The sequence below is a fragment of the Lepidochelys olivacea genome (genome assembly GCF_965140295.1).
Source record: "Lepidochelys olivacea isolate rLepOli2 genome assembly, chromosome: 24".
Classification (NCBI taxonomy): Eukaryota; Metazoa; Chordata; order Testudines; family Cheloniidae; genus Lepidochelys; species Lepidochelys olivacea.
In genome coordinates, this window is record NC_140434.1 from 7,403,741 (window position 1) to 7,455,683 (window position 51,943).

Here is a 51,943-nt window from a genome sequence, read left to right on the forward strand (position 1 = left end):
CAGCAGAAACAATCACAGGGCTGGCTGTTACTGTTATTTTCCCTGGAGAAGGGTATGATGAAGTGGGAATTTTGGTAATACCGTATATTTGTGAGTCCTGCGTGTGCCTCAGTTTCCCACTGTGCATCGCCAGGCACAGGGTGTAAAGAGTTAAAAAGCTGTTTAGGGGGGCACAGCAGGGGACAAGAGGTGATGTGCCATGTACGGACCATCTGTGTCATTAAGGACAGGGCGGAAACCAACCCATATTACTGGAGAGACAATGGGAAAACCTCCCGCCTCCCTGCCAGGCGTTTCACGCTGACCAGCTACCACCTAAGAGGAAGGTATTTCCCCCCACCTCCCTGCAGGGAAGCAGGGCAAAGACCCCAGCTGGACAACAGAGGGGAAAGGTGTCGCTGTGAATACTCCCTGACAGCCCCGGGGCCTGGAAGGGGCCCAGTACAAGCCTCCCACAGGCGTCTGGTTGGGCTCGATTTGCTGCAGGGAGAGAGACCGGGAACGCTAGAGCCGAAGGCCCAGTTTCAGGCTTGGAGGACACAGGCCTGCTGCTGTAGGTCCTGGGGGCCCGGCCCACGAATGGGGTCACTCCCAAGGGACTGGTTATAGGCTGGGACACAGCGCTGACCTTGGGACTCCGGGAAAAAGGTTTAAAACACCTTTGGCGTCACTTGAATTCAGATCACTCCAACAGCAGCATTCGCTGCCTCTTCAAACACCCCGCTAGTGACATTCCTCTCTTACTAAACATTCAAGCACTCCCCATTGCTCCTTTTGATGTCTGCTACCCGGACGGCACCATGCCTCCGCCGGCCCCATTAGCAGAGCCGTGCTGAATGCAAACCAACCAAGAGCTCGCTTAGACACTCCGTTGGGGATTTCAGGGATTCTTAGGGTGACCAGACAGCAAGTGTGAAAAATCGGGGCAGAGGGTTGGGGGTAATAGGAGCCTATATAAGAAAAAGCCCCCAAAATCTGATGAGGTTCAATAAGGATAAGTGCAGGGTCCTGCACTTAGGACGGAAGAACCCAATGCACAGCTACAGACTAGGGACCGAATGGCTAGGCAGCAGTTCTTCGGAAAAGGACCTAGGGGTGACAGTGGACGAGAAGCTGGATATGAGTCAGCAGTGTGCCCTTGTTGCCAAGAAGGCCAATGGCATTTTGGGATGTATAAGTAGGGGCATAGCGAGCAGATCGAGGGATGTGATCGTTCCCCTCTATTCGACATTGGTGAGGCCTCATCTGGAGTACTGTGTCCAGTTTTGGGCCCCACACTTCAAGAAGGATGTGGATAAATTGGAGAGAGTCCAGCGAAGGGCAACAAAAATGATTAGGGGACTGGAACACATGAGTTATGAGGAGAGGCTGAGGGAGCTGGGATTGTTTAGCCTGCAGAAGAGAAGAATGAGGGGGGATTTGATAGCTGCTTTCAACTACCTGAAAGGGGGTTCCAAAGAGGATGGCTCTAGACTGTTCTCAATGATAGCAGATGACAGAACGAGGAGTAATGGTCTCAAGTTGCAGTGGGGGAGGTTTAGATTGGATATTAGGAAAAACTTTTTCACTAAGAGGGTGGTGAAACACTGGAATGCGTTACCTAGGGAGGTGGTAGAATCTCCTTCCTTAGAGGTTTTTAAGGTCAGGCTTGACAAAGCCCTGGCTGGGATGATTTAACTGGGAATTGGTCCTGCTTTGAGCAGGGGGTTGGACTAGATGACCTTCTGGGGTCCCTTCCAACCCTGATCTTCTATGATTCTAAATCAGGACTGTCCCTATAAAATTGGAACATCTGGTCACCCTAGGGGTTCTTCCTCTCTCTAGTGGCCTTGAGTGCCGAGTGTGACATTAAACAGCCGATGCAGGAGTGGCATGAAACAAATCAAGCTGGGAAGATGTGTTTAACCATCCAACTTATACCTGGCACTTGCAGATTATTTACAGCAGAGAGAAGGAGGACTTGTGGCACCTGAGACTAACCAATTTATTTGAGCATAAGGGTTCGTGATGCATCCGATGAAGTGAGCTGTAGCTCACAAAAGCTTATGCTCAAATAAATTGGTTAGTCTCTAAGGTGCCACAAATCCTCCTGTTCTTTTTGCGAATACAGACTAACACGGCTGTTACTCTGAAACCTGTTATAGCAGAGAGGTTCTTGTCTTTAACCAAGGCCCAGTTGTCCAAAGCACGAAGATCACTGAGCTTGTAAATTCTTTGGGGGAAGGGACTGTCTTTTTGTTTGGCGTCGGCACAGTGCCTAGCTGGCCCTGAGTGGAATTCCCGGGGTGTTACCGTAACACACACAATAATGTAACTAGAGAAATCTGAACTGGGAACCCCTAGTCCCTCCTTTATTCTCCAGTCCTGTTTGAACTTCCCCTGGTAATGTGGCTTCCCTAATTCCTCTTCCGCTGCTCGGAAATGCTGCTCCCTGAGGTTCAGCCAACATTTCCCTTTGCTGAAGGACTCCAGGCATCTGAGGAAGTGGGTTTTTTACCCACAAAAGCTGATGCCCCAATAAAGCCGTTAGTCTTTAAGGTGCCACCAGGCTCCTCGTTGCCTGCGCTGAAGGGAAGCCACGCTCTGCAAGGCACTTGGCATGACACATTAGGGCCACTAGATGCCACTGTTGACACATTTTGCAGAGACTTTTACAGGCTTGGCTGAGGGCTGCACTGCAGTGGGGCAGCAGTACACATCTTCGCCAGGCATTCGGGGCAAGTGCAGCTACCCAGGTGGCAGATGCCCCAGTGTAGGAGATTGCTGACTGTGGAGGACAATCCTAGTTCTGCCGTGAACTTTAAATCCAGGCTTCTGGCCAGCCAAGCAGCGATAAGACCTCTCCCAGAAGACACATACGCTCTCAAAGTCACCGCCAAGAACAGGGCCGGTGGGAAGATCCAAGCAGAAGGCTTTGAACAGGGAAGCAAGGCAGACTGGCTCTTGGCTGGGTTTCTTTTTCAGCAGCAGCTTCATCGGGCCAGGCCAGGCTGATGGGAAGGGGATTCGCCTTCTCACCTTGCTATAAGTATGATGCTGCTTCACTCCACAATGGGCTTCCCCATGGACTTGCCTGAGTGAGTTTCATTCATTCATTCATTAGTGCCAATCCGTGACTGACACCTCCATCCAATCTGTAGTTACTTGAGGCCTCTTTAGCAACCACAGAGCTGGGCAGAGTTGCTGATTTGAGGGGGAGAGGCAATCACACTTTTTTCCTTTGGCCTTCAGCTCCCACACCACCTTCAAAGGGCTCACATGCTGTCAACTCCTCCTCCAGGTGTCATCTCTCACACAGCATGAAGGAAATCCGTGGAACTCCCTGCTGCAGGAGAGCAGAAAGTCAGATACGGTGGCTGGGCTTGAAAAGGGGGTGAACAATGTTATGACCGATGCAGGCTACGCTGAGGGAATCGATTCTCACGTTCCAGGGCAAGAGTTGATCGCCATGAGGGTCCAGCAGGAATTTCTGCCTCATGCACAGAATGACTCAATAGGCCAAGTGCATTTTGGGAATCTTTTTTAACCTTCACCTGGGGCCCAATTCATCATTTGTGCTGGCTTTTATACCAGTGTAAAGTGGGTACAAAACTCCCAGTCACTTTGCACTGCTGTAATGAATGCACAAGGTATCAGGCAGCAGAAAATTCTGGCGCAGCTATCAACCACCAGCATTAGGAGTGATGGGCATGAGCCTTCCCTTGTTTGTGGGCCCGGGACTGTACTCTGATGCCTTTTAGAGGGAGTGGGCTTAGCTTAACGGGCCCTCCTTCCAGTAGGTTCAAATTCTAGCTGAGTTGACCTGTTGTGGTAGCTAAACGTGAATTCCATGCAGCAGGCTGGGTGAGAGTTTCTCAAAGAAAACTTTAAAAATCCAGGCTCTGTGCGGACTTTCTGGTCCCCTCGCCCTTCTTCTCCGAGTAGGGCTTTATCCATGGCCAAAATTCCACCCCCACAAACCCCATTTTTATGCACAGGGCTGCAGAGCTGTTGAAAGTTTTCAGCAGGTCACCAGTATTTCCAAATAACGTATTTCAACTCAAAAAAAAAAAAATAGGGAAAAAAGCTGACCCGTTTTCACAAATTCTCCCTCCACCTTCATTTTGCAACTGACTCTAGAGCTGGGTCAAAATTTGGACAGAAGTTTGACACACAAAAAAAGCCCCCCAAATTAATTTTCCCCCATTCTACCCGACTGCTTCACTTCACCCCAGACATGGCTGCATTTCTGTGGCACTGTACAGAAAGCCAAGCAGATTATAACAATAAGGCCCTGAGCCTGCAAACACACACATGCTTTACTCCTGTGAGCAGGCCTGTTGAACTCAACAGTACGTTAATAAGAAGACCTAGCTCTTGTGTGGTAGCTTGTAGCTTCAGTAGATCTCAAAGCACTTTATAAAGGAGGTCAGTATCATTATCTCGATTTTACAGATGGGGAAACTGAGGCACAGAGAGGCGCAATAACTTGCCCAAGGTCAGCCAGCAGCCCAGTGAGCAAGCCAGGTATAGTACCCAGGTCTCCTGAGTCCTAATCCAGGGTACTAGCCGCTATGACACACTGCTTCCCTAAAGTAGAGTATCGTTGAAGAAGTACAGACATCCCTAGTGTGAATGCAGCTATATAAAGGGGCTTTTTACCAGTACAGTGATTCCAGTATAAGCTGTACTATTATAAGGCACTGTTATACTCATGGCGCTGGGTCCACTCTTATGGTAAAACTATTTGTTGCAAATCGGACTCCTTAACCGATAGATTGTACAAAATGTGTGTCTAGACCAGGCCTTAGTTCAGTGGTTCCCAAACTGGGGTTCGTGAGCCCCTGGGGGTTCACAAAATGTTACAGGGGGTTCTCAGGGAAAAATTCCCTAATGGCGGACAGAGCTGTCCCTAGGAAGCATGGGGCCAGCAGCCCGGAGCCCCTGGACTGCCTAGAGCTAAGCAGATCAAAGCGAGCATCTCTATCACACTGAGGAGATTTAAACTTCAAGACTCCTTATAAGAAATGGAAAGGGAGGTGGATATTTTTTGCTGTTTTTAAAATTAAATAGGCAGCTAGTGTTGTTTGTAAAATTATCATGATGAACAAGTCTAAGCTTTGTTGTAACGTATGTTGTTTGCCTGGACTGCTCAAGACCTGAATGCTTGTGTAAGATGAACTCTTTGAGTTGGCTTCTTAAATCCCTTTCACCTCTGATGCTCCTTGATGACACCTAGGAGCCTTGTCTTATAACAGGCTTATTCAAAGTGATACAAGCTACAAAAGTGAGATCTTGGAAGAGTGTTGCCATTTTCATAATGTAATAAAAATACTGTAATGATAAATAATAATTATTAATAAATAGTGTGTAATAAGCATGTCATTAAAAACAAATTTTATATTTCCAGGATCACTGCTTTTATCATTTATACTCAGGTAAAGGAGAAAATCCCTGGAAATATTCATTTTTAGGAGGGGATTTGTGAGACTTGACATTTTAGTGAAAGGCGTTCACAGGTTGTTAAAGTTTGGGAACCACTGCCTTAGTGGAAAAGAGAATCCAGCCTAATTATGAATAGGGCCCTCTACGATGCACTCAGGGGTCAAGGTATTTGTAAAACACCCCAAATGGTAGACTCACAGCCCCACATGAAAGCAAATTGACCGAGCCTGGAGCTTTTCAATAAAGGACATTTACTTTGTGGGTAACATATCAACACAAACAGGTACAGACTGAGGTATCCAAGAAAAAACTTTGGTATAAAATGTACATGTCTTTAAAATGTTTACAGGCAAAGAGACTTTGGTTAGTTAGCACAGTCAACAAAGAAGAAACGAAGAAGAAACATTCAAGTGAATATATAGCAATGCACTGCTTTTCACACATGGTCACAGCACGCTACCAACGGGAAAGGAAGGAAAGGGCTGGTCGAGTTTAGCGTCACATATTATTTGTGAGTGGCTTCCGGTGGGGTCATTGCTTGGTTGGGTGTTTTGTGAATCGGTGCTGGTCGGCCAAAAAGAGAGAAAGGAATTCAGCAACAGAATTCAGGTGTAGGTTTGGGGACGGTGGCCATGTGTTTGCAGTGGGATGGCACAGGGCCCAGTTCTGGACAGCGATCAAAGGGACCTGACGCCCCCTCAGCAGCAGCCACACGGATCCAGGAGACTCCTTGGCAGGGCAGCTACGCTCAGGGGGCTAGTCCCATTCCCACCCACCTTAAGGCCCCCTGTATGTTACCAGTGTGGCACAAAGAGGCCTGCATGTAACTGAGAATCAGGCCCACCGTTCTGTATGAATCCGTGTAGCCTGCCACAGCCAGAACGTGGCATCAGGGAAATGAAGGAAGGAGTATCACAGCAGTTGTTTGCATTGTGCACAGATAGGAACAGAGGGCAGGGTGCTCGCATGGCTAGGAACAAATGATGCTCAGAGCTGCTGCTAGATAATTCCCAGTTCCCCACTGTGGAGAAGAGGCCAGGCTGGGCTGCAGAGAATATAAAGGGGATTCTTGACTGAGGCTGCTGGACCCAGCCAGACCCTGTGGTTCTCTCTGACTGGCTTCTGCCAGTTCTGCAGCAGAGATGTGCCAGGGGCTGGCTGACAGAGGCACCTCTCAAAGTTGGACTGCAGTAGTGGGTGAGAATCTTACCATGCCTGACTCACAAGAGGGCACAGAGAGCTTCCACAGCCTTTTCCCTTTATCCCCATACTCCCACCAGCAGTCCTGTGTAGGGGAAACAGTTCCCCTGACCAAAACCAAAAGGCAGGGCTTAGAGGTAAAGTCAGCAGGTAGGTGGTCTTGGGATGATGGTATCTATCATCACAAGTTTAGGGATGGATGGGTTCAGAATCCCACTTTTGTGCCCTGGGGGGTGAATTGTCCAGGTCTTTTCTTTCTCTCTTTGATGTTGCCAATTCCAGTGTAAATCTGGACGTTAAAAGAGATGCCCTTTAGCCTCCCAAGTGGCAGACAAAGCCGCTGCTTGAGAGACACCAGTGGGGAGTGGGCGAGGTTCGTGTCCTTAGAATCACCAGCATTTCCCAGCAACTGGGATTACTGGAGAGAGACTGGGATTTCCAGTGGAATCTAAGGGAGTTAGGCACCCAGCTCGCACTGCCATTCAATGAGATGCCTCAAAGCTCCTTTGAGCGTCCCCACCAGAGTGTCAAAGGGCCAGAGGGAAATCAGGGTACTAAAGTGAGCGGGAACCTGGACCCAAACAGCTCTGATCCTTGGGGATCCCCATCTTGACCTTCCCGGCTTGTGGTGAAGTAGCTCGGGCAGAATAAAGCCCTGCCTGAAACGCAATCAAAGCCCCTGAGCAGAACCATTTCAAAGTGCTGGATTGTTTCCTGCTCCCGGGGGATTGTCTGTGTTGGCGGTGACGGCTGTCTCACCTGGTTCCACATGAAAGCACCCCCAAAGGGCTTGTGTAACCCAAGCCAACGGGAGCTCCCTGCCCCAGCCCCCGTGGCCAGACTGCGTGTAGAGTTTCAGCAGCCCACTAGTCTCTCTGAGCCAATGGATCTGAGGCAAAATCCTGGCCCCACTAAAGTCATTGGCAAAACTGCCGTTGATTTCAAGCTTTCACCCTTCATTCTCTAATTCAGGCAGGGGCAGCTCAGGCTTTCAGATCCAGCGGTTCTGCATTTGCTCGTGACCCACCCAGGGACGCCCACTAGGAAGGCTCCTGCTGTATTTGTCACCTAAATGGAGACAGAGTCCCCTGAGAAACCTCCCAAAGGGGCCTGGATTTCATTCACAGGCAGAGCAGAGGGTTTGGGTCTGTCCCAGGACTCTGGGACGCTGATTCGGGCCCAGCCGTCTGGGGTTTGCCCCTTGCTCTGACGGGAATGTTGAGAGGCTGTCCCCAGGGGAGTCAGAGATGCAACTGCAAGAATGGGTTGCGGTCCTGCTCAGTAGCTCTGCTCCCGGGGTGCGTTCAGGCTCATAGCAGCTGAACTGAGGGGCAAAGGGATGTTTTTAATGTTCCCAATTGCCCTGCAGGCTGTGGGAGACGGAGCCAGGTTCTAGCCTGGCTTGGGCCTCATGAATACAGTTAGTTCCTAGGTTCCCATTGCAAATCTCCCCCACAGATGTAGGAGCCAGCAAAGGTCCTAGGCACTTGTGCAGCCAGGGAAGCGTGTGCTGGCTGGAATGACATGGGGGCACGCTATGCAATGGAGACAGCAGAGCTGCCCAGAGCAGGATTTTTAGCGGGCAGAGGTTTTGTGACTGGGGATGATTCCCAATTCAAAGCGAACCCAGTTTGATTCTCAGAGCTCAGCAGGAGTTTGCAGCACTGACAGCTTGTGAGGAAACATCTTTGCCCCGAGGATGTTTCTTGCTCAGTTAAGGGGGGGCGGGAACGAGCAGAAAAATAATCTTTGGCTCTTTTTGCACAGCAGCCTTGTAAACCAATCCGGAGCCCCACTAAACACAGATCCGGCTCCACCATCCTGCTTTTACGGAGAGTGACTCCTTAGCAGAACAGCACCGGTCTGTCCCTTGCTCGGCCACGGCTGGAACCTAATCACCGTTGCAGGTGTCTCACTAAAGTGCATTGTATTGGTAACATCCAGAGAGCCGGGACCGTGGGGAGAATGGTCCCAGAACGGTTGTCTGGGTTAGGACAGATGATGCATCTAGGTCAAATCACTAACTCTGCAGGGTGACAGTCCGACACCATAGAGCACTTCAAGAGACAAGCCATGCAAAAAATATATATCTATAAATATAGCTATCGCCAGACGCCTGCAGGCCCACATAGGCGCCCACACGGAGACGCCTTGCAAAATCTTTGGTATCTTTGGTGCAAGAGACAAAGTGAGGTAGAAATTTGCCACAGTTTGACAAAACAATAGATTCGCACAACACACATGAGGACAAATTCGGGTGAGGAGTGGCTGGGCAGGCAGCGGGATCCCGACTCCTGGGAGGGGTCGCTCCAGTTTGCGCTGGCGACGGTTTTCAGACAGCAAAGGGGAGATGGAGCCAGCAGAGTCTCGGCCGGGTCTGATGCGTTCATGCAGAAGCCGGGGCAGGGTTTTCTAGGTCAGATCCTTCCTTATGTGCAACTGATTCCAAGAGTTGGGGGTGGATTTCCCAGGGCCCTGGTGTAGCAGATGGATGGGGCAGGGTCTCAGCTGGGGGAATGAGCATCACGCCAAAGAAGCAGAGGCTCTGGCCGGTGCTATTTATCAGGACAAGCGCACACTGTGTCGGGAGGGCTGAGGCCTTTCAGCACAGCCGCTTGGTTATTGATTCGTGACCGCGGTCGTCCCAGCTTGGGATCAGCCCTGCTCCATAGAAACGGAAGCCTGGCAGCGCCGCACAGGAGGGGTTAGTGGAGATCATTAAGGACAGGCTGCCTCTGGCTCGCTCGTTTCACCCCAGAAGCGTCAACCATTTGACAAACCACTCAGATCAGAGCTTCACGGGTCAACCGCAGGTGCGATTTTGAAACCAGTTCACTTACACTGGTGCACCTTCGTGTGTGTTGACGCTCTTGCATGGCTTTAAGCCTGACCTCTAGCGGGTTTAGTCTGGCCCAATGTGCCAGCTAAACCAGGTTGAACTGGATAGAATATGTCCATACGGTGGTCTAGTTAATCGAGTGCAAGCATGCGTGTGTGTAGACAAGCCCTAAATCACACCCGCATCTTGTAGAAGCAGGCAGCATGCCTGCCAAGCAAAGATCTCGGGTGCTGGGGTAGACGAGGGAAATTGGCCCAGGTTGCAACCCCCTCCTGCAGCCATGCTGCCCTGTGCAAAATGGGGCTCCCACCCGCTGGAGGGACCCTGGGAGCTGATTGGCCTTATGCTGGCGCCAGCCCCGTCTTACAACAGCACAACGTGTCCACCACCAGCATAGTGACGCTGGTCAGAACCATCCCGGGTGAGAGCCCCCGCAGCCCCTGGGGAGGTCGGGCACGAATGTCAGCTGTGCCAGGATTTCAGTCCTGCCCCAGGCGCGTGCTCTCGACTCCCAGAAATGGTCTCAGGGCATCACCTCGCCCCGCCACCCACAGGGCGCACAGATACCAGGGTGATGGGCACCTTAGTCAGACTCTGATTCTGTTCCTTGCTGCATCCTGCTTCCCCTTGAGCTCTGCCGAACAGGGAACCGGAGGGTGTCTGTCATGCACAGACAGGGGCAGGGCAAATAAATATAAGAGTTGCCACCTCCCCGAAGCAGGGGAGCCGCTCTGGACCCCAGCGAGGCGCCGGGGGGTGGTGGTGGGCAACTCCAGAGAGGGCAGGTTGGAGACGCTGGGTGGCAACCCAAGGAGGGTTTTTAAAGCACCCGTTCTTAGCTATGAAGTCGAGCTCCAGCTCTGAACCCTCCCAAGGCTCCCGGAGGGGGTTGGAGCCAGTTTTTTGGTCTGTCCAGGCTGTACTAACGCCCTTAGCCCAGGCGCTAGCAGGGCAGGGGAGAGGGGGCGTCCGTAGTCCTATAAGCGCCCCCAAAACCCAGATCCCCCTTGACTTGCATGGGTGCTACGGCCCAGATCCTTGGCAGCTCTGCACCTGGGAAGCTTTCAGGATGGGTTTGGTTCATCTACATGCCCAGGCCTCTCCAGCGCACCAATCCCCTCTAGGCCAGGCAGAGATTGCCCATGGCTCTTATGGGCCCAGAAAACCCCCCTGGACCCACCCCCGCAGAGGCATCCATGGAAGGGACACAAGACAGAAGACCCCTTGATTTTTCCAGGCATCCTGGTTGTGAGGAGGAGGGGGATTGGGCCACGTTTGGGCAAAGCTCAAAGCCAGTCTGTCTTATCCAGATGGGGTCAAGCTCCCCCCTGCAGGCAGAATGGGCTCCTTGCCCCACTCCCCCCGAGTTGATTTCCCCATCGCTCCGCACCCCGTGTGGTCGCTGCATCAGTGCAAAGCGAGCGTGAGACCCCCCTCACTGTTCTGTCCAGTCATGCACCACGAGCGCATCAGCACGGGAGTGTTTCACACTCACTTTGCAAGAGTGGAAGTGATGGCACCGAGGCGACAGAATCAGGACTCGGGATTTCAAAGCGCCAAGACTCAGATCCTCAAAGGCATTTAGGTGACTAACTCCCCACAGGAAACCAATGGGAGTTGGGTGCCTATATGCCTCTGAGGATCTGGGCTTTAGGTCACAGATCTTAGCAAGCGGTCAGCTGATGCTGTTGGGCTGTTCACATGGGGCAGGACCACAGGGGAGCTGGGTGCAGAGCACTTGGCTGCCAGCCATCCCCCCTGCAGAAGGGACCACTCGTATTCCCAGGGATTTGCTGTTTAAATGGATATGCCAAAAGCTCCCTGGGAAAACCTCCACATGTGCACTGGGGAGAAGCCACTCGGGGAGCCGCACCACGAGGCGTGATTTGCAATCCAAAGCCCCCCTACCCCCCGGCGCCTGAGCCTGAGCGGCACCAAGGATCCCTACCTCCCACTGGTGTTAAGAGAAGCTGCAGCTCTTTGCCACCACACACTGGGTTCAAGGCTTCATTTGTACAGCACCTTGCGCAGCCATAAATGGCAGTGCCGAGCGGGTGGACAAGGCCGCCCTCTTTGAGCATAGTAGTGCGTTGAATGCACTTTGCACCTGTGCAAACAGCAGTACAAGGTGCTGGGCATGGGGGAATCAAGCTCACACAGAAACAGGCCCACAGTCTGGACACTTAGGCCAGAAGAGGAGGCAGGTTTGTCTACACAGGAAAATTAATCCAGATTAAGGTAGAGCATGAATTTAAAGCAGAATAGATATCCTGGAGTACCTCACCTGTAGATAAATCCTTAATTAAGTTGCCAGAGATAATTTTGATGGATTGACTTTACTGCCAGTCAGCAAGAGAGGGGGAGCCAGGCTAGGGGAACGTCCCATTCGCCTTGGGACTTCTGCCCCTCAAACCTCCACCCAAACCAATCATCATATCCCGGAGGGGGATCTCCAGAGCACCTTTCCTCTCACAACACTTGACAGACACTGGCTCATTCAGCGTTCTGGCACCCCAGAGAGGTAGGACAATTGTAAGGACTCCAACAGGTGGGGAAACTGAGGCACAGGACAGGGAGGCGATGTGCCCCAAGGTCACACACCAAGTCAGTGGCAGAGTCAGGAACAAAACCCAGGGCTCCTGACTTATCATCTTCTGGTGATATTACTAGAAACCTTGTCAGAGCCACATGTAGAACCCAGGAGTCCTGGCGCCCAGTCAGCTGCTCTATCCATTAGATTGCATTTCCCCTCCCAGAGCCAAGGACAGAACCCAGGAGTCCTGGCTTCTAGGCTATCGTTCTAACCATTAGACATCACTCCCCTCTCAGAGCCAAGAACCAAATCCAGGAGTCCTGGCTCCCAGATAACTCTCCCCACTACCCCACCCAGCACCCCTCTCAGGGACACAAATAGGACCCAGGACTCCAGGCTCTGCTTCTCACCTCTGGGCAGCGCCACTTTCCAGAAAAAGGAAACAACCATGGGTTCAATCGTCAAGAGGAAACAAATGCTCTTTAAAGAGCCACGACCTCCCCCAGGCACCCAAATCTTCAGCCATGGGCTTCCCCTGCCTCCCAGGCAGTGTTATTGGAACCGGAGAGAGGGGGCCCAGCTCCCCAGCCAGTGCCAATCAGCGTGGCCCCATTTATCCCAGCTGAGGATCTTGCCTGTGATTATTTAAGCTCCGATCCCCAGCTGGGGTAAATCAGCAAGCCCCCACTCAATGCAAAGGAGCTGATTTATGTTAGCTGAGGATCTGGGCCATGTGGGTTCTGTTGAAACAGCTGAAAAAAAAACTCGGGCAGGGGAAGGGGAAAGAAACCACCGAAGAGGAGAAATTAAAAACAACCCACCCCATTAAACCCCACCCCATTGACACCAGCCTGGCGTGGTGCCCCCTGTCCAGCACCCTGGCTTCCCCTCATGCTTTGGTGCAAGTGATGGCAGAAGAGGCGTGGGTGCCCGAGGATGGGGGGCGCCCCTCTTCCATCCACTTGTCCAGGCTGCGGCGCCGTGCATTCATGAAGAAGTTACTGACGGTGGAGAGCTCCAGGCCCAGCTGCTGGGCGATGGTGACCTGCAGGTCCTTGGAAGGCCGCTGGTTCTCATGGAAGATGGCATGAAGCGTGCGGCGCTGGATGTCCGTGAAGACCAGCCGGTGCCGCTTAGGGACGTGGTTTCTGTCGGCTTTGCCTTGCTCGTGCTCTTTCCTTTTGCAGGCTGCGGCAGAAGGAGAGAAGAGGAGACGCGATCAGAGAGGTGGGGAGTGGCTGCCCAGAGGCACTGAAGCTAGGCGGGTGGGGTGGGTTTAGAGCCAGGGAACCAGCCCAGCCAATAACCCTGGAGACTGGAATCCTCCGGCTACCCCCAGCCCTGGCAAGCTTCCCACATGCTGCTTGGAGCCCCCGGCCCCACTCCAGATCCTCAGCCACAAGCTCAACTCGGGGGGGACCTGCCCGACTGGATTAGCGCAGGGGCTTGTCCAGCTTCCCAGCTGCTAAGAAATCCTGCAGCAAAGGGATAACCCGCCCCACGGGAAGTTTCCTCCTGACCCCCATTTGGCGCTTGCCCTGAAGGAGGAGGGTGTCTGTCCCAGCAGGGCATGTCTGATCCCCTGGCAGGGGATGGGAATTTCATCCGGCCCTGATCCAGGTTTCCTTAACCACAAGACCAACCTCATGGGCTCATAGGGACTGCCTGGCTGGATCAGAACCAAGGTCCAGCTAGCCGGCTATCCCACCTCCCACAGGGGCCAGTACCAGCTGCTTCAGAAGAAGGGGTCAGAACCTCGCAGTTGCCGATGGGGGAATATATGGGATATAAGTTTGAACTGGGGTAAATGACTGCATAAGGTGCAGGGCAAAGGAGACTCGCCCCCGGCATTAGATCATGTCCCAGTCTCCTTCCTCTCTCCTCCGGGGATGAGTCTCCTTTGCCCTGCACCGTGTGCAGTCATTTACACCAGTGCAAACTTATATCACACAAGCCTGCAACTGGGCTCAGGACCCCGGGGTGCTGGGCGCCGCATGGACACCCAGCGAGAACCGGGCCCTGCCCCAACAACTCACACTCTGCTGCCATAGCCGGGCCTATGAGTTTCCCCTAATTGTCAGCTCAGCTGCAGGGAGTGAACGGGAGCTCAGAAGATGTCAGGACGACCTAAAACAAGAACCGCGGGTGGGCAAAGGGGCAGAAGTGAGACAGACGGAGACTGAATTTGTCCAAACAAACAGGTCTCCTGATATAACTCAAGGACTGAGTTCAGATCATGCCCGTTGAGCCAGAGCTGTGTAAGACTGGACCAGAACTTGTGTAGAGATATTAGGCCTAACTGGGGGATAAAAGAACACCCATCCAACTCTTCATAACAACTCTTCCACACATCGCTCCCCCTTCGGGGTCCTCAGAAAGGGACTTTGGGAGGAACGCTGGCTGCGGCGACACTGGGTCGACACATGGAAAATGTGTCTAAATCCCTTGTTTAGAATGAATGGAAAACCCATCTAACCCCACCAGGACAGGGCAGCTCTCAGCTGGGGTTCAGTTTGTGGGCACAGTGGGCTCCAGGCTGCAGAAGTAACTGGGGATGGGACAACCAGTTCAGAGACAACCTGGCCTGAACCTACAACCCAAATCGCAGGTAGACGGCCCACAAAACTGTGACCAACACCCCCTTCCTCCTACCCCATATTCAATGTCTCCCACAGGGAATTCCCCTGCATAGCAGCTTCCCCAGCTGGCATTGAGTTGGTGGGCCCAACCCTTCAAGGTCTCTGCTCTGGCAGCGTAAAGGGGCCTTAAAGGGGATGGACAGGACCCCAGTGCAGGGGTCTCTCTGGCCAATGCGGAGCTGGCATAAGGGGAGGCATTTCAGCGTGGCTATTCTCTGCTTCCCAGGGGCCACAGGTAGCAGCGCGCAAGTTAGAGCAACTCTGAGGCCGCTCTAAAATACACCTAGCTGGAAAAGGCTCCAGAGTACGGGGGACGCAAAGATGGCTTTAAACCATTGCAACGCTTCCATGAGCATAGGGACTGAGTGACTGAGACTCAGGCCCATTGCCTCTTTCTGGGGATGGCCACAAAATTACAGCTGTTGCAAAGAAGAAGAAAAAAAAGACGGTCCTCTCTGCAGATGGTTCACTCAACTCCATCACAATGTTAAACCCCCAGGGTATTTTTGCAAAGCCAGAATCCATGCCAGAGACCCAGACAGAGCTGGGCGCCTGGCCAAGGAGTCCAACAAACATTAACGTGAACGAATTTGATTGCATGTAGTAAAAGCCTTGCGCACGTTCATTTTAAACAAATCTTCTGTTTTCATTAACAATCCCTGGATGGCTGAAGCTTTAAGATCCCTGCCATCTTCTTGGCAGCCAGCAGGGGCAGTGGGGAGAAACAGACCCCATTGCGCTTGGTGCTGTAGGAACACAGAACGAAAAGACCCCACAGAATTTACAATCTCTTATTGGTCTGTGTTTGGACAGCCCTTAGCGCAACAGGGTGCTGCTCCGTGACTGCAGTGCGGGGTTGCTACTGTAATACACCTAGTAGCAATAACAATGTACAGCACCTAACACAGTGGGATCCTGGTCTGTGATTGTGGCTACCAGGTGCTAATACAATACAATTAATAATACGAGTTATTATTATTAATCATAAGTGGGAGGCGGAACCTTTCACCTCGAAGCCAGTGGTTCAAATACAGCCCCATGCTGGAGTGACCAAGTGAGGAGCTGGTTGGATGGGGTGCAGGGGTGGGTCAGGCTAAGTCCCAGTGGGCGGGGGTCTATGTTAGTGCCAGCTGTGTGGATGGTTCATCTATTTCACCCCCTGCCCTTCCCTTGTCCACCTCGGTAGAGCTGCCAGTGGCTGACTGGACCAGAGAGGCTGGTGTCTAGGGCAGGGCGGAGGGGAGTTGTCAGAACATGGGGCCTAGCAGGCCTACCCCAGATATGAGCTCAGCCGCTGAAGAGCAGGTAAAATGAACACATCGGGGGGCAGAGCGCTGAAGCTTGCCCGCCCACTGCCCGTACTGGACATTGACTTGTGCCCGACCTTGCTACCAAGGCTGCTACTCCGGCTAGCTGTGAAAACACAGAACCTGGTGAGCGCCGGCAGAGGGCCTGCAGACTATTTAAAGGGCTACCACCCTCTCCCTCCACACCCCATGCAACTGCAGCCTGACACATATTATAGTGGCCTCCCCACCCGCTCCGAGGGAGTAACCGCAGCCCGGCTTCAGGTCGGGCGTCGATAGCCGTTCACAGCTCAGGAAACCAATAATGCATGAGAACCGTCACTTCGCTTCACTCGAGCCTAGTCCGAGCAGCCGCCCGCCATGAATATTGCATCAGGCACTTTAGGAGGCGCGTTGTGGGTGATGGATGGGATGGGCCCAGGGAGCCCAGTAATGAGCAAGAGGCCGACGGGGGTGTGTGTGCGTGTGGGCAGGGGTGAGCTGTTAAATGCTGCCGTATTCAGCCACAGATCCTGTCTGAAAGACAGGCAGAACTATTTTGGGAGTCCTCAGTCCAGTGCTTCATGGGCCAGGCTCCTGGATCGACAGGGCCCAGCTAAGACCTGCTGCGACCCAGCAAGGCCAGCTAAGCACTTATGACTCCATATCCTACAGCACAGCTGAGGCTAGGGGACGTCAGGCAAACGTCTGAGCAACGCAGAGGGTCACCGGGCCATTGTCTCTTATATCTGCTGCACCACTTCTATACCCTAGTATCTGAGTACCTCGTGATCGTTAATGGCCGGATCCTCCCAACCCCTCTGTGAGGCAGGGCAGGGCGATCACCCACTTTGTGCAGATGGGGGAAACCGAGGCACAGAGCGGCCAAGTGACTTGCCCAACTCTGCAGCAGAGCAGGGAATGGCACCACTTGAAAAGCAGGCGTGTGCCCTAACCACTGGGCCAACCTGAAGGTCACTCATAGAATCATAGGTTTCAGAGTAGCAGCCGTGTTAGTCTGTATTCACAAAAAGAAAAGGAGGACTTGTGGCACCTTAGAGACTAACCAATTTATTTGAGCATGAGCTTTCGTGAACTACAGCTTCATCCGATGAAGTGAGCTGTAGCTCACGAAAGCTTATGCTCAAATAAATTGGTTAGTCTCTAAGGTGCCACAAGTCCTCCTTTTCTTCATAGAATCATAGAATATCAGGGTTGGAAGGGACCTCAGGAGGTCATCTAGTCCAGCCCTCTGCTCAAAGCAGGACCAATCCCCAACTAAATCATCCCAGCCAGGGCTTTGTCAAGCCGGGCCTTAAAAACTCTAAGGATGGAGATCCCACCACGTCCCTAGGGAACCCATTCCAGTGCTTCTGGAACCCACCACCCTCCTAGTGAAATAGTTTTTCCTAATATCCAACCTAGATCTTCCCCACTGCAACTTGAGATCACTGCTCCTTGTTCTGTCATCTGCTACCACTGAGAACAGCCAAGCTCCATCCTCTTTGGAACCCCCCTTCAGGTAGTTGAAGGCTGCTATCAAATCCCCCCTCATTCTTCTCTTCTGCAGACTAAAGAAGCCCAGTTCCCTCAGCCTCTCCCCATAAGTCATGTGCCCCAGCCCCCTAATCATTTTCATTGCCCCCACTGAACTTTCTCCAATTTGTCCACAACCCTTCTGTAGCGGGGGTCCCAAAACTGGACGCAGTACTCCAGATGAAGCCTCACCAGTACCGAATAGAGGAGAATAATCACTTCCCTCCATCTGCTGGCAATGCTCCTACTAATGCAGCCCAATATGCCATTGGCCTTCTTGGCAACGAGGGCCCACTGCTGACTCCTATCCAGCTTCTCATCCACTGTAATCCCCAGGTCCTTGTCTGCAGAACTGCTCCTTAGCCACTCAACCAATCCTGTTCTAAGGCTGGCTCCGGGACCTGAGCACAGCTGTCCTTGGACCTGGTTTAGTAGCCAGGCATGCCCAAAGTCAGGACCTCAGTCAGTTGCTAGAGGATAAACAGGTGACTCTGTAGTTCCTAGCGGGACAACTGCAGACGGAGGCTGCAGCTGGGCTGAAATCAGCGGTGAGGATGACGAAGGCCTGGTAGAGACAGGAAGGACTAGCTGGAGGGCTGGATGCTTTAGTTTGAGTTAAACTTCCTCTTTGTAAAGCCAGCCACAGAAGGGAGCTAGTGCCCCCCAGCAAACCCAGCCCATGCGGGTAGAACCTGCCATGGCACTGAGATTGCCTTAAAAACCATGAGATTTTTAAGCCAGCAACAAGCCCGAGGCTCTTCTGATTTGGCTCCTGTTGTCCTAGCCGTTCGGGGTCCCATTTTCAAGCATTTCTCTGCAGCTGACAGAAATGACTCCAGGAGCTGGGACTTTAAGCACCAAACGGCATGGGAGCTGGCGACACTGCCCTGCATACCAAGCACACCCACCCAGAATGCACCTGCTGGTATACCGGTGTAAGCGGGGCCTGCACACGTCTCTGTCAGCCCTGGCACACCTGTGACCCAGTGGCACCAGGGCACCGGTGGCAGCATACCACGTGATGCAACACCCCCTCGCTCCCCCTCCAGCCTCCTACCCCACGCGCCCCCCCTGCCAGCTGTACAGAGGCTTCTCTCCCCAATGGCACCACTGTATCCAGCGATGATCTATGTGTCTGTCTTACGGCTGTGAAACATGAGGGCCCTGCCTTTCCCTCCTCCCCCACCCAGTTCCTGCTGTGCCCCCACCCCCAACCAGCCCCCACCCCACCCCCGCTCCCCGCCTGGCTCCTCGTCTGGGGCCGCGCGCTGATAGAAAATATTGATCAGATCCAAGCAGCGCGTCTGCAAGCAACAGCCTCTTTCACGTTAACCCTTGCCAAGCCGGGCTTGAAGCAGCCACGGATGGAATTGGCAGGGGGGGGGGGGGTTGGGGTTTGCTCAGCAGCCCTGAGGGACGCTTGAAAGGAGCATAGTCTCCTTCAGCAGGGGACCGGGGGCTGAGCTCTGCTGGTTCCGATGAAGCCCCTGCTCTGCCAGTTGTAACCCAAACCTCTCACTGAGGTTGCAGCAGGTTCCAGAGTCAAGCAGAATGGGGCAGTTCACGGGGCTCATGCTTCCTGGAGCTATCGTTTCAGGCTGGCTGCGAACTCAGGCAGGCATCAGTCACGTTTTCAAGCTTCATTCCTGCTCCCTTCGAACGATGGCAGGAGCTGGGGCCCATCGCTCCTCTGCCTTAATCCGGCCCTGAGGGTGCCTGATTCGAGCCAAACCAGCTGCTCTAGTGCACAGGGGCAGCCGTTACCCTGTCACCATCACACAAGGCATCCTCTTGCCAGATGCCCCTTTCAAAGCCAAAGAGGCCCCGAATAGGTGAACAGCTATTCTGTGTGTGTGTGGCGGGAGGAGGGGGTTGTCTCCTGTCTTAGTACATAAAGACCCCACCCAAGACTGGTCTGACACAAGATGGGTGCCAGCCACAAAAATTCAGATCCAGGCTTTGAACACCCTCAAACTTCGATGGGGAGGAGTTTGGGTCCGGGGTGGGTGGAGGTGATACTGGTGACAATCCCTAGTTCTAACTAGTAACAATGGGATGACAGGAACTGTCCATCTGGACCGATCTCCTCCTAGCCAAGTAACCCAGCCTCCCCGCAACAACCAGCCCCACTGGCTCCAAAGAAAGAGAGAGCCCAGGGGACAAGATTTTGTTTCCAGGACATCTTCCATCAGAAGATCTCAAAGCCCTTGGCAAAGAAACTCTCCTGCTTTTCTGTCTCTCTCCCCACCTCATTTTGCGTATTGCTCTTGTTAAGAGCCGATTGCAACCCCAGTCTCACTCCCCCCCGGCCCCCACTTGCTCCCCCTCTCCCACCAGCATATTCCCCATAACAGCTCTGCTGGTAATGTCACAATGGGCCCACAGCTGGAAATTCACAAGATGGCTGGATAGGCAGAAATTCAAAGGCCTCATTTTTCCCTGGTGTTGGGCATCTGCGACTCCCCCTGGGTTTGGCAGGAGCTGGGGGGAGGCTCAGCATCCCTCGGAAATCAGGCCCAAAGGTCCTGCGCCCCACTGAAATCAACGCAAAGTTCCTGTGGAGCTCAGCGGGGCAGGGTTCCCTCTGACTGCGGCACTGGCTTGAACACGGGAAAGGATGAGCCGCTGAGCGCCAGGTCTAAAGCCCTGGCAGGTCGCGAGGCGTAGGGACACTGAAAGTACTTAGGGGCTGAGGGTCAGCCCTGAAAGCCGGACTCAGCCCAGCGCCTAGCGAAGTCAGGGCGAGTTGTTTGACTAAAAGCCCTTAGTCTATAATACACAGCAAGTCCCCAGCAGGCGCTTGGCCTCGTGGTGATGGGGCTGGAGTAGAACTGGGAAACCAGGGCTTGATTCCAGCTTTGCCACAGGCTCCCCTGGACGAGTCACGTCCTCTGTCTGGGCCTCAGTTCCCCAGCCGCTAAAATGAGTATAATAACCCTTCACTTGTCTGTCTAGACGTCAGGACGGGGACGTGGCTGGGCAGGGCCCGGCACGACGGGGCCCTGACCTCAGGCACTGTGTGTCTGGGCAGGGCCCGGCACCATGGGGCCCTGACCTCGGGCACTGTGTGTCTGGGCAGGGCCCGGCACGACGGGCCCCTGACCTCGGGCACTGTGTGTCTGGGCAGGGCCCGGCACGACGGGCCCCTGACCTCGGGCACTGTGTGTCTGGGCAGGGCCCGGCCCCATGGGGCCCTGACCTCGGGTACTGTGTGTCTGGGCAGGGCCTGGCACGACGGGCCCCTGACCTCGGGCACTGTGTGTCTGGGCAGGGCCCGGCACCATGGGGCCCTGACCTCGGGCACTGTGTGTCTGGGCAGGGCCCGGCACGACGGGCCCCTGACCTCGGGCACTGTGTGTCTGGGCAGGGCCTGGCACGACGGGCCCCTGACCTCGGGCACTGTGTGTCTGGGCAGGGCCTGGCACGACGGGCCCCTGACCTCAGTCAGGACTTTGAGCTCCCTTCAGATTCCTGGGTGTAAGGTCACTGACTTCCTCATTTCACGGGTGTGACTGAGAGGGGGATTTTGGCCCTAAGATTCCAGGCTGGGATCCCAAGATGCCTACGTGATTTAGGTGCCCAAAGCCCATTGGGTCGGCTCCAGTGGTGGCCCTACTGCTACGATTCACCCAAAGGACCAGAGCAGCCTGTTCTCTCGGTGCCCCTCGTGCCGGGGCGGGGTGGGGGTCCGGCACATCGTCCCTGCTCTAGTCCTTGTACCTAGACACCAGGACAGAGATGCTGGGAGTGGAGCAGGTGACATCAAGGTTAACGCAGGCAACGAGGGAGCGTGGCCATGAATCACGCTGCCGAGATAAATCGCCCACCGGGGGTTGCCATGGCAATGGGAAAGGCCAGGCAGATCGGCAGGATCCTCTCTGGACACAGGGGCACCGGGGTAACCGGCCCCCACCCTCCGGGAAGGGCGAGGGGCTGGGAGAGTCAATGCCCAAGGAAAGGATGCAACCTTTCCCCTTCATGTCTGGGAACGTTTGGCTGCCCTGCTCCTCTCGCGGGCATTTATACTGGTGCTGGGGGGGTACGCTGCTCCCCAGTCAGCATCCCTCCTACACACACACTTTGGGTCAGGGCAATGGTCACCAGGTCCCAAACCTTCACGCCCAGGAGGGCCAGTTCTGCTCTCTGGGGCAGCCCCCTGCACTCAGTGGTGGATCATGCTCCTTCCATGTGGCCTCTTTTCCCGATTTAATTTGCACCTGCTTCCGCTGTTCCCACACGACCTGCTGTCGTTTAAGGTCACGTCTCCTGCTCTCCCTGGCCCCGCCCCCCGAAAACCCCATGGCCAATCCTTTCCCAACTGGATCCAGCCCCCAAGCCTTAAAAGACCCATAGCTGGGGGAACTTCCCCAGCCCTGAAGGAGAACAAACACTGGGAACAGCCAACACTTCCTTTAGGCATCTTCGCTAGGATACGAAACCTTACCGAGCTAAAAAACAGCCGCTGGCCCACGGAGAAGATATGGCTGAGTCCAAAGGGCCTGATCTCTCTCACAGAATCATAGAAGATTAGGGTTGGAAGGGACCTCAGGAGGTCATCTAGTCCAACCCCCTGCTCAAAGCAGGACCAACCCCAACTAAATCATCCCAGCCAGGACTTTGTCAAGCTGGGTCTTAGAAACCTCTAAGGATGGAGATTCCAGCCCCCAGAGGAAGGCTGGCTGGCCCGGGACTCCAGCAATATGGCCTCCATCATGGCTCCGTGGCTACCCGGCCGCCATGGCCAGGTTGGGTTTTAAGGTGTCTGAGAGGAAGAATCTCTGCTGACACTGTCTCTCAGCTGGGCCCAGTTCTTATTCGCCACTCCTGTAAATACACCCACTCTCAGGCCGCTCCCAGAGCCACCGTGTGAACGAGAATCCACTTCCAGGGACTCGCCTCCGTAGAGAATGTTGCTCTCGCTTTGCATAGAGGATAAACACAGGCTGGGGGAGGGATGCAAAAAGAGGGGGCGAATTTTGGCAAATCCAAAATCAATGCTGCCCTTGCAGAAAAGCCCCCCTGGGGAATCGGGCGCAGGGAATTGTGGGCTATTGAATACTAGCTTGTGACTGTCACTGACTGACTGACTGCAAGGAGGAGAGAGAGAGAGAAAAAAATCAATGGCTTCCCTTAAATAAAGCACCCCAGGGGAGGTTGGAAATCAGCCAGGAATTCTCTCCTCCTCCCTTCCCCCATGGCAGCCTGGGTCTCTGTGGCATGGATGGGCTCTGGCACCTGCCTTGCTCGCCAGTCTGCATCCCTGCCACGTCCATCTGGTACCCAGCCCCCAGCCCCGCCGAAACAATGGACCCAGGTATTGCAACATTACTTGGTGCTTTCCATGGGAATGTCATGGAGCTTCCCAGCCCCGCACTGTGGGGTGTTAGGAGAGATGGGTAAATGGAGGGGGATGCTCCTGCCTGAGGGCATGCAGAGACTCAGGGCCAGGAATAAAACCCGGGAGTCCTGGATCCCAGGCCCAGACGCTAGTTCATGCTCCCCTCAGGAGCTGGAAACAGAAGACAGGAGTCCTCCAGCCCACGTCTCCTGCTCTAACCATTAAATATTCATGGTAAATACGCCCAATGGCCTGTGATGAGATATTAGATGGGGTGGGATCTGAGTTACCAAGGAAAGAATTTTCTGTAGTATCTGGCTGGTGAATCTTGCCCATATGCTCAGGGTTTAGCTGATCGCCATATTTGGGGTCGGGAAGGAATTTTCCTCCAGGGCTGATTGGAAGAGGCCCTGGAGGTTTTTCGCCTTCCTCTGTAGCATGGGGCACGGGATTCTCTGCTCCTTGAAGTCTTTAAACCACGATTTGAGGACTTCAATAGCACAGACATAGGTGAGAGGTTTTTGGCAGGAGTGGGTGGGTGAAATTCTGTGGCCTGCGTTGTGCAGGAGGTCAGACGAGATGATCATAATGGTCCCTTCTGACCTAAATATCTATGAATCTATGAACCACTAGGAACCACTCCCCTCCCAGACCAGAGACTAGAACCCAGGAATGCTGGCTCTCCCTGCTAAAATCACTAAACCCCGCTCTCTTGCTTTAATGGGGCACTGGGGATCGCCCGGCTGCAGGAGCCGCTCTCCATTCAGCGTGAAGCCACCAGGCCAGAAATCTGCACTGTGTCCCTCCATGAAATTCTCCCGATTGTGGGCTTCTCTTTGCCCAATGTTCAGAGTTGCTCTGGCTGGGAGCAGCTGCCACTTTGATGGAGGGCTGGGCAGATTTGACTCATTGGTCCTGTCTGCATCCTCAGCTGACATGGGGTGCGTAAACCTCTGCAGCCCCCCCGCCCCCCCCCCCCCAGGAGCTAGATCTAGGTGCGTCTACACTGCATTGTGAAGCTGGGTCAGACTCAGGTTTGAGCCCCAACCACCTATCCATCGCCACACAAATCAGTCTGATGTGGGTCAGCAACCCCTGAGGACCCATATCCTATGGCCCGTCTTGGGGGGTGTCTGAGCCTGAGTCCCGCTGAAACTCTGATCAAAGCCCTGCCATTTTGCAGTGCGGACGCAGCTCAAGCCGCAGACCCGAGCCAGAAGGTTTGCACAGGGCAGTGTGTACGCTGCAAGACGTGGGTCCAGCAGCTGCAAACCCAGGTTTACAACGCAGCATGGATGCTTGAAAACACCAAGTCCACAGGTCCAGGTCCCACAGATACAGGTTCACAAGGCAGGGTAGACATCCCAGAGGGTACCCGCCCCCCCAGCCTGGTTTCAGAACCTGAGCAGGAACGGCCACACAGCTATGTTTAGTGCCATTGCAAGTCTGTAGACCCAGTGCTGAGGCTGGTTGCCATGGTTTTTAGGGGTTTTTTGCAGTGTAGACGTACGCTTAGGGTAGACCTTCGGGTGAAGGCTTCAGCCCAGGCTCTGGGACCCTCCCACCACTCAGGGTCTGAGCCTGAACATCTGCGTAATAGTTAAACAGCCCCTGAACCCGAGCCTAAATCAGCGGGCACGGGCCGGCCACGGGTTTTTCACTGCAGCGTAGAGGTACTCTCAGTGACTGGCCCAGGGTCAGGAAGTTTGTGGCAGAAGGAATTGAGCCTAGCTGGGACGTCTCCTAAATGACAGGCTTGTGGCCTAAGCCCCAGCCCCAGCCCCTCTCCCTCTCTTGTCTCTGTTTGCACCCAGCCAACATCCTGACTCGACCTGCCCGTCAAATCTAGAGCAGCTCCCCTCTCGCTAATTACCCGGCTCCCTGAAGTCCGGCTCATGGCTCCCCCAGCTGGAATTGGCACAGATCCTAAGATGACAGAGCAGCAGCCACTGCTAGCAGGGGATATTTTCTCACTGGTAACGTGCAGCCCAGCCAGTCCCCAGCTGTCTGACTTCATTCTCCCACGTGTCGCCCCCAGCCCCTGAGATTTTACCCCAGCCGTTTGGTCTAGGTTACAGAGCATCGCCTCATTCAAACAGGAGAGGAGTCAATTGCTCTGTCTCTCAGGGACATGCATGTTTCATTTACATTTTTGACACTAGACTAGGGAGCGCGGTTAGTGGTTAGAGCAGGAGGGGACTGGGAGACAGGACACCTGGGTTCTATTCCCAGCTCCAGGAAAGGGGTGTGTTTATAATACCACAAATAGCGGCTCCTTTCCAGTAAGACTCTCAAAGTGCCCCCCCACCCCGCAGGGTCAGTATCTTTTGCCCCATTTTGCGGAGGGGGAAAGTGGAGTTCACAGAAAAGAAGCCACTGGCGCACGTGGGAACAGAACTCAGGATTCCCAGTCTCATCCCCTGTGTGGGTTTCCTATCTCTGCAGCCGACCTCCTGTGTCCCTTCAAGCAAATCCCCTCCCCTCTCTGTGCCTTAGTTTTCCCATCTGTAAAATGGGGGTGCTGACCCTCCTCTCCTGCAAATGACTATATTAACCGATGCTAGGAAAGTGCTACGAGACCCTGCAATCACAGGCGCTCCTAGGGCGAAGGATGACAGCTGTTAGACTGTTTGCTCTCTGAGTGTGTTTGAAGGTGGCCCAGAAAAGACCCTAGTGCTACATGACTTCTTCTGACCGACCGTCGGGCAGAATTCAGATACTCCTCCAGCCTCAAAGAGCTCCAGCAGGGAATAGTCCCGCGCTTCAAAATAATGCTGAGCGACCACTGGATCTTTTGGTGCGGGGACCAAACCAAAACCTCCCTCCCCCAAAATCCTAATCGTTCCTAGCCAAAAACTATTTTTTCCATTGAATCAGAAAACTCAACGTTCATTGGACATTTTGAGTTGCCTTGAAACAAAGATTCCCACCCCCCGGTTTTTTATTTCAATTCAGCCATTTCAGGTAGTTCCCCCCTCCAAGGGCATCATCATGGTGCTGGATGTTTTTGTCTCTGATAACAGGGGCTGAGACCCAACAAGTCGTTTCACACAAAGCAGCCATCAGAGGGAAACAGCTTTGGGTCACTGACGACCAGGCTGTGGAGCCCAGACCTGGACCCCTGAAGGGGGTGAGTCGTGTGGGGAGGAGAGATGTGTGGGGCAGGGGAAGCTTGACCTGAGCGGCACCTGGTTTTGGTTTCCAGGGGGAAGCCGATCCAGAGATCTCTCCAAAGAGCAGGGCTGACGGACTGGGCTCAGTTCTGGTCTCTCCCTGGTTTTATGCTAGCAAATCTCCAGGGTTTTCAGCGGGCTCTGGCTCGGATCCTCGGTGGAGCCACACCGGCATTAGCACAAGAATTGGGATCCCTGTCTCCATCCACCAGGCTGCTCCCCTTCAAACCAGGGGCCTGGCTCCAGTGGGAGCAGGGGCAACTCGGTTGTTTTCCAGCTGGTTCTGTTTAGCCCCCGTTGCATCTGCAGCTGCTGCTGCTCGCCCCCCCCCCCCGTTGTCGATTCCCAGCCTCGCTCTTCGATTCCTCTGCAGCAGCAAGGCCCAGTGTTTTGTCTGTGGCTCACGTACTGGAGCGGATTCTGCAAAGGGGACGCGCCGTGCCACACTGCGGCGGAGGTGGGGTTGGAATGGCCAGCCTGACTCCCCCGGGGGGCCTGGATTTCTGCACCAAAACACACAGGCCAGGAGGCTCTGGAAGGAGTGTGCGTGTGTGTGTGTGTGTGGGGGGGCCTATGCCCTTCTTGACCTGTGCACCCCCTAATGCAACACCCCCGCAAAGCAGCCCCCTCTCCCCTTTTCCCAGCAAAGCTGGAACAGCAGAGTGTTCATACCGCGAAAGCTTCATCACACTTACCCATGATACCACAACATTTTTACTCACCATTCAGATCTAAGGGCTAAGACACTAGACTGGGTCTATTCCTTGCCCTGCCGCGGGCTTGTTTGAGTGACTTGGGGAGTGGGACGTCCACGCTTGGTGCCTCAGTGTCCCTCCCCCCCCCACACCTTTCGTCTGTCTTGTCTAAGTTCTCTGGGGCAGAGACTGCCTCTCACTCTGTGTCCGCTCACAATGTCTCCAGGCTCTAGTCCCATACAAGTAATAATGCCTTGCGACGGAGCGATGGTCTCAAGTTGCAGGGCGGGAGGTCTAGGCTGGACATTAGGAAACACTATTTCACTAGGAGGGTGGTGAAGCACTGGAACGGGTTCCCTAGGGAGGTGGTGGAATCTCCATCCTGAGAGGGTTTTAAGGCCCAGCTGGGATGATTTCATAGAATCATAGAATATCAGGGTTGGAAGGGACCCCAGAAGGTCATCTAGTCCAACCCCCTGCTCGAAGCAGGACCAATTCCCAGTTGGGGTTAGTCCTGCTTTAAAATGGGGTTGGACTAGCTGACCTCCTGAGGTCCCTTCCAACCCTGATATTCCATGATTATCAGTATTTGACTACCCCCTGCAGCACAAAGTACAGTTTGTTAAGTAGCGGGGTCTCAGGCCCGGGAAGCTGGGCTTTGCGTGTGGATCCCTGCATCCGCACCGAGCCCGGGTCACATGAATGGGGTTCGGGGGCGGGGTTCTACAGCACGGAACGGCTTGTGGGACGGACGCCTTGCCAGCACATTTGTTACAGAGCTAGACCGATGTTTCCCCCTCGATACATCATATCAGGGGGATTGTTGCTCTCCTGCTCCCCAACACGCTCTCCAGAATTAGGGCCCAGCCGTCCGAGCCCTGCGCCTTGCGAACGCCACCAAATCAGGACAATCGCGCTTTGCACCCCCCGTTTTGGGCTCCTGAAGATGGACGGGTCACAGAGACTCAGACCTGAACACCAAGGGCAGGAAACACGGGTTGATTGAAAGGCTGCTGGGCCAATCCCATAGTTTGCCCCTCCCCAGGAGGGACCAAGGGAACATATTGATGTTTGTAAAGCACAGTTAAGGTGAAAAATGGCTACAGAACTGCTGTGGGAGGTAGCTAGGGTCCTGGGAATCAGGACTCCTGGGTTCCATCCCTAACCTGCCATCTTGCCCACAGCCTTGCTCTGTGCCTCAGTTTCCCCATCTGCAAAACAGGACTAACGATACTCACCTTCCTTGGAGAACCACGGATGAGACGTACTATCCACTATTGGTGCGTTAAAGTTTCTACTGATTATGAGTTGCCAGCATATGGCTCCATTTGGCCTGGGTTTGAAGTCTGGGGTGGTATTTGTTTTCACACAGCTAAGGCCATAAGTAAATCAAAATCCAACTCTTACTTATACAGCAATAGCCTTGGTCTGTATTGCTTATAGAGTCAAAGGCCAGATGGGACCCACCGATCATCCTCCCTGATCTCCTGGATAGCCATGAACACTTCCCACCTGCCCTCACATTCATCCCCATAACCAGAGTTACACCAAAGTATCACAGCCCTCAGGAGACTAAACAGAGGTAGCACCCAGGGCGGAGAGTTGACTCAGCAAGCAACATACATAGAACATAGAGTATGGACGCACTTCAAGCTGGTGGCGTGATTCCCAGCTTGATACTGATGCTAGCTGCCATCGAGCTTGCGTGATAAAAACAGAGCAGAGGGGCTGGGGGCCCTGAGTATTGCCTCCTATCTCAGACAGGATCATATTGGGGCAGTTGGCCCCTCCTAGCCCGTGCCCAGCCAGGCTACACTCTATTGGGAGTATGCTAGCTCAACCACACTCCTTCTCAAAGGACAGACGTAGCCAGAGACGTATTACAGTAGTGTCTACGGTCCCCAGTCAAGACTGGGACCCTATTGCTACAGTGAGAGAGAGAGAGTCCCTACCTCAAAGAGCTTACAAGCTAAAGAGACAAGCCAAAGGGTGGGAGGGGAAACTGAGTCACAGAGAGGGTCAGTGACTCGCCCAGGAGGCGAGGCAGGATCCCTGACTTCTTGAACCCCCGTTCAGCGCTCTGGCTGGCTGGACCCCAGCCCCCACTTGCTAGGTGCTGCACACGGGAACAAAAAGACACTCCAGTCCCAAACCTTAGGCACCAGACCAGTCTGAGTTTCTGGAGGCTCAGGCTAGGCAGGGTAGGCCAGGGCCCCTTTGACAGCCTCGTCACAATTGCATGTTGTTTGTAAATCCAAAGCACATTTATCTAAGGAAGCTGGGAAAAAAGCTCAAACCGCACATTAAGGTCTAGTGTGGGCCGACTTTTTATTATGTTTTCTTCAGGCAGAGGAGCGGCCTCTAAGTATTACTGTATTTTTCCTAACAAGCGCTGTCCTTCTAGGAGCCCTATGTCAGATCACCTTCAGTTTTGGAAAGGGGCTGCCTTAGGTTGAAACAGAGAAAGTCCCGCAAGTTCGTTTTTAAATTTAGTCTCTAAAGGGTTGATCCTGCACTCCTTAGAGTCAATGGCAAAACCTGCATAGACTTTAATGGTGCAGAATTAATAAGATCTCAGCTGATGTCTAGTTGTAATTTTCCCACTGTTTCAGGAAAGCTATTAATTTATAGGGAGTTAGTATTGCCCACCACAAGCAATCAAACAACATGAGTTAATGCCTTCTCCCCAAAAAATCACGTGATTGGATCTAAAGGCGTGGAATTTTAACTAGAATAAATCCTGGGTTGTTTTTATTTGTCATCTCCTCTTGGAGCCTTTAACAGCCACATTTGCAAGCTTCTCTCTACAACTCCAAAGGTTAGAAATAATAATAAAAAAAGTCATCGGCAAGGCAAGATTCTTACATCATCACCTGACTCCAGGAGCTGGGGCTTTAAGAAAACCCAACAGCATCGCAATAAAATTGCAAAGAGTTGGCAGTACAACAGGTCAAATCCCGCAATCTTTGTTCCTGCAAGTAATCGCAGTGGACTCAGCAACGCTACTCTCAGGAGTCCAGGATGCTGGATCTTGCGACAGCTAGCCACCATTGTAGTCAACAGCACAACACTTACTGACTTCAGCGCGAGCAGGATTGGACCCTGTGTATCTGCCATGTACCTGTAAAGGGACTCAGTTTCAAATCAATAGGAATAATCTAGCTACACTAAAGAGAGACTCATTTCAAGTTAAATCAATATTTAAAAAAAAAAAAACCCAAACAACCTTCCCTGCAATCCCATAGTATGGTAACAGCTGATTGTACTAAAAGTGACACGCTTAAGGCCGAGAATTTTGCAAAAGGGACTAGCAAGTTTGGAAGCTCAACCTGAGACATCTTACAGGGGCCTGAGTTCCCACCTTCCGAAAACAAGGTCTCAAGATGGGCGTCTGAAAACCAGGGCACCTGTTACTGACTGTTTTTATTGGGATAGCACTTAGGAGCCCCAGTCAGACCTCAGGAGCCCATGGGGCCAGGTGCTTGTGCCTAAAAGCATTCGTCATCTTTTAAAAAGGCCCGGGGACAGATTTGTAAAGGTTTTTAGGCACCTGAACATGCCGGTGGGCACTTTTGAAACTCCCCCTAGGCGCCAATCTGCATCTTTCGGCACCTAAATGTATTTAAACCAGAGGTTCCCAAACTGTGGTCCGCGGACAGTTCCCTCTAAGGTGCCTGTCTGGGCAGCCGCACACAAGAATGAAGGGCCACCCACCTAATTAGTGGAGCCGTGCTGGCGAGGCTCCACTAATTAGGTGCCTGGATCCTGGAGAAGACGCACATGTAAGGTGAGGTGGTGGCCTGGGGGGGAATAGGGAGTAGGTGGGAGGGGGCAGTGGGGTGAGAAGAGGGGGCGGGGGGAATTTGGGATGTGCAGGGCTGTGGCGGCCAGAGAAAGAGGCGACTTTCCCCAGCTCCAGGGTTATGGCTGCCAGGGAGAGAGCCCCCCCCCCCCCACTTCCCTGCCCAAGCTCAGGGGCTGCTGCGGCCAGGGAGAGACCCCCCTCCCTCCCACCCCCAGCTCAGGGGCTGCCGTGGGGGGGGGGGGGAAGAGGGCACATCCCTCGTATTAGAAAGGTAAGACTGCTGCTATTAAAATATGAGTTGTTTGCTTTTATTTGTAGAACAAAAAAAAGTTAATTAATATTCATTTTTTTTTTGTAGCGCTTTTATCCAAAGCCCTTTACAATAGTGAGCTAACGGGACAATCAATATTTGGAAAGATCATTAAGTGGCTGGCCGAGACCCTCAGCAATTTTCAAGTGGTCTGCGGGAAAAAAAGTTTGAGAACCAGTGATTTAAATAATCTCCCTCTCTTTTTCTGTTTAAATATATCACGCTATTGATTTTATGGGGAAGGTGCTCTGATGTCACAGTGATGGGCAGCAATATAAAACCCTAAGACACACACACCTCCCCCTCCCCCCCACTGACTTTCATCACGGATGCTCTGATTTCGACTTCACTCAGCTTTGGACAGCAAAAGTAGCTTTACCTAAGGCTCCATGCTCCAGGCTCCATGCTCCTGTCCTGACACAGCACGGGAAAATGTATATTAAAAAGCATGTGCGCACGCGCAGGGGGGAGATCCCATTAAGTTTTTGTTTGGTTTTAAAATTTCATAAAAACTTTTCTATTCCTCCCAGGTGAAGATCGCCCTGCCTCAGGGGCGTGGCACAAAACCTATGCTCCATTTTCATCCCAGGGCCTTAAAGTGCTTTACAAACGTTGGTCAGCCTTCACCACCCTTCCGGGTGAGTGATCATCTTCATCTGGAGAGGAGGGGGAAGCAGAAGCCCAGAGAGGTGAAAGTGCCCTCCCCAGGGGGCCCCACATGCCAGGGGGAGGAACAGAGCCCAGGAGTACGGCCCCACTTTATTACAGGGAGTGACACATTCTGGAAATGTGTCACTGCGTGTGGTGCAACCGGATCTGTGCAAAGTTTCCGATTTACATTGCAGGACAATCCCTGTGCAAAACCTGGTACCTCGGCACGGAGGGCCCCCTTTCACAAGTCAAGATTTCGCCATGAACCCCGGCGAGCCCGGCTTCTCTTGGCAAAAAGTACCTGGCAAAAATACCTGATGTTGAGTTCCCTCCCCGGGCCCAACGATCTGCAGCCTCCCCCAACCAGAGATCTGGAGTCTCGCCTCCTCCTGAAATAGGGATTGCCTCCATACCCCAATCCTGATCCCCCGGAATGCCTCCCTGCAGCTCACTTCCCACCGGTAATGGCGCCACGTGAGCACAGCTGCTGGTGGGCCGCAGGCAGAGGGACGTGTGTGCTGTTGCATAAGGGCACAATCCCACCAGGCCCCACGCTGGGCACAACTTCAAAGTCAGCAGCACAGGAAGACCCCCAGGTCCTTTCTGTCTCCCACGTTCGCTGAGCCAGCTCAGAGCCCAAAGCACAGGGGCTGATCTCATGGGTGGCTCTTACTCAGTGGAGGCAACAAGACTGGATTGGGGGCCGGATCCCGCTCTTTGTTCCATGTTTGTCCAGGACTGGACACTGTGGGGGCCTGGTCCATGACTGGGGCTTCGAGGCGCTACGGCATAACCAAAAATAATAACATAAATCACCGGTAGGCAGCCACCTCTGGGGTGGAAACAACCGTCTAGCCTGCAGTATGCTGAACAGTGGCGGAGGGATCAACTGAATCCGCAGAGATGAGGCCATAGCTATGGAACGGGGCTCTGAAGGCAGTGACTGAAAAGGATTTAAGGATCATAGGAGACAAACACTTGGACATGAGCTCCTACTGTGATGCTGTGGAAAAAAAAGGGCTAATGTCATACTTGGACGTAAACACAGGGAAGTAGTGAGTAGGGATGGGATTTCCCTGCTATGGGGATATTGCAGCCAGTTCTGGTGACCAGAGTTTATAAAGGATACTGAACACTTAGAGAAGGGGCAAAGAAGAGACACAAAAATTATTTGAGGACTGGAGAAAATGCCTTATGGGGAGAGACCAAGGGTAAGTCTACACTGCAGACCAAACCCCACAACAGTGATTCTCAGAGCCCAGGTCAACTGATTTGGGCTTGCGCTGGGGGGCTAAAAATTGTAGTGTAGACATTCCTGCTCGGGGTCTGAAACCCCTGTCAACTTTAGTTTGTACTGACTTCGCTAGTGATTTTTATGTAGCCTGTTGTAAAATTAGGCAAATATCTAGCTGAGTTGATGTACCCCTTGGAAGACCTCTGCACACCCGCAGGGGTTTGCATACCCCCAGTTGAGAACCACTGGTCTTGTGGAAAAAGGCAGCATGAGAACCAAATGGCCTGAAGCTGAAGCTAGACAAATCCAAGCTCAAAAAAAGGCTCCCATTATTAACAGTGCAGATGACTAACCATTGGACCAGCCGGCCAAGGCAAGTGGTGCATTCTCCATCTCTTGATATCTTCAGATCAAAACTGGCTGCTTGCCTGGAAGAGATGCTAGAACTCAGCTGTGCTCCGGGAGGTCAGACTGGGTGATCTAACGGAGCCGTTCTGGCCTTAAAATCTGTGAGGGCAACTCTCCTTCTCTGGGCGGGTTTTCTCATCCATGCAGAACAGACCCGGGTTTCTCTGGGGATCATCCAAAGGGCGACAGGCCCCGTAGAGCTCAGTGTGTCTCTCCCAGAAGGGTGGAGATGAGTCAACTCTATTGGGGTTCAAACTTGCAAGTCCAGGGAGCATAGGAATTGCAAACTGGAGGTTTACTGCCCCAAGCCTACCCCTCCAGCCAATGCAGCGGGAAGCCGAACACTTCTCTTAGCCCAGCCAAACGGCGTTGCTAACACAGGGCTGCAGCTAACTCCCTGGTGCTCACCAACTCCGCCCTAGCGACAGTGGCTGCCTGCATGCAGACCAGGGTCACCGTCCGCAGGCCAGATCACGCAACACAAGCCCACAGGAATGCACTCACAACATTCACCACTGCTGGGTTAAGCTGGGGGCTGGTGTGCAGCGGGGCCTTCTATACCCTTCTCTGCCCCCCACGCCTCTTGGACAGCTTCATTCCCGGCTGCCCACCCTGCTACAGCAGAGGGGACACAATCGAAGACAGCCACTGCTGCCCGATGTTAAGCAGCCATGAGGCTGCTCTGACAGGTCCGGGGACAGCAGCTTGCATGGCTCAGTAGTCGGATCAGGACAACACAACCAACCACCCCTCTGCCATGCTTTCGGCATCACAGGATCTGGTCCTCGGCCTTCACGGTGCTAACCTCAGGGCCTGGGCGCTGTGACAAGAACCCCACGCCAATGGCTTTCTTAGTCAATGCTAGAAATCAGAGGTGAGGAAAGGCCTCATGCAGCTAGTGCAGCCCCCACAGCCGTCCCCAGCCCTAGGATTTCTCTGGGGAACCGCACCCAAGAGAAGCCCTCTGCTTTCCCACGAGCCCCGGCAGGACTAAACACTGTCAACGTCTCGCGCAGCGATCAAGGTAAAACGAGAGGAGCCGGAGGACGGAAAGCACAGCACACAACTGGAGCGAGATGCCTCTGAAAATAACTAAACGCTGGATCTAAAGCTCACGGCAGCCACCGGGGGACTTGACGCTATGGCTCAGTCCCTGAGCCTGCCCTGCTTCCTATTGCCCAGGCCTGCTCCTTCTGCTAAGAGACGGCAATAAAACTCGGGGGTTGGGAGAGTCCTAGGGTGTCTAAATATCATTCCCACCAGCCACAAACACCCCCATTTTGTTTCCCCTTTCCCAATGGAGCCATAAGCCTCCCAACAGCATCATTAGCGGCTAACGAGCAAAGAGAAGCTGTTATCGCAGGGCCCTGCTGTGTCATATGATGGGGCCAAGGCCGTTGTCACATGGCTTTTAATAGACATACGCACACAACCAACGCTAACTGGCTCACCGGGAGGCAAGTCAGAGAGATTGGGACCAGGCTGAGAGCCTGAAACACAGCCAGTGCCTCGCATTGGATTTATCTTTTAACCTTCGTTTTTCAACCGCACCATCCCTTCTGAAGATGACGGGAGAGCCTCGCAAGCATGAAGGAGAAAGGAACATAAAAGAAGCAGAATCATTCCGAACAGCCATGCAAACTCATTGAACTGCAGTGATGATCTGAAGAATCACCAGCCACCAAGATTTGGGCCAAGATTTTTCAAAATGAAGGACGACAGTTAGGCTCCTAGATCCATATTGAGGCCACTAAATAAATAGTCTCATTTTTGGAAGCGCTAAACGCTCACCAGCTCCCAGCGGTAACAGCTAGGGGAAAAAAAATTTAGGCCAATTATTTAGAAGCCTAAATAGGGATTTAGGAGCCTCGCTTTGGATAAGGGTCAAATCCTCAACTGGCCTCAATTCAGCAAAGTCCCTCCCTACAAAAGGATATTAGTTAATGTTAGATATTAGATTTTAATGGGACTTAAGCACACATTTAATGATAATCGTATGCTTAAGAGTCTCCTGCTTCAGGACTTAAGTCAAGCTCTAGACTATTAGGGGGAGAAGCCCCTACGCCAGGTTGTCACATCACTGCAGGGTTTCTTACACCTCCCTCTGAGGCATCTGGTGCTGGCCCCAGTCGGATACTAGGATAGATGGGCCTTGGGATTGATCCAGCCTGGCTTGCCTAACCAGGACTCTGGCGTAAATCAGGATTGTGCCATTGAAGCCAATGGGAGTCACGCTGGTTTATACCAGCTGAAATTCCGGCCCGCACTTTAGAAAATCTTGGGGGTTTTGGTCAATGAAAAAGGCCGTCCCCTCCCATCTGTTGCAAGGGGGCAGCACTGTAAATCCTCCATCTGTGGAGATTCTCCCCTACAACTTCCTCCCACTGACCCTACAATAATAACAGCAGCGCAGAAACATCACTGTCTTCAGTGCTATTTGGACCCCATCCAAAGCTCGCTGAAATCAGTGGAGACTCCCATCAGCTTTGGCTCAGGCTTCCACGCCATGGGATATGGTACACCACCATTGAGAACAAGGTCTCCATCTTGATCGCGCGGCTGAGACATTCAATCACACCATGGCAACACGAGGAGCAGGGTGAGGTGACAAAATGGCTTTACCAGCATAAAGGGCAGAAGGCAGGTGAAGAAAAAACGATGAAGCCCCTTGTGTGTATGTTGAAACCACCCCGAAACAATACAGGGGAATGCAGGAGAGGGAAGGCATCCGGAGATTCCTTTGCAACCCAATCACCCCCACCCCCCATAATGTGGGCGTGTACATTGCAAGTTCTAATCAATAGCTCTGATCTGTATTACCAAGCAATAAAGGCTCGGGGTGTAATTATTCGTGCATTGCGGCTTCATTCAGGCCTTCCAGTTTGCAAAGAGATTAGCAGAGTCTCAGAGCTGGTGACCTTTGCTCTCTTTCTCTCTCTCTCCCCAAAATCAAGAGGCAGCTCCATATATCCCTGTATTGTTCCAGGCTCAGTTCCTGACCATGCTCATAAAAAATATCTTACCTTCTAACCTTAAAGCTGCCATTCTCTGAAACTCGGGCTCCTGCAGCCAGCGCCACATCCTTTTGAAAGTCTCCCTCCCAGACTTGAGCTTGCTCCAGGGCTTAGGGTTCCTGAGAAGGTCTGACAAGGTGCCTTGAGACCGGCACAGCACCCTCTCGGCAAAGATGGCCTGGGGGATGCTGTATCTCTTGAGCTCAGCGATGATCCGCTGGGCCACTTCTTTGGTGTTGATCTCCTCCAGCTGGCTGGAGAGGACGGTGGTTTGGGTGGAGATGGGCTGGTTGGGTCTGGAAGTCACGTCCGGCCGGGCATGGACATAGTGGTGCTGGCCCATGCTGTTGGGGGATCCCATGGTGGAGTTCTGGGAGGGGGAAAGCTCCCTGGAAAAGTGCTGGTCGATCCTGCCAAACATGGCAGGGTGGGCTTCAAAGCTATTGGCCGCCACCATCTTCTCGTTGCCCAAGTGTCCGGCAGAGTGGCTGTAGCTATGCATGGGGGTCAGGTTCGGGCTGGGCAGGGACGACAGACTCTGCCCCATGCCAAGATCCTTGTGGTAAGGGCTGTAAAAGTTAGCGCCGGAACCCAGGCCCCTTTCTTCCCTCATCAGGGTGAAGCTCCCAATCACGTTGCCCACCGGCAGGCACTGGGGGTGATGGTGCTGGTGGTGGAATTTCTCGTGCAGCGGCTGCAGAGGGGTCAAGGTGGTGTAGCTGTTGGCGGCCCCGGTGGGCGAATCCCCCCCGAAGCCAAGCCCCGGGTGCAAAGAGGTGGCCAGGTGGTGCTCGGCTCGGTGATACTCACTGCCGTCCAGCACCGAGGCCACCAGAGACGGTCTGGAGAGAGCGGAGTGTAAAGCTCTGCCTTGGCCATGGATCAGCTCCTGCTCCTGGCTGGACATGTCCCCGGTGTTCTCCAAACCCAGCTGGACATTCATGGCTGCCGGCTAGTGCATCCTCTCTTTATCTACTTTGCGACTCATTAATCTTTCGGTTCTTGAGTGTGGGGAAGGGCTTGCCAGATTTCAAGGGGGTCTGAGGAAACCTCTCTGCCTTTATCAGTGGGGATGGACAGCCAAAGCGGGAAGTCCCCTCTGTATTCAGCGACCAGATCTTGTCTCCAGTGTGGGAAATCTAACATCCACTGGTCTCGGCTGCAGCCCCAGGAAGACAAGGGCTCATCATTTCTCCCCAGCCCCCACACAAGCCCCTTTCAAACTGATCAGAAACTGGACACATTCTAACCCAATGCTGGATGGATTTGGGGGAAGGAAGGGGGGGAGAGGAGGGAGGCTGGAGGATTCCCCCCACCCCCTCCCTTTAAACCCCAATCAAAGTGAGAAAGTTCATGAAGAACCTGGCTTACCTAATGCCGGCCGGTGCTTTTTCTAGGCATGGGGGGGGGGGATGTAAAAATATAAACAAATAAAATAAAAACAACAACGACAAGAAGAGTAATACTAAAGAAATGAAAATCAGCAGCAGGGGTTCAGATCCCCCCTTCCTGGAGCTTTCAGCAGAGGGGCTCCTGTGTCCGGGAATGTGGAGGGGAAGGAAAGGTCTCCTCTTCCCTGATCATTCAGCCCTTTTAGGGTAGTCCAGGAGATCTCCAGCAAAGTGCTTGCAAAGCAGCAGCGGGCTCCAGCAATTAGCTACCGGCTGTGTTTTGGTGGTGTGGGGGGACGGATTAGATCTCTCGCTCCCTCTGGTTTTAATAGGTGTAGCTCAGAACAGTTCCATCCTCTTTGTGTCTGCTACACACTCACACACACTGATCTCCTCCCTCCCTTCCTCCCTCCCGAGAATACTGCCCTACTCCAGCCCATAGCTACTCTCATCGATTTCACTAGCAAACACTCCGCTTTCCTGCTTCTCACACGTCACCAAGCCTAAAATCTGACAGATGTGCAATCAGCAACCAACCTGATTTAACCCGATCGGGCCCGGCTTCGACAGAGCGAAAAGGGGTGTGGGGGGGTGCGGAAATCTAGATTATATTGACTTTGCAGTTTGTTGCAATACTTCGTGGCTCAGGTTTAAAATGTATATTTAATACTTCCCCCAAAATCTTTATATCTTTATCTATCCAACTGAATAAATACACCATATCTGTCTAGCTTTACACTGCTGCCCATCACCGTGGTATCTGAGCCCCTTCCACGTCGAACCAACAGCGAAGTCCCTCGTGGATTTCAGGAAATCTCTGTCTCTCCTCTGTATACTACCTGTATTTTTGTAATGCCTCTCTCTTATGTATGAGATCACAAATAATCTATATAGAGTCTGTATTTAAATATAGATGAATCTATACAAACCCACTTAGAGAGTCTATGTGGAAGCTTGGGTTATAAATCTATATAAAGCCACACAACTGTGTACATTCTTATATTTTTGTGATTTACCTACCTTATGTAGGAGATCATAAAAACCCCATGTAAATCTAAATAGTATAGAAATTGCAAATGCATGTTCCTATATTTTTGTGATTTCTCTTATACAGAACTCACCAAAAAATCTATATATAATATATACAAATCTAAATATATAAATCACACACATATATTCACCTCTCTGCCTTGCTTATATGTAGACGGAAAAAGTGTGACAATCCAAGCTATGAGAGTTTCATAACCTTTCACACTGTATAAGGGGACACTTAATTAGCCACAGAGCTGAAATGCGGTTTAAACGGGACTCATCCGTTTTAAAATCATTCCTGTCCGACCAATAATGATCCCACGGAGCCAATAAAGCGAGATTTTTTTAGCTTTGTGCACAATATTAATAGCTTCTAAATCTTGGTAAGCCTCTGTATCTATGTTCTGCAAAATGCAGATGTAGTATCCGAATCCCCTCCCCTTATACTCACAATGATTTCAACCGAAACAATTACAAAAGTAGATACCGGCGGCCCTGGGACAAAGTAAAAACTCTCCAAGAGTCCCCCGGTGTATAGATTAATTGGGGGAACATCCTCACCCCCTTTTGTGAATGGATCTCAGACCCAGTGAAATGGGAAGAGATTTATCCTATTGTCTGATCTAAGTAAGTGTATTCAAATAGCCATCTTAATAAAATGACGATAATGATAATAGGCGAGCAAAGGGGAGTCCGGGGGGCTACAGACACAGGAACCCAGAGAAATCAGTTCATGGTTGGCAGTTTCTTCAAAGGATCTTAAAAGCTCCAGTTGCAAGGGAGGGCTGGGGGGTTTCCATTAGGATCCGCAGCTGCTGTATCCTTCTCTCCAGCTGGAGCCTTTATGGTTCACAACCTGGAAAACGCCAAGTATTAAGTTCCATGGAACATTTCTGAATATTTACCCTCTTTTCCTCAAAGAGACATCACTGAAGTAATTAATGCAGTATGCAGCAATCTACGAAGCCAGCGTAGAAAAAGAGAGAGAGAGAAAGACTGGGGAGACTGGTTGTTTAGTGAAGAGTGGGGAGGAAGTCAGGATTTGGTGGGCGGGGTGGGGTGGACACACCACAAATGTGTGTGTCGTCCCCCCCGCCCCAAATCTCACCAGGTGCGCTCTGGGAAATTGGATAATCTGCCCTGCATTTTAACCGGGCCAAGGAGGCAGGATTGTCCCTGTCCAAAAAAAACAAACAAAAAAACCCCCAACCAACCAACCGATTTCCAGCCGCTGGATTAAAAGATGGGCTCATCTCCCTGTTTAAAAACAAACAAAACAGCTGCAGAGAGTGGACCGGGAACTGCACGTGTTCCTGTGGGGTCAGTGTGAACGGAGAAAGAAGGGGAGTGTGTGTGAAACAGACGAGCTAGATCTGTGCACTAACCTCTTCCATTGGGCTCGCCTGCTGTAGGGCTAAACTGGGGGAGCTGGTGTGTGTGTGTGGGGGGGGGATTGTTAGAAAGGGAAGAGGCTACATGAGAGATCCGGGTGTTGTACTGGGAGGGAGGTTCATGGCCACACAGGGAGGGGAGAGGCTTAAGGGCTACTACTGTCATAGGCCCTGCTGGTCGAGGTCAAGGGTAGAGGCTCACAGCCCTGGAGTCAGGCTCCCTAGATCGCCTGGGTTCCAGCTGGTAACCTGAACTCAGTCCCGCCTGACTTCCTCACCTCCCAGGGCAACGCACACGCTACCCACACAACATTACACATTTCAACCTAGTGCACAATGCGTCTCAAAAATGCCCCAACCACCCCCCCTCCAAAAAAACCCCACCCACTGGCCCAGAGAGGCAATGCCCCGCTTCCGCCCCCCCTCCCTCATAATCCTCTCTCCTCTGTGGTTAATGGTTTTGTTGTGATGGTTTGAGAGTCCGGGGGATTTTTTTTCCCCCTCCAGTTGCACTTTGTGTGTCTAGCTGCAAAGCAAAACAGGCCCCATGGAGGCCAATCGATGCGCAGCTACTGGCAGATTTTCCAGAGAGATCAGTTCGCGTTTAGACAGAGGCGGCTCCCTGGCTGGGGTCTGAGCCCGGGTGGCGGTAATTTTCCTCCCTCCCCAAGTGCTGAACCGAGAAAGTTTTTTGTAGGCTGCCCTGTGGTTGAAGTGACTGCCCCCTCGGATACCGCCTTGACAAATCTGCCCCTAACGACTACAAGGCTCTCGGAGGAGCTGTCCAACCCGTCGGTGCTGAAGGGGCTTGGGGCGGACGAACTGGTGTCGGGGCGGGAGGGAAATATTTACAACATATCCAAAAATCAAAAGTCACCCCATAGATCCAAAGGGGCTCGGATGGAAACAGGAAATACAGGGACTTTCTCTTTTAAAAAAATCATTTTGCTAAGCCAAAGCTTCCAGGCAGGAACGCAAAAAATATATTTTTGTTGCGTCTACATGGAAATAAAGCCGAGTTAAGAAGCGCGTGTACCCCAGACAAACACTCACGCACAAACCGGGCACCTCTCCCACTGAAACTGAAATAACTGCAGGCTTGGGGAGTTTTTAAATTATTTGGGGGACGCAGGCAAGAGAGAGAGAGAGAGAGAGATGTCAAAGGGTTCAGTTTATACTTAGAAATATATGAGTTCACTGGTTTTAGAGGAAGGCGCGCTCTTACTTATTCAGCTGGAGAAGCAGTTTAGATTTCAGCTTGCAAGGATGGTATCAGGGTCAGGTTTGAGCTCCGAATCCAAAAGCAGAGAAATGCCAGGAAAAGCTGCAAGCCATCGCTCAGCAATCCACGTTTTGCAGGGGCACCTCTTAGCCACTGGAATGTCCCCCTCTCTCCACACTTTCAGCTCGTTTCATCCAGTGGTAAAATGGCCAAAAAAGAGGTTTTGTTGCGGATGCCAACATGAGGTTACTAACTTTATTCCTGGTCAGAACTGTGCCAAGAGAGACGTGTTCGATTTCCAGATCACAGTGTCTTTAATCATTTGAAATGGCATTCCGTGGTGTGTAACAAGAATGAAACACACACACACCCCATAGTCCAAACCACATCGCTATTTAAAAGTCGATTACTATATTCTTTATTTTTTTTAAAGTGTAAAAAGGGGTAAATCAAACTTAAAATAACTGGGACACTTAAAATACACGGAAATACTGCGATTGGAAATTTATCGCGCCTCCCAAATGACTTCAAAGATACCGATCAATTGCTTTACGGTGGAGACAAATGTTGCCATATCTATATTCCAGTGGAACCTAATTATGAAATAATATCATACTCCCGAGTTTCCCGGCACCTCTGTATATGGCCCCCACACAAACACTTCAAGGCACTAGCCTCATCAGTTTGGTTTTTAGTTCTCCTGAACAGAGTTTAAAACACCATTTAGTTGATTAATTGCTTTTTATTGATCACTTTGCTGTTTGGCAGGAACATTGGCCCTTCCACTGAATACATTGAAATACTTTCCCCTAGCCCATTAAAAGACACAAAATACTTTGTTTTACAATTTGGTTGGCTCCCCCACCCCACCCCCATGGCTAAGCAGAAAAGACAGGCTCTCTCAGTTATCATTCACTTCGAGGAAATGAAGTTGTGTTTAATGCAATTTAGCCCCCTTAAAAATGAAAATTGCATTACATAAATTTAATATTTCTCCTCTTTAGGGCTTTTCAGAAATAATAACTAACATTGTTAATGAAATGCCAGCCAACTTTCTCCTGTTGTTCGTCAGATCTAGCCTCCACAGAGGACGGATGGTGTCAAGAGCCCTAATGTACTTAGGGGATTTATTTCAAATTGTTTAAAAAATAAGTATGCTCAAAGCTAAAATAATATAAAAAAAATCCTAGAAACAAGAATAGATTTTTAAAGGAATTAAAAGGCACCGTGTCGGGGGCAAATAATCGCCAACCATATTTTTAAAAGCTCAAAATATCCAGGAATGTAACACCTTAGTTGCAAAGGAAGAAAGTTGTCAGAACTCGGCATGTCCTTGTTATAACAATGAGAGTTCGAGATTTGTTTCGTGTAAGTGTGTTTATTATTTAAAATGCTCAGTGCATATGAGAGATGCTTTTATTCAGAGGTCTACATTATTCAGAGGTCTATCCAGATCAGCTGAATGGATGTTTAACCACGAACACTTCAAATTTTCAAACTGGCAGTGATCTAAAGAGATAAAACATCCTGTGATAATTGGATTGTACCTATGTGATATCTATATCTATCTACACACACACACATCATCTATACATACACACAAACACACACACACACACAAATGCACCCATATGGATGCCCATGCACCTACACATCAAATTTCACACCCACACAGGAACATTTAAATTATGTCTAATGTCAATTTCAAGAGGGAAAAAATCATTTCGCTGCCTCTCAAATAATATTCACTTTTGAAAGCTGTTGAGTTGTTTGTATTTACTTATTTTAAGTAATCTTCCAACAAATGCCAACTCTTTGGGAATTATGCTGAAGCCTTTAAAAAATACTTTCCCCCTTAACAACTCTGCCCCAGTCAATAAACAAATCCAACCTGACACAATGAAACCACTTGGCAAGTTGGTAATTGATAGGAGGGCTACGGGTTTAAAAGGAGAAATTTGAAAATAAAAACTTCATCAATAAAAAAATCAGAGGTCTGCAGGATATTGCGAGGCAGCCCCCAAAATAAAAATAAACATTAAATAGCTACCTAGTGAAAGACTCAGGAATTCACTCTCACCTGATAAACAAATATTAACATGACTCAATATTTAAAGCAGCCCTCTGGCGCTGGGGGGTTTCTGATCTCATTCACACCATACTGTGAACCCGTTTCAGGAAAGTCAGTGAAGTTACATCTGTGTAAACGAGATCAGAATCCGTCCAACCCATTTTGCAGTGAGACATCACAGCAGTTATAGGAGATGAAATATAGAAGTAAAGTAGCAGACAAGAACAATCTGAAACACCATCTGATTATCAGTGGCTACTGGTGTTATCAGTTGAAAAATGTAAAGTGGTTGTAATTACACAAATATTCTGTGGATCTGATTCAGTAGAGATCTGAAAATTATATATATATATGTTTAATAATATATATAATTACACACATATTGATTATTCAGCTTTGTATAGAATCAAGCTGTATAGAATATCCTATATATAATGAAGACATAGATAAACACTGAGTATTTTAAATAATAAAACATAAAAATGAGAAGTGATACTATCTGAGAGGAGAAAAATATTAACTTTGCATAAACAGGCTTTTAAATAAGCCAAGAAAAGACCACTCAGTATAAAGAGGGGAAAGTGACTCCTGGTCATTCAGACCTAATGTAACTATAACACGACACGTCCACAAATATAAAAAAAGAAGAAAGAAAAGAGAAAGAGAAAATTAGTACAGCTCTTTTCCTCTCCATTTAAAGTCCCTAATAAAAAGCAGAGTGAATTATCTTGAAGTCAGGGAAATTTTTTTACAAATCTGGTAAGCTGTTAACCTTTAGAGGGCTATAAAAGTGGCTGTAAGTAAAAAAAGGAGAATTTAACTTGATTTAATGTAATCAACATTATTTAAACTATTCCCTGGACTATTCCCCAATGTAGTTTACCTTACAGATAAAGGAAATAGCAGGGAAGGAAATTGAATTACATTCCTATATTTGCCATGCTATGGATCAAGTTCCTGACAGCAAGGAGGTGAAGTATCTGCCCCAGCTATGAATCATTTTGCATTTACAGTATTTTATGTTTCTTAATAAATACTACTTCTATTGGGTTAAGCTTTAATTTGGACGCTATTACAGTGGAACCCATGGCTCTTCGAGGCTGTTTAAATCTGATCAATAAAATATTGTAATAAAGTATCCCTTAATGAGAGTGAAATTAACAAGGGCCGAGAGATGACAAACCGTCTGTGTTCATTCGGGAGTTTGCTTCTTGTTTTAACCAAAGATCTTTAGTATTGTCCAAACTTTTTACTTTTTATTCTATAATTTGTTGGGAGCCCCCTCTCCCTCTCCCTTTTGCTTTAAAACTGCAGGGAAGAGAGTTGATGGTTTTTAAATCAACTTGGTGCAAACTTTCCCCTCTTTGAAATCTCAGTGCTGCATTAAAGGGATCAATAGGGATTGTGTGGTGTTGTCTTCACTAGATCCTTCAGCAAGACCACTTATTTGGCTGCTAAACAGAGATGATGCCCTTTGCTTGTGGCAGGGGGGCTAAAAGGGGCTTATGCTTCAGCTGTGAGTTGAAGGCAGGGGAAGCTAAAGGTTATAGGAGACCTTAGCCAAACCTCGCAGTAGGGTTCATTATAGCGAACCCCTACATCAGGGGCGTGTGTAGTGATCATTCTAGGGAACTGCAGAGAGTAGATCTGAGTCAGGGAATGGGTTGCTTTTATTCTTTTTCATTTCTAACCGGCTGGTGAGAGCCCTTTGGTTTTTTGTATTCCTCCTCTCCACATTGATTTCCATCCTGTCTATTGATCTGCAGCACAATATTGCACGGCGTGCACTTTTTAAAAAACGCTCGGTCATTTCCATCTTTAATAGTGGGAGCCAATTTATTGTTTTCTCTAAGCCCCTTAAAAAACAAACAAAACTAGGAAACTTTAATGGATCCGTTTAGATCCCGGTTTCCCCGCCCACCCCCCTTTCATCTTTGATGCAGTAGGTAGGAAATGTATTTTAAAACAAGGTTGTTTCTCCTCCCCCACCAATCCCTAAAACCTTTGCTCAAAGCATGGGTGTTGTGTTCGCACGGACCTACCAGTTGAATCAGAAAAAAATAAAATAAAATGCAGATTTTGTAAGAATCGCAGAGATTTTATATCGTCCTTAAATGAGCTACACATTTGTCTTGTTTCTCTTGTGGATCATTCTGTGGTTAATTTCTCTAATGCTGTGTATGCGAGACAGCTCCCTAGATTCGGTTGCAGGGATGCTGTAGCAGAAAAACCAGATAATTTGCTAAAGTCAGATCTCTTTAGATGTATTCCACCACCCGCAGAAAACTACAGTTTGGTCCATTCACACGCTGCTCGATCTTTTTTCCACAGGTGAAGGCGTGAGAGAGTCTGTGCTCAGCGTAGGAAAGATTCTCTCGTGATCATAACAATAAAATCGCAGAGCTTCCGTCCTCAGTGCCAAACGCAAAGCTGGCGGAGACAGAACAGGCTGGAATATTAACCCCAAGATGCACGGTGATATGAACATGACCATTCTGCTTCGTGGGAGCGGCGGAGAGGGGGGTTAATTGCCGAGAAGGTCATGCTAAAAGAAACACAAAGGGGGCGGGGGGGGGGGGAGAGATTTTTACAGTACAGCTTCTCGCAAGGAAAATACACGTCACCATTAAATGCAGCCACAGATGCATATTGACCGGTCTGCTCTGGCTCCAAGCTGTGCGTGGGTGTGGGTGTGGAGGGGGAATAGTTTTTTTAAAAGGGGGTGTTTTATATAACAATCAGATGCCAGCTCCTTGCGAAATAAAGAGCTCAGGAGTTGCAGCAATTGGGGGTTTTCTTTTACCCCCACCTCTGAAGGGAATGTTGTAAAATTCCCCCTTAGGGTGAGGACGAAGCGAGGGGGAGTGGGATCAACCTTCCTCTATTCCTTGCCTTTGTCCTGTGAAAGTAGCAAAACCAGGTTTCGAGAGAGCAGCAGGAATAAAAACACAGACTAACTACTCGAGTATGTACTTTGCAGCCCAGGGAAACAAGAGAGACTGGGGGGAAGGGGGGGAAGAGAACCAGACGCTCGCTGCGTGTGACTTGCTGCCCGCTCTCCATCCAACCCTTTCACCTGACCCCCAGCTCTCTGATTAATCCCCTCTGCCCCGCCCCCCAATTAGAGACCCGAGCAGTTCATTTTCAAGTACACTCACAGCTACTCCCTCCAAAATCTGGTGGAATCCAGACCCCTGCCTGGCTGGCAGCCCCACATCTTCCCCAAAGAAGAAACCACAAGTCCAAGCTGGCTCCCAAAGTTTCCATCGCCTCCCACTTGCCTGTCCTTGAATCAACTGGGGAAGGGGCGAGAATCTCCATCAAACGCTCAGTTTCTGGCTACTTCAGTCTGGGTCCCGCCCCCTTTCTCCCCAGTGCTTCATAGGGATCCAGCAGTCTGCAGCTGCCTCTTTGCTACGTGCCCGTCAGAAATTCCCACGATCTCACCTCTGCTTCTTCGCCTCCCTGTGATTCTTCTCCTGTGGACCCATGGCTGGGTCTCCTGCTTTCTGATGAAGGGACCCAGGGACTCCTGCCCCTGGGATATTCTGTCTCGGCCCTCCTCCTGCAGCTTTCCCTTGCCAGTAAAATAAAATAAATCCACCTTTTGCTTCCAAAGCCGTCCTTCTCTTCTGGGGATCTCTGCCCCCACACCCGCCCAGTTCCTGGCTAATCAAGATGTTAACGAACAGAGATTCCAATCAATAGATTCAATCAGAAAAGCAGAAATGATCATACTTTCACTTCCCAAAGCTCCCCCTCCCCCCAGCAAACACAGCTCTTATCAGCTAATGAAAACAAATAATCATTAGAGGATAATTTGACAATCCAATTTAATTATTCCTAAACCAGATATGAGCTTTTCCAGTGGGCTAGCTGGAGCTAGAAAGATTTTTCTTTGATGGTATTTTGCAGGGGGTGGGGATTTTTTTCAGAGCTGAGTTTGAAGGATCTAGTCAGTTTCATAGCACCTTCTTGCAAGCCACAGAGCATGTGGAAAAATCCGGATTTAGTCTTTGCTAGTTCAGCCTAACACATTTTCAGATGTATGTGCATGCATCCTTAAACATGGCATTTGAAACCCATATAGTATTACGTTTCTGATTAACCCGATTTGATTTTTTATGAGTTTGCTAGGCAGAGTTTACTCGCCTTGTCCCTAGAGGAAAAAGGTCACATGGAAAATGTTGATTTTTCTAATAAAATAATTATGAAATACTGGCTGAGATAAAAAAAACCCACACGCAAACAAGGAGACAAGCAAACCCATGGAGTGATGGTTAGATGAACTACAATGGGAGAGCATCGACTCTGGGTTATTACTAATTCCTGATAAGAAAGAGCCATCCATCCCACCCTATTAGGATCTGATGCTTTAAGGGAGGTATAGATGGTTAGTCAGATACAGAAGGAAAGTTAAATAAATTCTGGATTGTGAGATCTCTGAGGGAGGGACTATCTGTGTTACATTTCAATAGTCCCTAGTACAGTGGGGCCCTGATCCAGGCCACTCAGTGCTACCACAATACAAACAATCAATAAGAATAAATCCTTGTGTGACTTTCTTTACATTTGTTTCCGCAAGAAAAAAAACGGATGGAAAAAAATACATTGGGAGGATGACTTGCACTCTTTCATGGGGTATAATAATTGGATAAAGCTCTGGTTGAAAAATAAACCCCAGCGAAATGACCACAAACCACAGGGGGAGAGAGCTTTTATGCCTTAATAGGGAAGAAAATAAGAGAATGGGTGTTAACACCTAAACTAAAGATAAAGTATAAATTCCCACTTAGGTAGCATTACCTTGTCCCTCAGAAATCTGTGTGTATGAAAGGCCCTTTTGTTGTGTATAACATGCTGGCACATTATTTTCTGGGCTACATTTTTTCTAAGAGACATTGCAACCAAGGGCAAATTACTTCCCTGTCCAGTTATAAAATCCAGGCATTAGGGATTTTGAATGGGAACAATGAGTGGGGCTAGCCTGTTAGAGAAGGCAGTGGCCAGTGGATTGAGCACTGACCTGTGATTCAGAGTAGCTGGGTTTTATTCCTGCTGTGGCTTAAGCCATTTTGCCTTGGTTTCCCCTCCCACCATTTGCCTTGTCTTCTCTACCTAGGTTGGGGCAAGAACTGTCTCTTACTAGAAATTTGTACAGCACCTGGCACAATGAGGTCCGGATCTCAACTGGTGCTAATAAGGGCTACTGTAATACAAGTAAATAGTAATATAACGCACACATAGCTAGTGGGTGTTATGTCTCTCATCTACCTCATTCTTTTGGGATCTGAATGCTAACAGCAAAGAAGTTAGTTCAAAGGGTTGTTTGCCAGATACGCTAGTCTAGGCCCAACATTTAGGTCGGGGTTTTTTTTTTAACTGCCCAGATTAACAACAGAAATAATTTAAAAACCCAGCAAAAAGTGTTTTCTTTAAATCATTATTTAAAGAGGCCTCTGCCTTGCTGGAGCCCACAGCTGTCTATTTATCTAGCCCCTCTGTTTTTCCCCAGCGCTGACATATCACAGAAGGAAAGCATTTAAACAGCATTTTGCTAAATGGTCCATTGAAGTCAATGGGAACCAGCCCATTGATTTCAATGGGCTTTGGATGCAGTCCCATGAGACCCGGAAAGTGAAACAGACTAGAATCAGGGCCTTGACATTGAATGAGCAAGAGTCACCATCCTAGCTGAGTGAAATGCAAACAGCGTAGATGGTGAAACATCAATGGGAATTTTAAATTTGTTTTAATACTCCAAGGCACAGAAAGTAACCTAAGCAAGGATTCCCCACCCCCCATTATACAGGTCTAAGGCCTGATTTCTGTTAATTGAGACAGTCACAGGGAATCCCCAGTGTGAGAACTGATAATCAGGTGGAAGCTACTGCTCAAGGAGTGAGAGACTGTCAGGAAAGGGGCTGCAGCCTGGTTAGACAATTAGACCTGACTGTCCTTTTCATAGAGTCTCAAATCACAACCGAGGAGAGGGGAAGTTTGCCAGGAAAAAAACAACAGGGTGCTATTGGGAAAACCAAGGCTAATTAAGAGCATGTTCAAATGACAACACTGCAAATATATGAGGGTCCTATTCATTGCTCTTTACTCAGGCAGGCCCTGATACAGCAAAGCACTTAAATGTAAGGGTATATTATTAACTTCAATGGAGTCTAAGCAAATGTTTAAAGTTAAGTACCTGTTTAAGAGCTTTGCTGTATCAGGACTTCAGGCTTACTCCCAGTGATGTTCATGGAAGTTTTGCCTAAATAATAATAATCCCTAGGTCTTATCATCTGTAGACCTCCAAGGGTTTTACAAAGGAGGTGAGTCTCATGATCCACATTTTACAGCTGGGGAAACTGAGGCACAGAAAGGGGGAAATGATGTGACTATGGTCACCCAGCAGCACAGGTCTCCAGAGCGCTAGGCCAATGTAGTAAGTACTCACAGTAAGACTCAACTCTAGAAGGGCTATTAAACTTCATGCTTCAGGATTTAAGCTGATCTCTAACAATTAGAGACCAGGATGAGACCTTCACTGGGGTGGGAGGGGAGGTATAGAGTCTCTCACATCTGCCTGCTGTTGGGTTCTGGCACTGTCCTCTGACACATCGTTGTCAGAGACAGGACACTGGGCTAGATGGATGCTGGCCCTGATCTAATCTGGCAGTCCGTAGTGGTATGCCCACATTGAAGCCTGGGACTCACACTAGCAGAGTGTCAAGCCCACCCAACCCCACTGCTGCTGGGAATACGGCACATGGGACAGCTGCTGGACGACTGCTTAGGTGGTTAGCGCTTGTCTCTCTGCAGGAGCTGCCATGTCCTCTCTGCTATTTTTAGCACACTAGCTAGAGCTGAGCTAGCAAGTTGGTCTCCCTGGGCTGGGAGGCTCATATGTCCACACTGAGCCTGAGCGCTGACTCAGGGCTGAGCCCAACTCCCTGCTTCCGTCCACACACAAATCAGTCTGACTTAGGTCGGCAAGGACTCAGAACCCACTTCGTAGGACCCTGCTGAGGGAGGTCGGGGCGGGGGGGTCAGAGCCCAAGTCCTGCTGAGATTTGGGTTCAAGGCCTGTCACTGTGCAGTGTGGACGCAGGGCAAGCCTCAGACCTGAGTCAGAAGGTCTGGTTAGTGAAGTATGGACACGGTGGCACAGCCGTGAGACCCAGGTCCAGCAATTGTAATCCAGGTTTACAATGCAGTGTGGACGCTCACGCATGGACTGGGAAACACCAAGTCCACAAGTCCGGGTCCCACAAACTGGGGATTAGTGTGCAGTGTAGACACAGCTCCAAGCCTGCAAACACGTTCTCTGAGAGTCCCATTGAAATCTGTCGGATTCCTTGGGTGAGGAGCACTGGATCCTAAATTATCTCCATGTTGGGCTGCTTCCTTGATTAAAGGATCATTTATATATTGCCTCTTCAATAGCTTTTAAAACCCCTTTGCACTCTCAGTCAGAAATAACACTCAGGGTCTAACCTGTAGTAGCAGGAACTGGTGACATCTGTCCCCATGCACTCTTGCAGTTACTGGACAATCAGCAAGGATCTCTGTCATTTCCACTGCGTGTTTGTGTTATTGGAAGGCTGATCTAGGCTGCATTCCCCCTCCAAGAGTTTTGCTACGGCTGTTCCCCTCCCTTAATACAGTCACTTGAAGATACCACAAATAGACAGACATGCTTTGCTCCTAATACATTGGTTTCCAAACAACCTAAAGACAGGGCCTGGAAACGGCTAGTATGCATCTATATGCTGTATCTGGCACCTCTCTGAAGCTACTGTCTTGTCCTCCAGCAATTTGCCTTTTCATTTTAACAGGCAGAGTAAGTTCCTAGGTGCTACAGTTGCAAAGATGTGATGTCTACAGTCCCAGGAGATCTGTTGTCCGGGTCTACTCCAGGCAGGTGAGGGTCTAGTGCAGGGAGCGGCCCTGGTTGGCTGGGAAGTTGCACACAAGGTGAGCTGCTAGGTGTGCTCCCCAAGCTGGACAACCAGGAAAGGGCATTTCAAACATACGCAGGATGTTTTAAAGTGGGGAGGGGTGTTGCTGGTCTCCTTGACCCCGGGGCAGTGGAGTTCACAATTGTGACCAGTGCAGCCACTGCTGCAGGGAATCGGGCATTGCGGGACAGCTGCTGGAGGACTTTTAAGGTCGACATAGGTCACGCAGTGTCTACGCTCACACTGCGTCCATCTCAGTAGGTCAACCAGGGCTCAGGGCCGTTCGGGGAGGCGGTTTTACTGTGTCACCGTAGACCAATCTGAGTGTAGACACCCGCACAAATAGGTCAATGCCAGGTGACCTAGGTCGACCTGACTCAGCAGGGTCGACCAGTTTGCAGAGAGCCTGGGACAATAGCACCAAGAGGTGTGAACTGCCCCATCCATCACACTGAGGGGTTAACTCAGATGCCCAGTTATAAGAATTTAAATATCAGAATTGTTAACTATTTCACTCCTGGTGTAAGAACGGCGGGGGGTGGGGGCGTGCGTGTGACAGAGCTGCACAGTTTACTGTGAGAGATGTCTCCTTTCAGTATCATAATAACAACTGCCCCCCCAGTGCTTTTCAGACAGAGAATGGGCTTCAGGCATCAGGAACGGTAACATACAAAAGCCAGCAGGAGAACACTTCAATCTCCCTGGACACTCAATGACAGATTTAAAAGTAGCCGTCCTTCAACAACAAAACAAACCCTTCAAAAGCAGACTTCAAAGAGAAACTGCTGAGCTACAA

At 50.8% G+C, this 51,943-nt stretch overlaps 1 protein-coding gene across 1 annotated transcript; it reads right to left on the bottom strand.

Moving 5' to 3' along the window:
- Positions 1 to 12,885: 12,885 nt before the first annotated feature.
- LOC311512806 (hepatocyte nuclear factor 6-like) lies at positions 12,886 to 37,202 on the bottom strand (the record flags this gene model as incomplete). Its single annotated transcript, XM_084614167.1, has 2 exons — positions 36,095 to 37,202; positions 12,886 to 13,184 (listed from the first exon to the last, which is right to left on the bottom strand). The coding sequence occupies exons 1-2, from the start codon at positions 37,026 to 37,028 to the stop codon at positions 12,886 to 12,888; spliced, it is 1,233 nt and encodes a 410-aa protein (XP_084470293.1). The 5' UTR covers positions 37,029 to 37,202.
- Between the last annotated feature and the right edge of the window lie 14,741 nt (positions 37,203 to 51,943).